We start from the raw sequence: 50966 nt of genomic DNA, 5'->3' as shown, positions 1-50966 counted from the left end.
AAATGTTCTAGACTTTTCCCATTAAACCACTTTTCTATGTAAGCCCAATTATTTCAATGACAAAACCTGGCATCCTACAGAGAAGCACACAATACTATGAATGCTTAAGATTTCTGCTTCCATAGACTATGGCATTCTCAAAAGAAAGAACTGAAAAATTCGATGTAGGATGGGAAATAGCCACTGGAAATTAATTTTTCTCTAAAATCAAGTATATATTGTCATCTTTGTGAACTTACATTTAAAATCTTAATATATTAAAAAAATCTGTCTATATAAATACTTGATCATAGATGTATTAAAGGAACGTAGCAGAATAGAGACTGAGGTTGCCATTAGTGCAGAAATGCCAATATTATTATTTTATCACTGCATATTTATGTTCTTCATTATCGTTCTGTTTCTCTTAAATTAACTCTTTGAATCAGCCTGATTTATTTTTAGTTACAATATTCTCTAATGATACTTTATATTCATATTAAAAAAGGCCAAAGAATGAAAGATAACAGCCATGTACACATATCCTGGTTACTGTGACACTGATCCTGGCTGAAATCATGAACCAGAAGAGAATGACTGCAATCAGTTTAGAATCCAAGATGTAGAATAACTGATGAACACCAGAACAGCTTTAGGAGAACTAAGTCTTGCCAAACAGCATTTCTTTTCTGAATTCACATTTAGTTGATCAAAGTAACTGTGTTGACATCAAATGCCTTGCAGAAGCCTTTCAATAGGCTTACATGACATTTAGAGAAAAAAAAAACAGTACTATTAAAAAAAGAAATCTGTATAGGGTCTGAAATCAATTAAATTGACATAAATTACAGGCATGGAATAGTGAATGTAAATGAGATCATATTCATACAAAGGACCATCGCCACTGAGATCCTATGTGGCTGGCTTTGACCAACAGTAACATACATAGGCATGTTTATTTTAGATTGGAATGTATCACATTCTGGCATACTCACTTGAGAAAAGAAAGAAGTTGACAAACTGAAGAGTCAAGAAACATTTTTAGATATTAAAGAGTGAAAACCGTACTTCATCTACTAATTATCCAACTGAATACTGAAGCAACATGATTAGCATCTACTTATTCTTATATGCGAAGAGATACCTTTTACATTCTTAAGTATTGTAAGATAATACGGTTTGTACACTACTCTTCGATATCATAATCTAATAATAGATGCAAAGCCTAATACAGAATCTTGGAATTCTTGCAGAATACTTGCATACAAAACCATTTTTTAAATACAAACTCTCCCTCAGATTCACTGTATCAAACACCTGCAATTACATGCACTGAAATTCAAATTGCCCAATTCCAGCATTGTTTTCACCATTAATACAGTTTTACATCTTAAAAGATATTTATTTAAAATCACATGCATCTTGTTATTGAAGAAATCTGCCTTAATGTGATTTATGTTTGGATTTCTTCTTTCTACTGTTCCCTCATTCTCTTAGAAAATTTATTTGCTTATGGCACCATGTGAGAAAATTACAGGTTAGCATCCTAGAACCTATTAGCCAACAGACTGTCTCCCTTCTAGGACAGCACCTCTGGGCAGATGGTCTGTTCGCTCCAACCTGACCCCCTCCTCCCCCAGACAGGGAGACAAGTGATTCATCCCTCCCGGCAGATAGGCTGCTGACATTTCCCTGTCTGTTTACTGGGCTAGCTGACAGATTGTTGACATGATCCTTTTATTTTCTCCCTATTCTCTTTACATTAAAGCTGGAAACTTCAGCAGGTAAACACTGTCTAGCACCACATGGAGTGAACTTTACTATAATGTTTCACTTTTGGACTACAGAAGTTAAGCATGTGTATTAAAAATCTACACCACACAATTCAGTTAGAGAAAAGAGAAGGTCCTGAGGAAAGTCATCACAAGTCACATGATACACACTGATTTCACATATAGATGCTATTTTACAAGGAAAGCAAAAGATTTTTTTAAAGATTTTTTTAAGGTATTGAAAAAACACGAGGAGGTAACAGATCTTACTGCCTTTAAAAGAATTAAATGAGACCTCTTATAAATGAGGTTACAAGCTGTTAAATTGTACAAGCTAAAGAATTTTCAACTCAATTTCCAAGAGGAAGTGCAACTTTTTAAAGTAAGCAAATGACTTCAGTAACTTCAGGAGCGTAAGAGTCAGACACAAAAGTTGTATCTATCTATAAAAAAAAGGGTATATTATAAATTTTAATGATTCTTGGCAGATCCATAGATTTTAAGCAATTTAATCTTGAGACTGCTTAACTGTACAATACACAAATAACTTATATATAGCATTACACAAATCTTCATAGGACTGGAATCTTACAGGATATGGAGAAAGGGAGGACAGCCCTATACATAGGGGTTATCAGAATACAAGAAGACCACTAGTGCTCCAAGAAGCAGGGAAAGTAGTCACTAACCACTAACACACTGAGTTACAAAATTCTGATACTACTAGACTACATTATATGGCACACAGAAATGTGGAAAGTCATTTCACAGAATCACAGAATCACAGAATTGTAGGGGTTGGAAGGGACTTCAAGAGATCATGGGGTCCAACCCCCCTGCCAAAGCAGCTCCCTAGCTCATATTGCATAGATAGGAGTCCAGACGGGTCTTGAATATCTCCAGTGAAGGAGACTCCACCACCTCCCTGGGCAGCCTGTCCCAGGGCTCTGTCACCCTCACTGTGAGAAAGTTCTGCCGCATGTTGGTGCAGAACTTCCTGTGCTCTAACTTGCAGCCATTGCCCCTTGTCCTATCTCCACAGACCACTGAAAAGGGGCTGGCTAATACCCCCTGCATTCCATGCTTAAGATACTTATAGACATTAATTAGATCCCCCCTTAGTCTTCTCTTCTCAAGACTGAACGGCCCCAGCTTATTCAGCCTCTCCTCATTGGGGAGAAGTTCCAGGCCCTAAATCATCTTTGTAGCCCTTCTCTGGACTCTCTCCAGGAGATCCCTGTCCTTTTTATACCAGGGAGCCCAGAACTGGACACAATACTCCAGGTGGGGCCTGACCAGGGCAGAGTAGAGGGGGAGGATCACCTCCTTAGACCTGCTGGCCACACTCCTCCTGATGCACCCCAGGATCCCATTGGCTCTCTTAGCCACCAGGGCACACTGCTGGCTCATGGCCAACCTGTCATCTACCAGGATCCCCAGGTCCTTCTCCACAGAGCTCTTCCCCAGCAGGTCATCCCCCAGCCTGTACTGAAACGAACGGTTGTTCCTCCCCAGGTGCAAGACTTTACACTTGCTTTTGTTGAACCTCATCTGGTTTCTCCCTGCCCAGCTTTCCAGCCTGTCCAGGTCTCGCTGGATGGCAGCGCAGTGTTCCTGCGTGTCAGCCACTCCTCCCAGCTTTGTATCATCGGGTACTCGCTGAGGGTGGACGTTATTCCCTCATCAAGGTCATCAATGAAGATATTAAACAGGACTGGACCCAACACCGAGCCCTGGGGAACACTGCTAGTCACAGGTCTCCAGTCAGACTCTGCTCCACTGATCATTTGTTTATTCATTATTCACTAAAAACTCACTGAATTGTGATTGTGCTTTAATATGCAAGGAAAAAAAAAACCCAAAGTTTTCCATCATGATGGTATTATTTCTAAATTATTAGGACATGTTATAAAGGTAAAAGTTGACATGGAAATTATAGTTCTGGATTCTTCCCTCCTTGCCTTCTATCACCACCAGCTATACTTTTATCTCTGAGCTCTGCCCGCTAATTTTGTGTTGCCTCACTCTTTTTGCCTCACTCACAACTTTTTTTTTATTTACTTCTTTAAAAATGCTAAGCTGGAATGTTTACCTGTAGAAATAAACCCAAAGTACCTCTAAGGCTCAGTAACTATTTAGTTACATCGCTCAGTCTCCAGGGTGCCTACTGCATTTTTGCTGAATACTTTCAAAGTACCCAGGCAATACTTCTAATGTCTGTATTTTAGATTTGACTGGTACCTGTAATTAACCTGATGAAAAAAAGTACCCTAAAAAGCAGAAACAAAATATTCTTTCACTGGATTCCACATCTCCAGGTTGTTTGGGTTTTTTTTAACATATAAATGTTGTATCAACACTGCTCAGACATTTCTTGTATTTTTAAATGATTCTTTAAACACTTCTCTCCCCCCCTCCCACCCCCCCGTTCAAGAATCTGCAGTTGCACAAGAAACAATTTAAATATGGCTCATTTAAAATAATCTTCTATTCACTATTAATTATTTAAATCACCTACTAGGTTCTAAAATTTCTGCAACAAGACGAAACTTTCTTCAAATAATCATAACAGAGAATGGAAATAATTCTTATCAGTGTGTTTTTGTGACAGTAAGAGTGATGCTGAAGATTTCCCTCTTTCACCCAGTTTCCTGAACAGTAATGCAGAAATCACTAAATAGATGGGTCACATTTAAAAGGGAAAGTGATTAAGCTTTTCTTTTTGATGTCTGTAGGAGAAGAAACATACAAAATAGGAAGGATGATGCAGATTAATAAACAAAAATCAGTGTTAGCCAAAACACCCTAGTAAAGGGATTAAAAAAAGCCAATAAACCAGATGCATAATATATGTAACACAATCATCAGAGCTGTAAGCCATTTCATATATATTTTGAATGATTTATAAAACATTCTTGAAGAGGTATCATCTAAACAATCAGAGGGAGAGTATAGCTAAAAGTTAACTCAACGGCTTCTAGAATAGAGAAGTCTTGAAAGGAGTACAAATCTGCTCAGGGCTTTTATAATATATTACATTTCATTTAGCAGAAAAGAGTATTTTTTGTAAGTTTCTCTTGAAAACCACTTTAGATACACACATGATGTAATGCATCTGGCAAAATTTGTCCTTGAGTCACACTGATTTATCTGAACCTGAGTTAGACTCAGAATGCTGTAAATATGGTTTATGGGAAAATGGGCCTGTAAAAAAAAATTACAAAAAGATTCAAGTTTTGCAAGATCTGAGAGTCCTTAAGTGAGCTGGAATAGTATTGTAATCTTATTAGAAGTATATTCTCCTTTGACATTATTTGTTAGAATAAATAATATTCCTCTTGAAATGGATAAGTATGAAGTAAATTTGAAGGATCTCCCCATCCAGTCACCTATGGTTTAGCATTACAGAGAAAATAAGCAAGAATTCTGACTGACTTGGCACTGTAGAATACCATAGTATCATAGCCAGGGGAAAAAAATCTCAATCATCAAGAGTTCAAAAGCTATGTTTCTTATCATTGTTGCATCTCTGAATGAGACAGACAAAATAAAACTGAAAAGTGGTGAAGAAAGTTTTCACCATTTATTAAGTATTTCCTTCCAGTATTCCTAAATCACACAGGGGAAAAAAATCCCTTATTTTCCAATTAAGCTAAATTACTTCATTGAAAGATGAGAAAAAACTAAAACAGAATTAAAAATCTATTCTGATGCTTTGTGGCCTTAAAATAAATTTAAATTAAGTTCATACAGAAGTTCTACAGAGATTTCAAATTTTAACTGTCTGCTTCCTGACTTCAAAGAAACAATACAGTTTGTAATACATATAATTTCTATAGTATTATCTAATACAACTTTATAGCACTTCTCACTTTAAGGGCTTTAAATTATTTGGCTACTATTTAAGGCTCATTTTCAGAATTTTGTGTGAATAATTCAGTACATCTGAAAAATATTTAAACTGTAGTTAGCTGTGGGGACATCTGCAAAAATAAGATATTCTGCTCCATTCTTATCCTGCATTTTTATGTTCACAATTCTGTGAATCAAAAAAAGCTTCTCCCCTTTAAAAAAACAGAGAACCCTTTTGTCAGGGTCAGAAAATTTAGTAATTATACCAAGAAAACATTTAATTACTGAATTAATACCATACCTGAAATGCTTTCATATGACTTCACCTACAAAATAATTTAATTAACAGGGAAATAAATTAACCTAAATGTTGAAAGATCCCTACAATTTGTATCATCCTGACATACCCTTAACTTTCTGGTTAGTTCTAGTGTAACAAATAGAGCAAAGCTATGCTGACACCAGAGTTTCATTCCTATTATACGTAAATTCAGGTTCCTGAAAGAAGGATGCTTACCCACTGTAAATAAGTTCACAAGATGCATTCACTCATTTTTTAAATGAACTCAATAGGTAAAAAAAAAGGTGGAACAATTTCTCCTCCAGGGTAAGTGCCTTTTCCCTCCATTTTATTTAAATGAAAATAGAGCCAACCATTTAAGATTTTACATACATATCAATGTCCACAGCACGCATGACCTGTCTGTTCACTTACTGAAGGGGCAGCTGGGCCTTTTTACAGTGAAAACCAAATCAATGCTCAAAACAAAACATTGTGGGTTTTTTCAAAGAATAATTATCACAAGCAAAACCAACCATTTTTGTATACGTATTTGTCTGACAAGGAGAGTTAAAAACCCAAAATATTCTGCAGCATCCCAATATAAGACAAAATTCACTGTCCAAATTTTACATATTCCAGGAATTTACAGAATTCCAGTGTGCCCATTTCCTCCTCTCTAAGCAAACATTTTTGGGTTTAGTGGTTTAGACCTGAACAAGTCCTGCTTGCTCAGAAATAAAAGTGTCTCTAAAAAAGAGAAGTTATTAGTGACAGGCTCTGAAAATAAACTAAAATTAACTTACTCTGCTGAAGCACATCATGAGCTGCATCATTTTTATGTATCCTTAAACTTCTGCTTTCTCAGTATTCCTTGCCAGTTTTAATGGGAGAAGATGAATGGCACTCAGCTCTGGATGCGCCACAGCTTCACTGTTCATGACGCAGCACCTAATGGGACAGCAGAAAAGAGTTGGTTTGAATAATTTAATTTTTAAAGGGGTTTGGGGGAGGGGAAGGAGGTGGTAAGGAGACAAAAGTGTCTTGCAAAACAAAAGCAAGATTTTATTCCCACCAACTAGTTTTGAATTCTACCTATTGTGAACATACATTTTCTGTTGAAACGGAAAGATTCATTCACTACACGTTTCAGAATTAACTGTACTCACTGCTAGCAAGCTTAGAAACTAGGATCAACAAGAACATTGATCCCAGTAGACTAAAGACCAGGCTACACCAAACTTCATGGGTAATTTCATACAAGGAAGACCTTCCTATGTCTGCAGAGCTGGATGTTCCATTGCATTATGAATTACCATTCCTAGATGCTTGCATAAATGAACTTGATTTCTTAGCTTTGACAGCATATCATAGCTTTTAGTTAAAAACAATTCTCCAGCTCCCTGCCTGCTCTGCCCCCCCAAGTATTCATCTCTCATATTCACCTCATCTTCTGACAGGAAAGCAAGGAAGATTTTCCTGATTCAAAATGCCATTCAGCTTATCTTAAGAAGAGAGACTTTAAAACACAAAACTGAATTTGGCAGAAAGGGAACATCTTTTTATTTTATAAAATGGAGACCTGCAAGTAAACGCAATTTGTGGTCAAAAGAGACACAATGTTTCCTTCAAATGCATGGCAGGATAGCTCAAAGTGCCTGTAAAATGTGCTCACTGATGCAAATGCTTAAAACATTATCTACTGCCAGTAGCTGCACCACTGGCAGTAGATTACAAGTGCAGAAAATTTCTATCTACTATAGCAGAAAACTGACACATATATGCTTACAACTAGGCAGAAAAGCCTCACAAAAAGAATAAAAGCGTATTTTAATAAGCATAATGATAAAGAACAGGTTTTAGATAAAAATTTTCATATACCATAAAAATCTTATCTTTCTGAGTTAGTTCTGATGAATAAAAACATTTAATAAAATCACGTTTACTATAGGTTTTTATTTCTGTCTGTAAAAAATGGGCCTTTAAAATCTGAAGAGATGCCCTGAGATCTGTACGTATGGAAGCAAAGGAACCACATTATACTGGCCACCTAGCTGTTGGGACTAGTATAGTTCTCAGTTTTTAATTTCTCAGAGTACTTAATCTCAGATTGTCTGAAAATGCTGTCAAACCTGCTTCTATTAAGTGGAAATTATTAGGCCATTCTCACACCTCAGTGCCAGATGACCATTTCCCATCACCAGCTGAGACCGGACCTATAAAATCTGAAATTTGAAAATTTCTTTAGATATCTGTACGGATCAGCAAAGTCCTGGTGGGTGAGATACCAGAATCCACTGGTCTAATAAGTTTACAGGGAAGCACATGAGCACAGGATGCATTGCTGCTCCAATGATAGGATTCTACCACAGCTTCTTCCCACACTTTGATCTCCTTAAACACAACTACCTGAGACTTACGTACATACAGCGTCATTGTGATAATTTTTTTCCACCATATTTGCTGAAGCCAAGAGAAACTGCAGAATTGTTTAGGTTCAAAGTGACCTCTTGGGATCACCTAGTCCAACCCCCCTGCACAGTCACCCAGACCACATTGTGCTGGAGCATGTCCAGATAACTTTTGACTGTCCTCACAGACGGAGGCTCCAGGACCTCTCTGGGCAACCCATTCCAATGTTTGACCAACCTCACACTAAAAAAAGGTTTTCCTTTTGTTCAGAGGTAATTCCAAGCATTTTAATTTGTGTCCATTGCCTCTTGTCCTATCAGTAGGCACTACTGACAAGAGTCTAGCCTCCTCTTCTTCACTCTCTCCCAACAGGTACTTAACACATATAACAAATCCCCAGTGTGCCTTCTTTTCTCCAGACTGGAAGTTCCAGTTCTCTCAGCCTCTCTTCATATGACAGACGTTCCAGTCCCTTTCATCTTTTTGATCTTTCTATGGACCCACTCCAGGAAGTCCAAAGGTTTCTCATACTGGGCAGCTCGCTCAGAAATGGACATGGTACTCCAGATTTGACCTCACCGATGTTGAGCTTGGAGGAAAAGGATCATTTGCCTCAACCTACTGGCAGCACTCTTCCTGACAGAGTCCACGAAGCTGTGAGAGAATGTTGCTGGCTCACGTTCAACTTCTTGTCCACCAGGACCCCCAAACTGCACTCTGCAGAGCCACTGCCCAGCAACTTGGCACCCTAGAATGTACTAGCAGGATTTGGCACTGCCCTTTGCTGAACAGCATGAGATACCTCTATGCCCAGTTCTCTAGCCTGTCTAGGTCCACATGAATGGCAGCACCACCACTTAGCATACAGTTTTGTGCAGTAATTCCTCACCATTTTAGTACTGTCTGAAAATTTCCCAAGGGCACACTATTAATAAACCTGGCAATGGGACTGAAAAAGGTTGACGCAGTACTGGCCCCTGTATCAATCCCTGGGGTACACAGCAATTAGTGATTTTTACCAACTGAACTTCATGCTATAACATTATTCTTCAGCAATTAACATAAGAACCTCAGTTTGTTTCACATTCACTATTTATTTTTTCCTTGGTTCAACATATCCATAAATACTATAACACATACTATAAACTTGTGAGTACAGTTTTTCTATTTGACCATCTATGCAGCCAAAGAACTTTCTGCAGCAAAAAGGAGATGAAGTCCGAGTACCACAAAGCCTCGGATCACATGCATTTAAAATGGAGACTAAAGACAGGTTTAAGTCACTGTGTCCTCAATTTGTGGCATTAATTTCTAAAGACATTCTTATACTGTGTTATTTTTGTGCTATTAACAATACTATGCATATTTTATCACCGTTTCCCCTTTTGACAGAACTAGGTCTCCATAAACACATACAGATATGAAAGCAGAGTAAAAGTGTTTGAAAACAAACATCTCAAGTGTTGAGCAACATATAAAAGCTAAAACCTTATTGCTTTTTCCACTGTTGGCCATGTATTATATAAGGAGGTTGTGCTGCATTATTTTTATATTAGTATCACAACAAGAAGCCAAAATTGTAAGACCCTTTTCTTCTGAAAGCAAAGCTGCTGTTGAATTCTGTCACAAACCACTTTTTCCACTTAGAACTACCAAAACAAAACACCACCACAATCACCAATAACACTCAGTGGTCCTTCAGGTTGGGGATAGGAGGGAGAAGCAAAGTAACAAGACAAGTTATATCCTTGTGAAAAAATACATATTTTAAAACCCCCATGCCTTTAAATGCAGTCAAAAAGCTCAGGAACAACCAAACTCAAACTGGATTACGCTAGGTCACCTTCTACAATGCTAAGCAGAGCTCTGCTATCAAGGATGGTCTACTCAAAAGGTCCTTCACCTAGCTCAAGGCATTGAGAATTTCATTTGGTTGAATCCAATGTATGCATTCAGCAGGGTAAAAGTATTGTTTGAGCTATACTTCTGGAACCAAGGTTGCTCAATAACTAAATTAATATTGCACAAATTGATTCCTTGCTATTTATAAATGTTAAGTGACTTGATCAATACTGTAGCATGCATTTTGCACATGTATCTAGCTGGGTGTTATTCTCTGCCCACTCAAAGTATTTATATCTATGTACGTACTTAGATGTGTTGCAGTACTTCATTAAATGACTTAACACCTTAATGCTGTACACAAGAGCTGCTGTTATTTTAAAGGAAATTAAATACTCTTAAACAGGTATTCAAAACAAAGCCTACAAGAAAGTGTTTTTAAAATGTAACATATTACATATTTGATTTGTAGATGATGTTCATCTTCATTAAAATAAATATATAATTATAGCATTAAACATAAATTTTAAAAATGTAATCGACTGTAAAATGGAATGTATTAAGACACCCTGATTGCCGCAAAATATCTATGTAAATTGTGACTTACAATTTGAGAAGAAAAAATAGAATGAAGTAACTTTGAAAAAATTGTATAGAAATGCATATACGGAGTACAAATTAAAGACAGATAAGTAACACTGGAAAGATCATTGCTCATGTATAATACCTCCTGAGATAGTTTTAAGTCTGTTTCTCATTATTTGTAAAGAAACTGTTGAGGCTCTTGTACCTAAAATTAGACTTACTATATTAGTTGTTTCAATTCTTGGCTGCGACATCCTTTCAGCCTGCCCCTACACTGCACTCCTGTGGGCTAGTGTGGTAATGCAATAGCGCAAGATGTTACAGCGTACAGCTTCTTCAATAGAGATGCACAATAGGAAGAGTGATATAGCAGTTGCACGCATGGCAGAGAACTCCTTGGCCTTAACGTGCTGCTGCTGGAGGAAGATTCAGCAAGAAAAAAGCATTTAACACACCTGAAAGCACTCTTTTCTGAACTGGCACTGTAGATCAGGACTAATAAGTATTTTGCAAAACTGGCATAAGAAAAAGCAGTCAGACAAACTATTAACGTCATATTATGGTTCAATAATAATTATTTACAGAGTAATAATTTAAAAAATATTTTAATTGGAAATAACCTGCTGTAATTCATTATGCAATTCAATCTCTTGGCTGTAACAGGAATCAAGATATTCAACTTCATAGCAACGTATCTTTCTTGCCTTTAAGCAGATCTATGCTTATCCTGCCTCTAATGTGCACTTCTGAACCTAATCCGGTGAACCGTACCAATAACCTGCTGGCCATTATCTGGATCATGCAGACATTTCCAATTTTGTAATCGGCTATGCTTGTGCTTTAAGGTAGCATCGCTCACCTTAAAATCATCTTTGAAAGCGTTTAAATAATATAATCTCCCTATTGCTATGCCTGAAAATTAGTATTTTGAAAACCTAGGAAAGGCTGTTGAGCTCATTTTCACTTATAGAAACGGAATGCTTATTTGCATATGTTATGTTAGTAAAAACTGTGAGGAAAAGAGGAAAGCAATCGATGGAAGATCATCTTAAATAATTAGAGCTACAATAGAAGTGGTCCATAACTATATCTAACAATGGAAACTAGCTGCAGTCCTTTCTGCAATGTCACTAATGGTTGCTGTGGAAATAACAATGTCATTAATCCAGAATTGAAAGCACAGAACGTCTGGAAACTCAAAGCTCAGTCTGCAGCACCTCTAGTGTTAAATTCCTAATGTTAAAATTTATTTACAGAATTTTATTTCTCACCCATAAATCATATTCTCTCAATCCTCTTTTCTGCCTCCCACCCGGCTGCACCTCCACCCACCCTCCTTCAAGGCTGTTCTCTCTGTGCAAGGTAATGTTCATCGCTGCATATAGTAAAACGTCTCTGCCTTCTGTTACCCAACACTGCTGCTTTTTCACTCCATATCATTAATAGTTAGTCATAGAGCTATTATTCATTCTCTGAACTCCTAAAATGAGATATCACTGATAGGTTTATATCCTTAGCAACTGCACATAATATGGAGAACTGTATTTTGCTCAGCTGTATCATCACATGTTCCTATTTCTGCTTGCAAACAGACGCTTGTTGTTGTTGAAGAATGTGTGTCAACAACAGGCTTCAACAAGATATTTCATACCAGTTAATATTTAAAACATGTCTTTACCTCCCCAGCAATGTCACTAGTTTGAGCTACTGCAGTCTTTCAGCTCAAAAGTATATTTCCCTGCCAGCTAATACTAAGCCAGGTACCTATTAAGCCTTAGCTCTAGTACAACAATATAAATATGCATATACACATATGGTTTCACCCTAAATAATACTGCCTCCTTATATGTAAAAGCATGACAGATATGGTAAATTGCCTACAATGTTTGACCACATACTGCAAATTATACCCATAAACACAGGTCATTTAAATTTTAAAATTTCACTTTTCCTGTATTTTGCTTAAATTATTTACTACATTTTACTCAATTTTACACCATGTGCAGAGTAGGGTGTGCCCCAAATAGAATAGGTAAGACTAAAATCCTCCATAGAAAATGAAATTGTTTCAACAGTCACAATCAAGTTTTATATTCAGTAGGAAAAGAATACAGAGTATAAAAAAAATGTGATTGCATTAGCATACTTCATATAATAAATGAACCTTTTGTTACAGTAAGCGTTAAGTGGATTCAGTGAAGTCAGCTGGTTTTTCAATATAGACCCAACCTGAACAGAACCTCCATCAACTGTAATTTATCACTTTCCTAAGACAGTAGCAACGTATGAGGAAAGTCATAAAGTGAGAGAGTTCTATAGCAGAGCCAGAACACATAAACACTGACATCTCTAAGTAAACTCTCCATTTGATAAGGAAAACACATGAACTCTTCAAATCCCACATCTTGTTTCTGGGTGGGTTTTGGCCAATATTAGCAGTAGACTTCCTACAATTCTGTGTTTCTTTTAGTTTGACCATGCTTCAAAAGTCCAACAAGAAAGCTTGTAGGACTAGTATCTCAGTACACAAGGAGAACATCTGTTCATGCAGGACTACAGCAACATCTTGTTCCATACACAGACCTAACTGTTATGAACTGCTTCCTTTTTCAATATATACAGCCATGTCAAAAACACACAATACACACAAAAACCCTCTCTAATTTTTTTTTTAATTATTTATTCTTTTGACAGAGTCTCACATTTTCAAACTCTTCCAAGAGGCAGTCAGAGCTGCTGCATCTTAGAGTCATAAATACTTCACTCCCAAATCAGTGATTTGAATTTTGAAAAAGGGAGGCAAGAACTAGAGACTGTTATTCCCCTCAAGCTCCAAAGGCAGGCAGAAGAGTCCATTACCCATTCTCCAAGGATATTAGAAACTCAGACAGCACAATGAGGTTTTCTGTAGGTCTTCTGAGGGAAGGCAGAAAGATGGGGAAGAGGTAAGGCTGTGTTTCTTGTGGAGCAGAGGGTAAAATCAGGCTTCCAAAGGGATAGCAATAACAGCTACATAGGACTAAATTGTGTGGGGAAGCACTTAACACTTAAGCAAAGTGTGTCTGTTTTGTTTTTTTTTTAAATAAAGATTAAATGATAGACAGGAAAAATTTAATAAATACAACTATTGTATTAGATACCACCCATACTTCTATCAAAGAGATGTTCTCAGATAAATTATACACCTTTTATGCCAAGATCTTCAAAAAGGTGCCTCTTCATTATCTCACCCACAGAAATTATGCTTTTGGCCATGAGAGGGAGATGGTATTTTGTACTATCTTAGCTGAATTTCTGGTGTATATATATCACGCATATATTCACAAGATTGCACACACAGTTATCAACATTTCTTTTTCTTCCCTACATTGAAAAAGCTACTTTGAGTGTTAAAAAAAGTCTCTCTTGTCAGTTATCTGTCCTGAAAATAGAAAAAAGATTGTTTTTATTAGCAAATACTTTATTGTTATAATTGTATACAGTTATCCATTCCTTTAGTTAGTTGTTATTGCCAATGGAGATGATTCTTAGTCTTTCCCCAGTGACGTTGTATTTGTCACTATTCTGGGCATTAATCCAAGTCCAAAGATAGGAATGAAAATTATAGGCTCTTCCTACATAGCTTTCCTTTTTAGCAACTTCATGCAGGCTCCACATTAGCAACTTTTAACTTCTCTCAGATTTCTTCCTACATAAGTCACTCTCCAAATGCATCAAGAGTGAAATAAATTCAGCTCAATGCTATAAGGGAATCTTTTCTTCAAGGCACTTTTTTTTTTCCCCAAATTCAAGTACAGCTAGTAGGTTTTGGTGGTCTTTTTTTTTTTCTTGTAGCTTTTTCTATAGTATCTATCCCATTAATACCTGAGAAAAAATATTAATCGAATTTTCTTCGCCATAGTTCTGCAAAATGCCATTATCCCCATTTTAGCAGTAGGGAACTCATGCACAGAAAAGTGTGCAACATAAGATTATGGCAAAACCAGGAAAAGCTTTCTGAATATACAATATTTCTCATTCCTAATTCTTTCAGTGTTTTGGGAAAATGTTGTTATATATTCTTACTGCTGCTCCATGATGCTAATTAACTGGAATGATGAATACAATTTTTTTATTTTATCTTATCAGTCATGGGTCAGGATTTGTTCTGCCAAATGTTAAGAAAGTAACAAGTTGAAAATACTAAAAATACTAAGTATTAACTAACAAAAAAAGAAAACCAAATTTAATATACTTCTAGTCTGCATTAATTGACAGCAAGTCTATTTTGAAGCAGGAGACAGAACTAAGGTGTCACTGATACCATCTGTCATTTATGCTTTAACACAGAAGAGATATTTGTAAGGCACATCCACATCCTACTGCAAATGGAAAAAAATCTCTGTATTTTATTATATGGAGCTCCAGCATAGCAGTAGGGGTATATTTGATTAAACATTGTTCTCTATATGGCTACCAAATCCCTTGGATCATATTGAGTAGATACTTTAAAAGATTTACTGTGTCACTGAACTTTACATGGTTGTATTCATGACAAATTGGAAATCTGCTAGACTTTTTGTCCTTTCCTATTGAGACTCTTCCTCTTTCTTCACTTCTAAGAACAAAAAAAACCATGGAAAACATATTTTCTTGTAGCTCTTCAACCTCACTCTAAAACGAAATCAGTAACTGTGGCCCAGAACTTCTTGAATGTCTTCAACCCTATGAATGAATTTCATTGTAAAAATGAGCAACCAGGTGTGATACAAACTGAATGGTGAATGGGAAGCATTTAATCACCAAAGATAAAACATTAGAAACGGCAAATCAGAAAATATTTCTGAAAGACAAATCTAAACGGATGCAAACACAATCATAAGAGAAGCTACATGGCAGGGAAGTTATTAGCAAAACAGCATTCAAGAAGCCCAACTGCCTCCTACTTTTTTTAGTCCTACCATTTAAAAACCTAATTTCTTAGCCCTTTTGGGAAAATAAAACACACCCCTACCTGTTCTTCTACTCCTTCTCAAAACACACCAGTCTTTCACTTACTAACCCCCCTCCAAACCTGCATTACTGCAGAACCTACTTTAGTACAAACAAGTCTGTCCAATACACAAATATAAAACCTCACAAGCAGCATAACAAAATAATCCATCACACCCTCTACGTGTACGTAAGTGCTTAGATCTTACACTACAGCCCTACAATACTATAAAGCATTTAGGAGTTACACCATCAATTTAACGTTGACCAAGTTTTCATCATTAACACTCTATCCATAAATCAGATTTTTAAAATAACAAAAAACCTTACGGGGAGCTCACATTTTCCAAAAGCATAGCAAAAACGTTCAGTCTTTTGGTAAATTACAAAAGCTATCAACTGCTTATCTCTGTAAAATGTCAGAGTGTACTTCTGTAGCTTGAGTCAAACACTAACTTTCTTCGCCAGAGTTGCAACATCTTATCTCCTCACCCTCTGCACTGAGACAAAGAAACATGAGTCTAAAAATCACCCATACTCATAAATACACAAAGAGTCTTAGGAATGCCAAGTAAATAAGATCGCTACAAGCAAGGCAACAAAAGTCAGCTTGGCTAACCTCTGACACAGTTCTCACTGTACTTGATTTTGGTCGCGTTTCTACAGGACACTTTTCAGAAAAGGAATTGGGACAGTATCGATTTCTTCCTCACCCCTGACCAATCTTTCCGAGCGTGTCAATATGCTCGCAATGAATTCTGCCTTCAGGCGCTGTTTTCACCATTTGATTTCAACCGTCATTGCGTCTGTAGAAGGCTTGTCCGTTAGGGCCTCTGCAACCTGCAACCGAAACGAGCGAGAACCCTGCCAGGGACTTCAGCGCTCACCAGACGTCACTTACGTGAAGCCCCACGAGGCGCAGCCGGTAAGGGCCCGCCAGCGCCCAGCCGCACGCAACTAACAGAAGGCCAATGTTGCCCCCTAGTGCCCGCAGGGCAAAGCGCCTCGTTTGCGACGTCACACGTCAGCTGTTGGTACCTTAACAATGCGGCCTTTCACTGGGAGTTTGCGGCTGAAGAGCCGAAGGTTGCGGCAAGGCGGAATTCCAAGGCCCAGTAAAAAGCTGTGCTCCTTAACCCTTGCTGGGTGAGTTCATCGAACCCAGCTCAGAAGTTACCCGTACTGGGTGTGTTCCTGAGGAAGAACCACTCAGGTCTGCAAAGAGGAACTGGCAAAGAACTTCGGGAAAGAATTACACTGTGTGTTAGGGATATACATATAAAAATATGAGGAAAGTATATTGTGTTCTTAACCAGAAGAAAAATACTGAGTAAATTGACCTTAGCTTTCCAGATGTACCCATAGTGTATGATATTAAGGGCAGCATTTCATAAGCTACTGCAAGTATCTGTTTAGTTCACCGTACACCTCAGAGAACACAGAAGCGATTACCAAAATGCAGGAGAACCATGACACTTATTAGTATTAGTTCTGAATATGTTTGAGGGTTAAAGCACAGAAAGGCCCAAACAGCAAGCACTAGTAACAGAAATACAGTAAGAGCCATTTTAATCCTTTGAAAACAAAAGCACATAAGTAGCAATCAAAGCAACTTGTTTTATTTCTGTGCAGAATCTGTTCGTACACTGGAGATACACTAGTAAAAGCTCTAGGATTGCTCCTGGCTTCACACCATCAGTGAATCACAAACATCCAGCAGAACATCAGCCCTTGCAGTACCACCAGCTTAGCATCCACTACAGCTCAAACAGAGAACAGAAGCAATTAAGCTGACCAACTGGTAACCACAATGCCATTACCCTCGGCATAAATCAAAACTGTACACACCAAAGAAATTTAGCACAGTTCACAAAAACACCCTTTATACATAAACATATGCTTGCCAAACATGTCGCTGTGCCCTCACCTTGCATTCTCTGAACACTGAATGCCTTCAGGCCTGCTGCTGGCTAACATGTTATCAGCCACTTGCACCTTACTTCTTTGCCTCCAGGTCTCCTACTTGCCTTTTTTATGTCTATATACTTTCACCTAAAATAATTCTACAGTATTATTTTAATGTCTATAATCTTGCAGTCAGAAGTGAAACTTAAATAAAAACCCTGAAGATCCCACATTTTAACTCTTCACGACAACACTCATTTATCTACTATTGCTCATTCAGTAAGCAACCTACGGTATACACTGTAGATTATAATTCCTTTAAACATTACCAGGACAGCAATCTCTACCATCTAGGGAAAAAAATCCGACATTAAAGGCTTACATCTTTATTCTACAACAATCTTTTTTATATTATACATGTTTATATTACTGTAAGATCCAGGATAAGAGGAAAAAGATAGCGACTCAGAGCCAATGCCTCTAAAGAGGCAGCAGAGTGAGCCAGCCTATTTAATCACCCAAGGCTGTAGCCAAATACTGTTGTCTCCATTTAGTCCGTTCTGAAGGGGTACAGAGTGACATAACTGAGTAAGCTGGTTTTATTATGGTGACAGCTTCAGGCAGCTACCTAAATCTGTTCTTATGTGTCTTCATGAATTAAAATTGCCTTACTGTTTTTCCTGACAAGTCAACTTTCCCCATCAGCTACCAGTATAAAAAATTATTTGCTGTATATAAGGCATATTGAAATAGTTTGCTTATACCTTTTTGTAGACCTGGATGAAAATACTGAGGAATGTTACCTTGGCTTTTGAGAGACCAAAGCCATTGTAGAAGACACTGTAGAAGTCTTCAAGCACATTCCTTTTCTATAACCTGGCTGGTTTGTGGAAACCAACACATTACCATTTACTTCCACCTCCACCTTTGTGAAATAGCAAAGTAAAATGTGAGGGGGGGAAAAAAATAATCATAAAATGATTGCAAAGACAGACTAGTCAAAGTGGTCAGAATGTAATTCATTGATCCTAACACCATTCCAAAAGGTCCACAACTTCAGCTCAATTTTTCAAGTTCTCAGGGCTACAGAAAGACCCTGATCCTCACACCTTGCTCACTGCTACCAGACTCTACAGTTTGTTCTACATTTGTGGCACCAGCAGTGAGAGCCACTTACTCAGGGAAAAAGAGAAGAGGGGAAGATTTTTTTTTCATCATTTACATTCCGCTAGATATTTTCTGCATTCCTGTAAGCAAAGTGTGATAGGCATTAAACATTTGCTGAAAAGTTCTATTTATGAAGTTTTCACAATCGGTTCACAATGTAATGTATCCTTTTTTAGGGTGGTTTTTTCCTTTTTCATATTCTATATTAAGTTCTAATACAGAACTGTACAAACACCAAGCTTTCTTATAACCCAACAGCCCTACTAAATAAAGTTTGCAAACTTCTTTTTAGTGTTAAATCTGCACCTTCAGTGCTCCCCTCTGCATATTCAGGACCATAGTATTGGTGTAAGGAAACCCATGTAGATGAGGCAATACCTTTACTCTTTCCCACAATTTACAGCTTATCTATGTACCCAAAACAGATGTAGAAAGAATTAACCAGGTGCAACAATCCCTGAGAGATTTATACATGCATTAATAACATAATTTTGATAACCACGCTATATTGTAAATGTACTTAGGCAACAAGTTTGACACATGGCACAACAATTGACTGTTATTGTGATTATCTGTAAGAAAGTGGGATCTGTTCAGACTGAGGATGAAAGATTCTTTTTCAAGTGGTGAAGGGCAACACTTACGCTGATTTCTCCTACCCTTTCAATTCTGGTCAAATAGTACAAAAGGAGATATCAAGACCTTCTACAGCAATGCTTCTAGCAAATCGCAATTCTTGTAACTTCATACTCAAATTCTAACTCCTACCCAGGTAAATAATCAAGCAGACATGATTGGTTTCAACCTTTTTTTTTTCTTCCCAATGTAGGTAGTCCACCAGGTAAAAGTGTGATATTAACATCAATACTAAAACCTTAGTTAAGTACAAGCACAAACATGCTCTTATATGCTGTTCACTTAGAGCCATCTGAATACAAAGAAACTATTTCTTATTTACTTAATCATTTGATAAATAATCAACAATAGAACTATGAGGAGTCAGAAGTATACAATGGTGAAAAAAAAGTCCAAAAAATTTGAATGAAACAGCTAGGAAAGCAGTTAAGTAGTTCTTTTTGGGCTAATACAGTTTAACTGTAAAATTATAGGGTGTAACACAGCAAGGCAGTTCCCAGTTAGGAGTTCTTTGTACATCTCTCCCACACTGGCATGCCAGCCCTCTGAGCTTCACTTGGGCTATTTTGAACCAGAAGAATTTTGGTTTTGGTTGTCCCAGATACTGATCCCCTTAATTAATGATGCAGTAAGAAATGATAGGTTTACATTTCAACCTTGCTATTAGAAACATTCATATGTAAAGCCTCAAATTCTCTTATTTATTTGTGTTTGTCTGAGATTTAAATTAAATAAATAGTGTATTTGTCAAAACCAATTAGTAAGGCAGATCCAGGTGCAGTTCCAGACTTCTTTCCCCACTCCAGATGCTTGCTTTGACCACAACTGTATAGAGTATGTTATAAATGAAGCAGAAAATTTTAATTTTCACAAGGCTGAAGACCCAGTATCCATACGAGGACCATCAACAAAAGGTTACCAACACTGCCTACACAAGATTTATGACCTGTATGTTTAAAGACTATGTGTCTCCCAAACAGATCGATCATGATTGCTACAACTCACAGAAGAGAGAAAAAAAATCCACAACTGTTCTAGTAAATTCCAGATCAGTTGTTTAGCATTTGTCCACTAACTTCCCAAAGACTACAAGTTCTTATGAAGCCAGGTAAGAACTTTTGAGGCATAAACAAAGATTTTTCTCAAATAATTCTTGTCAATACTTTCTGTACACTCCTTGTGTAGATCAGGTGTTTGGTATTTGTTATGCTTATCAACTAAGCAACAGAAGCAGACTGCTTACAGCTGTAACATTAGGAGGTTGCATTCCCTGTGTAGTCCTGACCATACTTACCAGAGGTATCTGATTAAGCGGGGCAGTGTTAATTCCATCTCTCAGACACATCACAAAGGTTAATTTCTTAGCAAAATCTAGTAGTCCATAACTATTTGGTATCTTTTAGCTAAATTAATTTACTGTTGAAAACAATAGTTCTTTTTTTACTATATTTGCCTTCCCATGACAAAGACACTATTAAAAAGTGAAAGGTTACTGATCTTTTCAGGAAGGACTAACAAGTCTGACATTAAAGTGTCATGTGATTGTAACAATCATCCCCTACAAAAAAAAATGCTACTTTTTTCCCCTGTTTTATTTGTTCATTTAAAGAAAGAGATAAAAAGAAATGAAATGTTTTACATTTGTCAATTTGATCACAGGGCTTTTCTTTTTCCAGGCCTGTTTTATGTCTAAACTTTCTTATATCTTTTATCACATATGTTTTCAGATGATCTAGACCACATCCTCAGAGTACACAAAGAGCTTATAGTATTGATTTTTCTCTGTTTTTTTTAATGTCTTTTTTCCTTTAATATATTTAATGCTTGTGAAAGAGGACAGCTTTTTTACTGGCATTTAGAAATGTAATTCTCAAGCAGTAACACTAGGAAAGCAAAAGTTGTAACAAGGTGGCTTCTCCACAAAGCTTTTCCAGCATGGCTCAGTGCCATCCCATCATATTACAGTTTCTACTACCTTGCCCTGTGGAGATACCAGGCATGTTGGTATGTGGTTTCCTGGACTGTTCCTGGAATCCTTTTAGGCAGTCATATTTATGTCACATTCACCATTTTTCAGTACCAATGATGTTATGCAAAAACTTCGCATCCCCCTTTCCCCATTTATCAATTAATTTAGGATCCCAAAAATTAATACATCTCATCATCCTAAGACAGTATTGCTTACCTTTTCCATTCACTTGATTGATAATTCATTTTAAGGCATATTTGCTGTCTCATGCTCCACATAGGAAGAGTTCTGTTATGGAATTCTTCCCAAGCTACTCTCCAGAGAGAAAAACAACCTCCTTAGTTTCTCTGTTTTAGTTTCATTATGGTTGCTATTCCAAATCAATCTTGATTCTCTGCAGATCCTCAGGAACCTCTTGCAGGATTTCTGCTCATAAATACTGAAGTTACTAGTATTGATTCATTTTTGCGGATTGCTCTAACTTATTTTAGGCTGCCTTAACATCTTTCAACTTTCCACAAAGATTTATGATCCTTTCTATTTCCTTTTTTGGACAGAACTTTCTTTGTGTCCTTTTTGGAAGGGTTTGGGTTTTTTTTAAGTACTTCCCTTACCCCTGTGATTTAACTGTGTGTTGGCATCCTTCAGAGCTTGACCCTCCAGACAACCACAGGTGTAAACAATTGTACAAACTGTCCTGGAGCAAACTCCCAAGGAACATAATGCAAACACTGCATGATGGACTTTGAGTCCACCCTGTAATTTTATTCACAACGTACTACTTAGTCTCATAGCTAAGATTAAAATCAGTATTAAGCTTTTCATACAATAACCGCATCCCAAAGCACAGCAAGGAACACAGAGCAATCCAAGTGATCAAAGACTACTTTCACAGTAAAGGGGAAAAAAAAGACTATATACAGTCTTTTGGGAAGTGCCAATTCCTTTCCCTAATTCACTCCTAGTATACCAAATTAAAGCTTTTAAGTTTACAAACACTGCTTGGAGTCATGCCAGTGTGACTGATACAAATATAATTCTCCGACTCTTAAATAAGTGGGTGCCATATTCAGGCACTGGCCCCCTCACATATTAAGAGCTGCATAGTGTGAGCTTGACTTAATTTAAATGACTGTAGAACATATCTCAATAATAACATGGGCATACAGAAGAAAGTATTAGCACAAACCAGGAATTATTTTCTGAGGTAGCAAATACATATTCCAAATCAGAATTAAAACAAAATCACAGAACTCAGGGTAAAAAAAATTTTGAGGAAGTTGCTACAGTCCTTAAACATACAGAGTCTGGCAGAATACTAGTGTGAAAACCTAGTATACGCTTCATTACACTCTGCTTTAAAACAGCTTAATTCACTGTTTTTACACAGAGTTCTTTGTGCAGTCCAAGAAAAAAAAAAAAAAAGTGTTGGTACTAAATCACAGGAACTTTCTCTGCACCCTAGGTCTCAAGTTTTCTCTGCTGAGTCACGTCATCTGACTGGTCACACAAGACTACATGTCAGCTTGTAGCTTGTCATGGAGTTGATTAGAGATTTTTTTGAAGGAACTGCAACTAATGTGCTTAAGCTATTGAACAAAAATGTCATATATGCTTTTTATGTACACTTTGTTCTCCATATTAAATCATATGCACCATAGATCTTTAAGGACAAAATAACTGATGCATGGCATATGCACTCCTTTACCCACTGCAGTTTACCCTAGCAAAATACCAAATAAGAGTCCTTAAGACTGTAGAAGGGAAATTAGCATGCTCTATTTTCTTCTGCTCTTTGTCATCCCTTGAGGATTTTTCCCCCCCATAATGATTTAACCTTGTTGAAAATTTTGGGTTTACATTCTATTGTCAGGACCTTCCAGTAACTGGACCAAATTCCCCAGGTTATCATTCTACTCTGGCGGGCCCTGTATTTTATGTCCAGTAATGCTTCATAAAGTTAATGACCATCTCTAATCTTTATTATTTCTTACTTCTTCCTACATGCTTTTGTTTTAGATAGGCATTTCTTTGTGTGGCTCATTCTATGTATACAAAACATTTTTCTGCTGGACAACTGCCTTCTCCTAGCTCAAAAGAGCTGAGGTATCTACAGGTTCTAAGTTTTCAGTTCTGTCTTTTAGTTAGCTCTGCCATTTCCTATACTTTCACTGTAACCCCAGTATATTCTTTATCTGACTTACTCCCGTTTTCCTGACTTCCCACTCTGGGAATCCCTCAGGGCAGTGGCAAGTCAGTAATACCGAGACTGGAAAGCAGCAACGAATAAGCAACTGGAACTGCTTTTCACTACACAGGCCGAATCCTCACACATTACGCCTAAACAAGCGCTTTGTAGATTTGGGGTCTGACACACACAGGGAAGAAGCTCTTACTTTCTGGAGAGGTTCCGAGGCAGGACAGACGGGAGGAGGGGCCGCCCCCCCCCGCGCCAGAGCGCCCCAAGCTGCCGCTTCACAGTCTAAGGCAGCGCCCGCCCGCTCCCGGGCGCTCCCCAGCCCGACTCAACAGGTCTCCCTGTGCAGCCGCGGTGCCTGGCAGGGAGAGGGCTAGCCAGGCCTACAAGCTCCAGCCTTTCCAAAAATCCGTGGAAGTGCCGCGGGACGCTCCCGAGCGGTCTGAGAGGAGCGCCTGCCGCTGCCTGCCCGCCGCCGCTCTCCGCCTGCCGCGCCTCTCCTCTCCCTCCCCAGGGCCCGGGCAGCGAAGGCAGCTCGCAGCAGCTCAACTACTCCGCAGCAGTCGGCGATGGAGCGCAGCGGCCCAGAAACACCGGCGGTCGCGGCTCACCAGGTACCGGGGCTGAGATTAGCAGCAGCAGGGGAGGTGAGGTGGGAAGCTCTCAACTCAGCAAGCCCACCGGCACTCCCCTTTACTTCCTTCAGCCCTTCATCGCAGGACATTGAGAGGGGATGAAAGGTGTGAGTTATTGAGGGGCACTGTACAGGTTTGATGGACTTAATAGTGACCAGCTGTGTGAAGCATCCCGGGCGGGTCGGTGCTTCAGCCAGGCTCCTGCCAGCTGACAGCAGCTGTGGCTTTCCACGTCTCTTCAGCCTGTCTTGAACTCCTGTTAAGACAGAGAGACTTTCCAGGTACCACACTGGGAAGTCAAACGTGATCTAAGGAGCTGTGTTCTTGCTAGGTAGGGGAAACGTGGCTGCTTGGCACAACAAAAGTTCAGTCTTGCCTAAGGACCGGAATGGTAGGCCTGCTGCTGTCAATAGGACATTGAGTGGTGCTGGCTGTCCTGTGACCTGGAGCTGGGTCCTGGGAAAAAACACATCCCATTTATCTCTTCTGCAGCCTTTCCACAATGTATATCTCAGTAGCATGCCTCCCAACAGGCATTCCCTCCTCACCTGCAGTCCAAGTGCATCTTAAAGAGTGGTGGTCTTCACATAGGAACCATTTCACCTATATTCACAATTTCTATTGCCCTTTCTTGTCCTTTTTGCCAATTCAAATGTGTCTCTTCCAAGTGGGGACCAAGGTTCATGACAGAGTCTTCGAGCTGTACAACACACATTGTGTTCAGTTTCTTGTAACAACTGAAAAGAGAGAACTGGACTTTTCTAGTTCAGTGCAATTCAGTGTGTACAGTGCTGTAAGTAGCAGACAGCATTAGAATTTCAGAAAAGAATGACAGTGATGCTTCTGCTGCTCAAATCAATGGTGAAATAAAATCTAGCACCTGCAAGTCTGGATAAGAACCAGCTGACGGAGAATGGTAGCTATAAAACTGGTTGTAGTAGCAGGTAGATAGGGATTGTTAGGTGTTCTGTCTGTGGTAATGCAGAACTTTTTGGGATGCTAAGTGAGAATATTTAGTGGTAGATTCTAGACTAAATATGATTCAGTCTTTTTGTACAATATGCAATTTAGATGTGTCATTCATTGTCAGATGGTATTGTAGGTACTGAAAAATAAATATGGTTTCAAAAAAGGGGCAGATTCGATGAGCAGTCTATTAAGGGGTATGGTGTACCATGGAACTTGCTTGCTTTAGGAAGTCTGGTGTGTAGAAACCGATGGGTACTGAGACATGAAAGCTATTTTCTAGCTATCTGTTTTTCATGTTCTTATGTTCTTCCCTAGGTGCTTTCTATGGCTACTGTCACACATGGGATATCAGGCTATTACTGGCCTTTGATCTGAGCCAGTATTGTTCTTATGATCATACTGCTTAAGGATTAAAGGTTCCACTTAAAAGTTCTACTCCAGTCCTCTTAGAGTAATTTTTGTGTTTGTCAGCTTATACCACTATCTATATATGGCTTAGGTTTATTGATCACTTGACTTTTTTACAGCAGTATTAGTGGCAAGTACCTGACTTTGTACTACCTGCTATATATGTTAAATAGACCCCTGTAACCATGTGATAGTAATTTTATTTTCATAGTAAGTGTGCAAAGTTTTGCTTTTGTAAAGCACAGGTGGGCATTTTCTTCATTAAATGCCTGGTTCTCTTGAATTACGTGACTTCATGTAAAATACTGATCATTCTAACGAATGATCCTCTTGACAGCAGAGTGGTGATCTGAGGAGAGGACCGCTGCTTGCTTACGAAAACATGCTTTCTTGGAGCACTTGAGGGTTTTAATTTTTCAAGGTACTGGCTACAAATTTGGTTTGTATCAGACACACAGAAACTTTCTAGGACTAGCCAATTGTATAATGCTGTTAGCTGTTAATATGAATTAAGTATTTTAAATGCTGGATCAAAACTTGAATTAGGGCATCTTCAGATGTTGTCATACTTTACTAGTAAGTCTTGAAACTGATTTATTCCCCTGATTCAGGGGTCTATATTTTCAAAAATACTTGATTCACATTTCTGTCTTTGGAACATGACTAAAGAGCCCTTTGTTTAACAGTTTCCCTCTGAGTTGATACGAATTTCTGTCCTTCCTTTTTTTTTTCTCTTTTGTAGAGAAGAATTAATTACAGAAGATTATGGGTCAGACTTAAACAGGAATTAGAAGACTGCCATCCCTTTGATTTTTCACTGAATAAAATTGGATTTAGTTATGAAAATACCTCTACTGCGTCTGTGACATTTTTTTAAATCTTGAATAGCCTATATGTGAAATCCTTGTTCTCACCTATTTTTCTTATGGATATTATTATCATTGTCTTCCTGAAATAGGCAGAAACAGATGACCAAACAGCCCTTGTTAGTAAGCCCAGGAACAAAGGAGGAAACAGTGATTTGGCATCAGCTGGATTTAACATTATCAACTCTATCATAGGATCAGGTATTATAGGTAAGTAAACCGAACTTCACTATCCTGCGTTCAGTCACCTTCATATATGCATGACTATCCAGTTGGGAGAATAACACTGCCGTATTAATTTCTGCTGCTGTTGCCAAATATTTTTTTTCTCTCTCTTTTTTTTCCTCCTACTATGCAAAAATGCAAAGGTGTCAGCTGAGATCATGTCTCACAGTAATAAATAACCTACAGCCTCTTTGCATAACGATTAGAGAGAAATGGTTGGGTAGGTGCTGACAGAACTTCACACCTAGGCAACACTGCCCACTAAAAGGGGTCCTTCTGAGGTTATTAAGTATGTTGCTCCAATTTGGGAATTTTATTTTTTTTTTAACCTGAGCATTTCTTTGTTGTGGCAAACAACTGTCTGGAAAAGGATCTTCTCTAATATCTCCTTTTCTTATTTACAGGATTGCCATATTCAATGAAGGAAGCTGGTTTTCCACTAGGAGTACTGCTTTTATTTGGGGTTGCCTATATCACAGGTACTCTAAAAGCAGTTTCGTTTGTGAAGTGAAAATCAGTCTTGCAATCTGATCTTGAGTTTAACGATACCTTAAATAGGTATATGTATGACAATAAAAATGATTAATTTTTTTCCTTACCTTGCTAATCCCTTGAATAGATTAGTAAAAGTAGAGAAATATGGTGTACAACATATAAAGCTGGGGCTTGTGTGCATTTAATTTTTGTAAAGCTTAGTTTCTTAGACAAGGTCAAGGTGACATTTGGAAGAATAGTTCTTGTTTGTGCCTCATAATTACCTGCTTTAGTCCACTGTTTTCAGCCTAATTAAGAGACTGGTCCTTGGGTGCGTTGTATATCGCTTTTTTAAATATACCATAGAATGAAAACCTTGGTTGTACTATGATTTTGAATATTTTATTTGCCATTCATCAAAAAAATGGATTTCACTTCAAAAAAGGAACAAGTTTTGAAATTACATAGCAAATAAATATAAGATAATAAACACTGGCACTATTCAGAAAAAGGAACTGTTCCTGTTACCCCCATAGATTGCACGCTAAGTGAAAGCCAGATAAAGAGTAGAAAAGTTCTACCTACTGTCAAAACATTTGCACTAAGGTAATAAAATCTGTGCTGTAACAAATCTGGACTAGGAAATCTCACGGTGCTCAAATGAATACTAAAGCATAGCTTGATGTAACAGCAATATTTTGAACTGTTCTTCATAAAATGTTGACAATCTGGGAGTAATTTCATCAGCTGTCTCAAGGCACATTACTTCATGTTTTTTCAAGTAAAAATTTTGCATGTGTTCTGTTTTAAAAGTATCCTGTAAAAATGCTTATAATATTTTATAGTAAACTATGTAGAAGATAAAAAATACTAACCATGTTTGTCTTTCACTAACTTGGACAAGTAGCTAGGCAGTTCTTGCATTTTACCCCCTTTCAATGTATAATCAGGATATATTCAGGAACCTTCTCCGTTATTAATTGAATTTGCACTTATTTTCGGTGCTTCTGACAGTTCTCATTCCCCTTGACCACACTGGAAAACAATAAAAATAAGCCTGTTCTGCTGTGTCCTAAACCAGAAAGCTGGAATTTCCTTCCAATTCGAGCCTGTAACTCCTGGGTTTGGTGGATTGAGATCCTTTGTGAGATTTCTGATCCCTGCTCTTCCCAGTGCCACTGTTTTCCTTTCTACAGACTTTTTTTTTGATGAGTGAAAATTAACCAAACACAAATTGTTTCATACTGTTTTTAACAGGAGTTTTATATTTTAACAGATTATTCCATTATATTACTCATCAAAGGAGGAAACCTGTCCAGTACCAACAGCTATCAAGAGCTGGTCAGAAAAACATATGGTCTTGTAGGTTATCTAATTCTTTCAACTCTTCAGTTTTTATACCCATTTATTGGTAAGGTTGCATAAAATGTAAATGTTTAAGTTTATATATAAAACTCTTTCACATTACCTTTTTCTTTCACTGGTTAAATATTCAAAACACTGTAAAGAATATACTGTCTGTACCTCTTTAATTAAAAATTACTCGGTGTGTTCTGAAGAATGGCTGAGGAAGAATTCAATGAATTGGAGGACAGAAATAATAGAAATTAACTGAAATGTAATTGCAGAGAAATTAATGATCTCATGCTTAAAAATTAGTGACAAAAGTACTTATGAGAAACAGCAAAGAAACTACCAGTGCATAAACCGAAGGAAAATATGATGTTAGGAGGTTACTGTCATTTGAGAAGCCACTGCTCAGATCTTGCATGATTATTATGTTCTCTCATTGCTCTAAAAAAATGTTAATTCAGCCTCATACCCAATGAGCTACTAGGAAATAGGGCAGTCTTAAGGCTTATTTGAAGAAGAAACACTGAAATACCAAATAGGTAATCTGGGAAGATATTAATTAGACCAGAAGTTTAAAATAAAGTGGCATTCTGAATCTGTCCAATCTTAAATCAGTTTGATATTTTCATACATGGGGCTGCAGGAGGTGGTGACTTGAGACAACAAAAATCTGATTCAGTGACCACACAGTCCCAGATCAGAATAATAAGTCTTAAATAATTACAGGTAGTTGAGGTTTTTAAGGGAGTCAAGTTACTGTTACTACAGGCAACAGTGTTATACACATTGACTTAAAAAAGAATATAAATACTACTTTCAATATAAATAAAGTATATAAATGCTACATAATTTCAATATAGAAAAGAATTGTAAAGATCTCAGTCCTTACCATGGAATTAGTTATGCATATGTATGTGCTTGAATTTATTTTTGTAAATAGTGTTAATGACCTAAATTGTATGTATTAGAGATCAATGTCAATATATATTTGCTGTCTAAATGGTGCAGACCACATGAGTATATAGATATTTTGTGTGTATGTATATATACACGCACATACATACTTCTAGTGTAGAATACGCTCAGAATGAAATATGAATGTTAGAGGCACAGTTCTTATTAATAAGAAGGAATAGAATTCCACATATGATGTCTTCATCTATTTCCTCCTTTCTTCTGATTTAAAGTTTTTCCTAACTTTTTACATGGGGTAGGAAGTTCTGTGCATTTGGTTGAAGGACTGGTTATTAAACTAACATAGGAACTTCACTAAATGAGGCAAAGATTTTGAAAAGCAACTTGACAAAGAATGCTGTTAGAAACCATTTTTAAAGTCTTTTTTCCTCTTCTGAAGTAAGATTTTATGCCAAGGCAGTGCAACAGCCTTGCTTATCACACTGCACTCTTGCCTTGGTTATATCTGTTAAAAGAAAAAAATAAAAGGTACAACTAAAGAATTCTTTAATTTTGTTTTACAATATAATTCATACAAGAGGGATAGTGGCATATAATCCTGTGGTCTAAAATATGTGTATTAAATGTTTAACAAATAATTCATATTTAACTTGTAGTAACAAAATACTTTATTTTCTTTAAGCTATGATCAGTTACAACATAATAACAGGAGACACTTTAACTAAAGTTTTTCAGAGAATTCCTGGAGGTAAGATGCATTTGAAAAATACAGAACATGGAAAATGCAATATAGCATAAGTATTTCAGGATTAGCATCCTGTGTCAGTCTGAAGTCCTCCTACCTGTGACTTTGCTTCTAAATTAATCCTAAATATATTTAAAGTTAAAAACTTTAAGCATATTTGTACGAGTTGTTTTTGTGGTGGGTTTTTTTTTGTTGTTTGTTTTGATTGTTTTTGTAGTAAATCTTTCTCAAATAAATACTATGAATCCTAGTCCTTGGTTATCATTGGACTCTGTCAGTGAAGTGACTACATGCTTCCATGAAATGCAAAGCAAATTGAAGGAGTCCTCCACAGTGGTATGTTTACAAGGTCATCATATTTTTGCATCATTTTTTGATAATCACTATAATATTTGAATACTGAAACTGCACTTTAGCAAATAATTCTGGATGACTTACTAGTAGCGTAAAGGATTTAATGCTTACTTAAGCATCCCTGTAACAGCTGGTCATGAACCGCATGTGTGACTTTTAGATCTCTTAGATATTCGCTGCAAAACCAGATGTCACACTTTGAGCTTTGAAACTCATGCCTTTTTTACAGCAGAATCAGTGCATTTATATGCATGTTTGCCATCTACTTTAGCAGAAAGCCAGCTAGGTTAAAGCATTTGTCACTGGCAAATTAAACTAAAAAGAACATGTCTGCAATGAAGTGGAAATCAGTGTTTGTACGAACTGCTTGATTTCCACAGGAGGACTATTAATTTTCAGCAGTTGAAGCCTGCAAGGTGTGGATGCAGTTTTAACTGTTATGCTTAGTTGTTCTGTGAATACCTGATCAGGTTGATAATGACAGTGAATATCTAAACATTTATATACAGTACAACTTTTGTAGTAGGAGAAATCCCCAAGCATGCAACATCTTTTCACCTGACCGGTAGAATGCCTGCCTGGAAAGAGGCGGGAAAGCATTATAATCTCCAAAGAATAGAAGGAACTGAAGGCAGACTTTCTATGCCAATTCCCAGTTATTTCCCAGACATAATTCTTCAGAAAGCTTTCAATCAACCCACGGTAACCTGACTGAAACTGAGAAGTTTTATTTTAAATTGTCATTGGCTTGAAAATAAATGCCAGCTGTACAAATAAATCCCTCTGGTTGCAGGGAATACTATAATCTAATTGTTGCCTTCATGTGGTAATCTGTATTATACAAGTGGAAGCCAAATGAAAGCAAGAAAGGGGGTGCTCAAAAGAAACCTCAAAATTAGCTTATTTGAGGATCATTCTTTAAGACTTTGTCATCAACAGCACAGTAATTGATGTCAACAGTGTCAAAAAATCCTGAATAGTAAACGGCAGAAAGAAGCAGAGTGTTTTACTTGCAGTCTGTCAACATTGACCCAGGCATGATAAAAACTTAATACTAATCTATATGTGGAAATACCAAACTCCTAAAGTTTTGTATAACATATCCTATATGCATGTGGTTTGAATTTGCAGAATTGTTATGATTATGCATGAGCTGTGTATGGCCTCCCCAAGGCTGCTTAATGTCTAGTCTTTATTTCAGTGTTACTTAGCTTGAATAAAGGAGATGAAAGCCTTGATGGCATCAGAACTTGTTAACTACTAGCCTTGTAAATGAACAGATTAGTTCCTCATTTCAGTCTCTTAGAGAAATAAATTTATTTTCTTTTTTGCTTTAGTTGGACCAGGTAACATGCTTACTGACCGTCACTTCATAATTCTTCTTACCACCATCATCTTTACCTTGCCTATATCTCTATATCGAGATATAGCAAAACTGGGAAAGGTAAATCATAATAGCAATTGATTTTTGGTTTACTTTTCTGTATGCCATTAGAAAATAAGCGCCAGTCATAACTTAATGTATTTGAACTCAATTACATCTGGCTAGAAGTTCAGACTGTCTTGTATCCCAAGAAATATCAGAAAACTTGAAAGAGTTTATGCAAAACTTTGGTCTCCATGTGAGTTGCTGGAATTTTTCCATCTACTGCTACCAGAATGAAATTCATGTACAGCACTGAGGGATACACACTTGATCTTGAAATGCTGAGCACTGCTGATTAAAAATGTTTAAATGAAAATACCACTTAAATTAGATCAACGGTTGCAATTGCCTAGATATTCCAAAATAACAACAAAAGATTATTATATAGGACAAGTTGTGTAATTAAAAAAATGCTATCTGTGATATTTAGAGTGTTACTTGGCAGTTAATTATTCTTTAAAAAAAAAAAAGTATTATGCTGCTAGGAGGACAACCTTTCTGCAGGTTACTGACTGAATTCCTGTTTTTACCTTTACAGGTATCTCTTATTTCTCTGATTTTAACCGTTGTTATCCTGATCATTGTTATGGTGAGAACAATAACATTCAGTCCACAAGTGTGAGTATTCTTATATGTGCCACAAACAGAATTTTTGGTCATATGTAACCTGTTATTTCACTATTGCATATATATTCATAGTTTTGGAACCTGGCTCTCTTGGGAGAGATGGAGAATTGAAAAAAAAAAATCTCTATTAACAGTAATACAAATTGAACTGCTATGCTTTAGCATATTCTTTTTTTCTTCTTATATTGCACTTAAGCAAATTTAGAAAAGTCTCATAAAAAGCCCTTACTGATTAATTGGAATTTTTAGTTGATATGACTAATAGCAGATGCCTCGTGAATAGGCATGGAGGTTGGTTGTCATTTGAGAAATCCATCATTTTGTCCATTATTATCAGATGGCCTATCCTAAAATAGCTGCTACTGTAGGAATACTTTTTTTTCTGTTATAATGATTTCATAATAAAAATTAATTGGAAATAATGGAAAAAAGTGAACACTAATAAAACCTTTATTCTGTCATTTCAGAAAATAGCAATATAAGCATGCAAGCACTTATACTCTGAAAATGGTATTTAACATTGGACTTTAGAGTGTTCTAGAAAATTTAATATACATAATCATTTGTCATGACAATATATTTGTATTACAAGAAGGTGTTATGACTCTACTGTCTCCTTTATGGCCTGGAAGGTCTGCTTTTTTCCTTATCCTTTACGTGTGAAGATTTATTAATAAAGACAACAAACTATTATTGGAATTGTTTTATATAGAATTTCTAATATTTCTGTAAGAAGTGGGTTCTTCCACCATGATTTTTTTCAGCAGCGTTAAGCATAATTGTTCATTTATCTTACTGCTGATATACGTGGGTTAACTGCAGGGTGTTCATGGTTGATGGTAGCAAGATGGCTAGAATAGCAGTTTCTAAAGTTATACCAGATGATGTTGTCTATCATCATAAAATGATGTACTCAGAACAATGTGGGACATCCCTCCCCCCTATTCTGAAACAGGATGGTTTTTATACTGTGTGTTTAAGGGGTATTTGCAAGGGTAAGCACAAAATCCCATCAAAAAAGGAAGAAGCTATATATAATGGTTACTGGTGACCTGGTTACTATGGTAACACTTCTTTTCAACAGTTTAGATGCACTGAAAAATATGGAATGCATGGTTTTATTTTTTCTTACAATAAGTAATGTTGGCTTTTGAGTGATTCTTCAAGTTTTACTTTTTAATTCTTTGGAGACTTTACACTTGTTTTCAGATATATGTAGCAAGTTAATCAGAATTTTTGGCCTCACAAACATTTTAGCCATGTCTGTTTATACTACTTTTACTATTTGTATTTTACAGTTAGAAATATACATACGCTTTAATTATTAAATCCCACTTCTATTACTTTGTTAATATTAAGTGTGTCATCTCTTTTTTTTTTTTCCTTCCGAGGAGAATAAAGAACGCTAATTGCTATGAGTCTAATTAAAATAAAGCAGAAGTTCATGTTTTCAAGATATTTTTTAAAAATCATTATTTTGAAACAAAGCCCTCAGGTCAATCATATAGAAAAGAATCTCTACAATCCTAGATAAAGAATATTTAATCCCTACCATTGTTACATGGCACAACTAATTGTATCCTTGTTTGTGATGACAGGTGATTGTCTACTTTCTTCTTGGCAATTCCATGTTTTCCCATTCCAGTTCTTAACTAGACTTTCCTTATGAATTCTTCCTAAATGTATAGCATGTCTCTATTACTGTATTTCATGTTGATTCTTGTTCCCCCTTTAGTAATGCCTTCTATAGACTAAATAAACACAGATCCTTTAGTGTTCCTCATTTCCTGTGCTACTGATCATTCTCCATGGCTGTCTTCAGTTCGCTAAATTCAAGTGATGTAGTGGTGCCCCAAGTGTTAGTGATATTCCCATTGAAAAGCAGAGAAGAAAGATTGATGTATCTTACATGCAGAATGTTGAGAGGTCTCTTTCAACTGTATCTTTTGGGGATTTCTATGCTCCTGTCTATGTAACCTACGTTGATGTTTGCCTCTGGAAAATAGCTTGACATTGTGGATGTACCTGTCTAACAAGCACCAAGTCCTTCTCTGAAGAACTCTGAGCTGGCAATTTTTCTTTTACTCAGTTCTTGTGAAGTTTGGGGTTTTTTGCTTCATATCCCCTGCCCTATTCTCATGATACTGTTTTTTCCCCCTGCATAACTGTAGAATTTTATTCTTACAGAATTGAGTACTGCTTTATCAGACGATTTCTCTGTTTACTGACATATGTATGGTTTTTCTTCCCTCCTCCCGCCACCCATTCTCTAGCACACTTGTATTAACTGCACCATTTCATGCTTTTTGTTGTCATTCACGTTACTGCTGAATACTTTCAGAAGTGCTGGATTCAGGTCAGGTTCCACTGGAATCCCATTCAGATATCTTCCCTCTTTGATAATTACTCCCTGAGTAGTAATCAGTTTTCACTCATCATAAATACCTTTTCTGGTTTATTTTGTTTTCTCCTATGACAAATATGGAACTGAGGTACTCTTCTCTTCCCCTCCCTCCATTTTATTTTGATTAGTATCAACCAAATGATTAATGATGCCTGAAGAACATAATGAACCTTCAGATAAAATTCAGTGTTCTGGACCCAGAACTCAGTAGTTTAAGATGTTGAATAAAAATACATTTTGATGGTCCATTTTTTACTTCTTTCCACTTGCTGGGTGGTTTTCTACTGTGATCAAAACCAATGGGTTAGAAACTGTAAATGTGCAGTATGTTAATACTGCATAAAATAACTTCATGCTTCAAAACTGAAACTAACATTATAAGCTATATAAAAAGCAGTATTTTATGTAGTTTATAAAGACGGATCATTTTAATTTGTTCTTTTGGAAAGAATATCATGGTATCTGTATTATACATAAATCTCTAGGAAAAACTTCAAGAGCATCTGCCACACATAAATAGGATGTGAGAATTACTCAACTGGCAGCTGATCACAAGGATGAAACACCCAAGTGTTTAGGAAAATAATTTGAAAGTAGAAAGTTGACTCTTTCCTTCTTATAAATATTCCAATAGTAAACAAAGATAAACTTTAATGTGTGATGAAATCAAAAAAATAAAGCTTAACCTATCATATATTTACAGAACTGCTAAGTAGCTCATTGAGGAATTAAAACAGCTGTAACTAAGTGGGGATGACATAGAGCTTTACCATATCTGTGTTCTTTAAACAAACAAGATGACTTTGATTAATACAAATTTCAAGGCTGATGTGAGCCATTTTCTTTCCATTATATTGATTAAAGTTATAGAAGCATCTATAAATTTTTCAGTGTCTTTAAACTTTTCAAAGTTTACACAAAAAATAAAAGGTATACTACCTCAGAATAGAATTGAAATTTTACTGTTAGTTTCCTAAATGTCTAACTTGATGAATTAAACCTGAATTAATCTCCCTGTCAAACATATGACTGTTTCCTCTCTTGAAAATAATAGTTCTGTCAGTCTGTCTTGCTGTTGTCTTACTTTCAGCTGAGAGGTTTTACCGCCTGGGATTTCCCTTGGAATGTCTTGTATTCTTGGAACAAAAATAATCAAGATCTACTACCTCTCAGATTTTATTTTGTGTTACAACTTCTATCATATATGCGAAGACAGTACAGCTCTCAACAAACACAATTAGTATCACAAATGTTTTCCTTCTGTTAATTTTCATTGTGTTTCATGTAACTACTTCTCCTTGAAGGTTCCATTTTTATACACCGTGAGGAGCAGTAAGGAAGCTGGTTTTGCCATTCATGGATTTTTTTTTACAGCTACTGCTGCTCTTGTGTGACAAGCAGTTAAAATCTTCCCCTAACAATTCCTGACAAGAATATAGGTTGAACTGGTCAGAACAAAGGTCTTTCTCAGAAAAAACAAATCAAAACACTCCCCCCACACCCCCCCCCCCCAAAAAACCCCCCACACGATTAAACCCAGCTTGAACACTAGCAGCAGGATTGAAAAAGCAGAATTGATGTTATTGTGACAGTTTTTCAGCCTGTGTATCCATCTGCCTACACACACACACATATGTATGCATGTTTACCTAGTCACTTGCTATTTCTTTAGGTCTTTCTCTTGAGTAGTTTTAAGTGATTATTCACTTTATGGCTCTTCCCGAACAACTAGTATCCTGACATAATTTTCTTTTTCCCAGTCTGAAGTCTTATTGTATATATATACTTTGGTGTCACCTGCAGCCTTTTCCGGGAGCTTTGCATAAGTCCATATGTCCTGAAGCCTGGACTTGGGGGTGATTTTTTTTTTGTGGATATGGTCAGAACTCCAGAGCTGTTGAGTCTTTGTCCAAATGCTCAGAAATTAAGTTTCTTACTGTGTGGCTTTCACTTCTTAGTTTACTTATTGCTTTTGTGTGAGATCCCTCTGTTTCCAAGGTATGAAAATGTTTTTCAAAATGCAGTCAGTGGTATATGGCTTATTGTAAGAGAGAGTCAGTTGCATATGTCATCTGTAGGACCTTGCAGCCTGCTGAAAGCGTTCAAGTCATGGATCTCTAACTCTTGCTCCATTCTGCAACTAGAATGGAAGGAATTTATCTTCTTATGCTGATAAATAAGCAGGATTTTGTTCTTTTGGATTTTTCACCCCAAATAATACTCCTAATCTGATTTGTCATTCATCCATAATGCATAGCTATATTTTGGTCTATTGCCTATTGTTAGTGCATGAGCAAACACAGTGCAAAGGGAAAACTAGCTCCTGTAATTGTAATTATTTTAATTGGTTATTTGACCACTTTATTCAGAATGTTTTAACTGAAGTCCACATGATTTCTACATTTCATTTGTAAGTCCATATTTATAGGAGCTTATAGCTACACTGTTACATGTGGTGTACCAGAAAATGGGTTTCGTTATTTCTGTGCATTTAAAAAATACTTCTGTCTATAGAATATTAGATATTGGTTTATAGAGTCTTAACTGAGAAAGAATAAGGACACTCACAATTTCTGTTGTTAAAGGATAATAAACCAAATTTTCATTCTGCATGTTTGATATCAGAGCTGACCTCTAGTGGTTATGGTATGGAAAAGTGTCATATGTAATGTTAGCTTCCTATATTTTCTTTTTTAATTTTTCCAATCAGATCTGAACGATTTGCTGAAAAATAATGAGTTTGAAATTACAAATATACATTGTCCACAGGCATCTCTATTGATTTGAAATTAGTGGCATCAAGTAAAGGGAGGCTGATTTTATATTAGGATCTACAGCAGCTGTAGCAGGACTGAACTCTGTATTTCACAAGACAAATGCGAGATTATTTCTGCTTCATCCATAGCATTTATTACATTTACATGCTGAGTCTGAGAATGTTTTAGGAGATCCATATTCAGCTACATAAGTCTAAAAGCAGTATGTTACAATAGTCAAGAATAATATACTGCGTCTGAGGACAAAGAACCAAACTTGATTTTGATGCTCAGGTTCTGTTCACTTCAAAGTGAAGCTTAGCAACCACAGTTTAGAAGCCAAAATGGTGCTCTAAATCTGAACTGAATGTGCATTACATAGTGTAAATATGTTTTTTGAAAAGGAAGGATTGACTATTTGAGCTCTCAAGAAACAGTAAAACAGGAGTTCTTAAAGGGGAAACAGTAACATCTTTTTTTGTCGTTTTCTTTTAAGCTGGTGGGGGTGGAGTTTAAACATTTGAAATCAATGAAACCTAGTATAGCATATGCCATTACTGCTGTCAAAACCTGCTGATTATCACCAGACAGAGGGAGGGACAAAGCTGACATTGTTACCTTCACAGAACTGGCCTGAGTGTCATACTGCAGTAGGAAGATCACAGCTTTCTCTCCCAATAAAAACAGAATAAAGTTACCAGCAGACAACTCTTTAAAAGCAAACTCTTGTTCCTGTTGCTTTGTCTGGGCTTTAATATTGCAAATTAATGTTCAACTGGCTTATAAATATTGGTTTTGATATTTTTTAGTAAATTATAGTTCTGGAAAAGGATGTTTTGTGTTCTTTCCCTTTCCTTCACTTTGGCTTTTTATTTAGAGAGGAATTTCATGGATTTTAACAAAGATTTCTAGTTAAAATATGGTCCAGAACTGTGGGCATATCTTAGAGGAGATGTAGGGGATATTACTTCCTTGCCTTGTCTCTATATGCTCTTTACACTTTATTTAAATTATTGCTCCTTTAGAAACTAGCAGAAGCCCTTTACAATGAGTAGTTGGAATAGGTGTAATGAAATTCAAACTGCTTCACTTGATTTGTGGCCTAAGAAGAAAGTGTTTCTACACTGCATGGATTGTGTGTGCAAATTCAAAGGAAGAAAATGCCTCTAATCAGAAGAGATTTTGGGTTGAGATAACCTCAGTCAGAATCAGTAACAGCTCTTACCTTCCTTGTTGCTTTTTCTTGGTATATGATGACTTGAAGAGTTTATTTACAAAGCTGGTCACTGAAACAGGCTGACATTTCTGTCTGTAAAAACTGGTTACAGAAATACTTTCATAAAAGCAAGGGAAGTGAGAAAAGTATCTCTCTGGTTTCAACTTACTGTTGATGAACAGTATGGCCTACTTCAGAGAGTTCTGGAGATCTGAATAACAATGCTGTATTACAGCATAGTATTTTAAATTATTGTAAGTAACTGATAGTTGAAAAGAGGATGATCTATTAAAACAAATGTCTCTTTTAGACCCAAATCAGAAAATGCATGGATATTTGCAAAATCAAATGCAGTGCAAGCTGTTGGGGTGATGTCATTTGGTAAGTAATTTTTTTTTTATTATTTTTGATATTCAGATCAGTTGTTAAGAAATTATTTGATATTTTGGACCTAGAAATTACATATTTTTAACTTGTTTATATTCATGTTTAGCTGGTTTAGAAAAAAAAAAAAGTTGACTCTAAGTCATTCATGGGTGTACTTAATTGTTGTGGTTTAAGGCATTATCACATCCATTTTCCATCTGGCCCTAGTGGCTGTTGTCACTGTACCAGACACAGCAGTATGGCACATGTGTCCAGGTCATCTTAAAACACCTCCTGCGCCAATAGGGTTAGTCCAATGGATAAACTGAGGAGGCTGTGATTGTTCTGCATGTTCTTGGATAACCTGTGAAAGAAAAAAATCTTAGATTGCAATGCAAACACTTGCTAGAGAGCACCTCTTGCTTCCTATTTCTTAAAATAAACCGTTAAGATGAGTCTTAATTAAATTTCCATTATCCTCATTCTAAAATCTGTTTCTGCCTGGAGGATCTGGTACATTACTTCTTGTTGACACTGTGATAACCTGAGGCCTCCTTACACTCACTGAAACCAAAAATGAATGTCATAGGAAGTCTGAAAGTAGCAAATGGTTCTGTGGATTTGAAAAATAAAATCTCAAAACTGCTGTTGGCTTCTTAAGTAAAAGAAAAGCAGTAAGAGGAAATGGAGGGGGAATGGAAGTTGGGAGAGTGGGAAATGGCATGACATTTTAGGGTAATGTAATCACGATCATCTCGGGATGAATATAAAACTTCATCAAATCAAATAAGTAAAAGTTCAAGCCATTTATGTTTGCCACTCATTGCAGGATTAATGTTGTATTAAATAATGAGTGGATTCATGCTGTGCCGTGTCTCTTCCACCTTGGAATATACACTCTGCAAATCTAATTTCTATGCACATATGCATGAAATCATACGTTTACTTTGAATCGTGTGTTTCAGCATTCATCTGCAACCACAACAGCTTTTTAATATATGGGTCTCTGGAAGAACCCACATTAAAGAACTGGTCTCGAGTCACACATGTCTCTGTCTCACTCGCTGTTGTGATCAGTATAGCGTTTGCTGCATGTGGATATATGACTTTTACAGGATATACAGAAGGTAAACTGCTCAATCCCCCAATTTTGGTGCTTGCTTAGATTTTCACCTTTCTGTCTGACTTCTGATGTTATTATTTTAGTGATTGTAAAAATTCCAAAATTGTGTTTAGGCAGTAATAGTTGGGACATTCCTTGCCAAAATAGAATGCCAGTAGCTATCAGATTCTCACGAGTGAGCCTTACTTGTAGAAGTCCCCTTTGAATACTTCTACAATGGAAAATACATTGGAGGACTAAACATGGTCCACTAGCAGAAAGCAGTAAGAACAAAATTTGTCTTGATTTTTCTACAGTGGAAGTGAAAAAGGTGCTTTCAGAAGAAGGAGGCATAAATGTATTTAGTGCATTAGCTTCTTCAGGGAAAAATTCACATTTCATAAGCAAGTAGACTTTCTATTATTTAATAGCACTGTTCCAAACTGTAGAAGGCTTCCAAGCTTTTTCCTTTCCTGATGAGCAGCAGCATGTCATTGAGAACAGAGGAATTGTAGGATGGGGTTACTGGTTGATCTGTCCTTTTTTCCTGCCTCCAGTGATGTTTACATAGAATAATTTACTGTCCTAGATGCAACTGTAGCTAGACTAAGTGCAGATTGGCTGAGAGACTTCAAGTACAGAGAGCTCTGACTGCAGCTGTCCTTCAGCATATGACTGTATGTAAGCAGGTTCTATCTTCTGTCTCTCCTGTCAAAATCTTTTGACCATTTTTCTCTAAAGTACACCTTAATGATGCTTCAGTGTCATCGTGCTCCGAAAAGTAGTGAATCATAAGACCTAATAGTAACTGAGTAGGAAAGACCTGGTAGTTCATCTGATCACTGTCTTGCAGTATTTTTTGTGCCTTAGGGATCATTATTCCAGATTCTCTTCTGGTAAACATAAGTAAGATTTCAATTCCCTAGTAATACTTTTCTTGTTAGGTGTAAAAAGATTTGCTAGGTAATTATTTGTGTTTTTATAATGGGCTTTTGGAGTCAGAATATTAGAGATTCTTTAATGCAGCTTCCCAGCTATGATTAGATCTCTCAGGGAAATACAGTCCTCCAGACATAACTCCGTAGTCTTCCTTATGTAATTGTTGTTCTAGGAATTGTATTTTTTTTAAGGAGATATATTTTTTATATTCAAGGTCTCTTTCTGAATCTGCCACATTTAAACAAACACCACCATCTTGTACTAAGTCTGCACTAAGGGGGAGATAACAGATGACTAACTGTAGTGTGTTTGTGTTCAAGTATTTTTTTGAAAGATAAATGTTTCTTGAAATGAAAATACTGCTACTAGTAGAATAAAATGAAAGTTCCTCCTGGATGTATTTTGTGTCTCTAACTATGTTTCTTAATATGTGTCAGTAGAGGGGATCAGAAAGTCTCAATTACTACAGTAACTCCAGTAACGTACACTTCAATTTGTAAATAATCAAACCACATGAACTTCAACTAATTGATGTTTTGCTATACCTCAGGAGATATATTTGAAAACTACTGTAGAGATGACAACCTTGCTACATTTGGAAGGTTTTGTTATGGAGTTACTGTAATTCTGACCTTCCCCCTTGAGTGTTTTGTGACCAGAGAGGTAAGAATTTATTACATTCTCTCTTTAAAATGTTGTTTAAAATGTATCTATGATATTCTCACATTATTAATTCATATTGTAGCTGAAGTCAATAGTTGATCTGTAATAAATATCAGCACATCCTATCCTCCTGAAATGTGTATGAGGTACTAGTTGTACTGTATAGATTCTGACAATAGGATTATGTCTTATTATATTATCCAACATTATATTAAGAATAATATCAGGACTGCTTAAAATTCCAAGTTTAGCTTAAATGCCACTGTTTTTATGATGTTGAGAATAGGCAAAAATTGAGTATCATTTGTGAAAGTATCTCCATCTAGGAAATTAATCTGTTCTATAAATAATTGTGGTTTTTATTCTGTAGTGGGCGAATGAGAAGACGGTAAGTATACTGTAAATCCTGCAGGTATAACTAAGTCTTGCAAGTGTTCTGCAATTTTGCTAATGCTTATTATGAGTTATTTCTGGAAGAGGATGAAGATGCATTCTTTAAATAAGATAGGTAAAGTTCAGTCAGTGTGTTCTCACCTTTTTTTTCTTTTAGTTTCCCAAGGTTAGAAGATTTGGAATAAGATGTTTGTTAACATGAAAAGCAAAATCAAGGTTTAAAATTGTGGTTCTGTTTCAGGTGATTGCCAATGTGTTTTTCCATGGGAACCTCTCAACGGTTTTCCATGTGCTTGTGACAGTAGTTATCGTTGCTGTGGCGACTGGTGTATCATTAGTGTATGACTGCCTTGGAATAGTTTTAGAGCTGAATGTAAGTGAACTTGTATACTCTTTTATATAATTAATTGCTTCTTTATAAAACAGAACTCTGAAAAATCCACAGTTGTACTGAAAAACTTGCAGAAATCAACATAGAAATTTTAGTGGGAAAAAAAGGAGAAAGGGAGTTCCAGAAGTAACGTTCGTATGGTTGGGGAGGGCTGTTAGTGCAGTTCGGGAGGTATGTGGCTATGACTTACCAAATGTATTTAAACTGCAATGGAAATCACTAAAATACTCATCCTAACTGTATTACAGGACTGAACTTAACACTTCTTTCTCTAATCTCTGCTACTGATGAAGTTGGCAAATTACTAAACACTGGGTTAAATCCTAATCACTGCCTTGTGCCAAGGGGCCAAAAAATAAAGGGTTGAGGGGAGAAAGAATCAATAGTAATGAGACTCGAATTTTCCCCTTTGGGATTTAACAGGGAATGAAACTGAATAATTTCATAACTTGAGTGTATGATTTTTAGGAGGAAACAGCTTTATTAACTCATAAACATTCCTCTACCTAGTATCATCTCGTAACAGAGATGGTGCTTACCAGACAGGCCACACGAGACACTTAGTGACTTGAACCAGTTTTAACACATTTAGAACTGCTGTGTAGCCTAAATCCTAGACCACTACTAGTTAGCATAGTAGATTAAGTCAGTCTTTTGGCACAAAGTGTACATTTAATCAAAGGAAATGTTTTTTTTAAAAAAAATCCAATCTACATTTATGAGAAACATTATTTGTATTAACAGTTTACCTTCAATGTCATGTCAGCTATTTTTAATAAAGAAATATGTTGAAATATCATAGTCCAGAAGGTGGAGAGAACTTGTCAAGGTCAACCTTTGCTTTTTATATAGAAATACTTTAAAAGTGCCTCCTTTTGTCTCTGACAGTGCATTCACTGACAACTTCAAGCCATATATTGCATACTTACTGATGGAATAAAATTGGGTTGTTCATTATGCTATGTGATACATAAACTTGTGTGTACATTCTGTACACATACACTGTTCTGATCCACAGTGCAGTTTATCCACTAACTGAACAGTAATGAGTTAGTTTTGCAGTAGTGATTTAGCAGGTCATGCTTGCACTATTATAAAACAGGTCTGAATATTCAGATAAGCTATTCAAATGCCCTCTAATTAAAATAATTATCTACACAGTTTCTTCTCAGTTAAGCCTTTCCAAATTATAACAAACTAAAAAAACCCAAATATTCTTACTGTTTTGGTCAGGTTGCATGTTTCCAATAAATTTTCTCATTCTTGGCATTTGTTGGTAATTTCTATCTTTTTTCCTTCTATGTTTTGCATTACAAGTACAGAAAATTCACCTGTGTGTGTATATACACACAACTAGAAGTATTTAAATGTGTGTGTACATACACACATGCCTATTCTGGTATAATGAACTATGCTTGTCTGTATATGTCTACGTATGTATATGTGCTTTACATTTATTGTATGATATAATATGTTAAGAATAAATTTGTACCACCGAACTGCCAGTGAGTCTTTATGGCATGAATAAATATGTGTGATTCCTATTTGAAATTTAATGGTTTAAAAAAAATCACTCTAAAGTAAGCATTCCATCAATATGGTATTTTTGTCCAGAGAGGCTGAAGCAATTACTTAGTAGTCAAGCTGATAGCCAGGCATTTGAGTGGGCAGCTCTTATCTTATAGTTTGTTTGGTTTTTTTTTCCCTTTTTAAGAGAGAATGTCATTGTTGCACTTAGGAAGATTGCTCAGTCTTGATATCCACCAGTAGAGAAAAACAAATAGGCAGAGTTCTTACATGTGAAAGATAATCTGTCTTCTCAGCAGCCTTTCTGTCCAGCAGAAGAGCTGTCTTCTGGCTCTTCCTCACAATAGGATTTGCTGTTGTTTCTCTGACTCTGCTTACTTTTGTCCTTTCTGTTTTTAAAGCAAAACACAAAGTGATTGTGTTTGCCTTGTGGTAATTTCCCAGGGAAACTGTTAAGTCATACTGGAGTCCAGAGTTCAGGGATTTTGCTGTGCAGGGATGCTTATTTGTGTTGCGTCACATACTTAAGAGTCTTGTTTTGTACAAATAAGATACTTTGTACATGTACCTATTTTTGATGTCTATACTGATGACTGTTAACAGGTTCTACGATAAAAATACACAAAAGTTTATGCAAACAATGATGCAAAGATATTCAGTATGCTATATTACTACCTCACCGTAATTAAGTTGAAAATAGTGTTGAAGTATGTGACAAGTAAATGTTCATAACTTCCACATTAAAATGGGTTATTGGCATGTAACTCATATATTAACCTGCAGTAGCAGGTGCTTTTTATCTGCCTGTATCTAAGACCAAATTTGAAGAAGAGATGAATTTTTAATGAAGGTGTTCTACTCTGAGAGCTCTGCTTTCATAGGGAAGTGAACCTAAAGCAGGTCATAAATGTAGAAATTGTTCAGAATTCTTTGAACTGCTACTTGATGTTTCCACTCTTTACTATTATTTTTTTACTTTAAGGCAGTATTATATGTACACTCCTTCATAGGATGATCTTAAATATTTTAAGTCAATTATGGTATTGCAGAGCTGTTATGTTTGGACTTTTACTGTACTTCTAAAGCTTCTAAACTTCTGGTAATTCTATTTGATACTACTTGCAACATAAAATAATATTCTGTGTCAGCAAAGCAAAAGCTTTTAGATAAATCTGAATTACTAAAAGTAGTTTTACAGATATTTTGCAATTTATTTGTGACTTTGAAAAGAACCTTTCCGCACAGCAGTAATGGCTATGGTGGTGTATTGATCTAATCTCAACCATTTAAAAAATTAGGGGTTTGTTCTTCATATCTAAATATACATGCTTATGAGGGTTTTTTCTATTGTTGTTTCCCACACACAGGGAGTTCTGAGTGCTACCCCACTTGTTTTTATCATCCCAACAGCGTGTTATCTAAGGCTGTCCAAAGAGCGATGGAACCATTCAGATAACCTCATATCCTGCCTGATCCTTGCTGTTGGTGTGCTAGTGATGACAGTTGGGTTTGTTTTGACTATCTTGCATCCCCAGGAATGTAGCCATGGAAAAGAAATGTTCTACTGCTTCCCTAGTAATGTTTCTTTTCACAACAGTACACTTCCACCGTAGGTAGCACATCAGTCTCCAGAATAGATGAGGCAGCAAGCCATATGTGCCAGTTTAAAGGAGTGGAACTAAGAGCTTTTGTATTGTGACATGCACTAAGAATCTTAAACTCTGTAACTGTATTTACATACTTGGTTTTATACTGCCATCCTTTTCCAAATAGGACTTAAGTTTTAGCTGTTGAAACAGAAATTCTCCGAGGTGGCTTTCAGTAGGCATTACTTGCATAACTTAGCTATCCAAAAAAGCTGCGTTTTTTAACTTAGTCTGCAATGCTGTTTAAAAGCTATACATTAAATGTTCAGCAATGTAAACATCTCCCATGTTTCGTTGTGGTTATGTACTTTTTATTAATTTTACAATATTTTAACATATATTTATTAGCACACAATACTATGTAGGGTTTTTTGAAGTCCTGGCAAAAGTATGTCTGGATCTCTGTATTAAAATTGTGCAGTTAATATGCCTTTGATTTTGCAATAACTGTCCTTCGGTGCTGAGAGCATCTCTTGGACTGGCTCTTGAATCAAGGGTAATGTTGTATTCTGACTCAACTGTAACTGATACAATTCAACTATAACTGTTACAATTTGTGGTCTTCCAATTAAAATATATTGCATTATTAAATCCACACAGGTGAATTTTAAAAGATTCAAGTAAACAGTCTTTATAAGAAATTTCAGATCGACAGAGAAAAAAATTATGTAACAAATACATTACAATATAACCACATTTATTATTTCTGAAACTGGATTGAAACATTGCTATGTGCCAGGGCTGGGCAACTTGAGCAAATTCTGTAAGAAAACTTTCTAAACTTGGTTATCATTCTAGTCCTTTGATTCTTTTCAATATATGGCTGTAGATTTTTGTCATGTTTTGTTAGATTTTGGTGACATATGTTCTTCAAAATTAGTTTAGTTTTAAGGATTCATGTGTATTTTTATGTATGTGTATATATATATGTACATATAAAAATACATACAAGTGCCTATTGAAAAATTGAGAATTAGAAATATGGATATGTTCTACATCAGTGCTGGGATTTTGAAAATATTTTGTTATCACATCAAACTGTGTACCCTGAGTTAGTTCTTGCACTGTGATCGTTGTAGTTCCTTTTGCTGACCGTTCCTTGATAACTAGATCTATGAGGTTATTTCACTTCTATATTGCTAAATGAGGTGGTGATGGTTTTTGTCTTCAGTTTTCCCTGCATGACAAAGATATTTCATTCAATTCTTCTAACTAAATAGACCTTTAAGCAAGTGTCACTAGATGACAGTAGTATTCATAACATGCTTTTTTAAAAGCAGAGCTTTCATAATAAGTTTGGTTCAGTTAGTTAAAGTTGTAAAGCTGTTAGAACTAGGAGTGTTGTTTTGCTTTAATTTCCCTACAAATTCAACTTCAAGGTTGATAATTTATCTGTGTTCAGGTACCTGGTCCTGATGACAGAGAATATTTTTCACCAGTTTAGATCCAGCAGTAGCTGATTGTCTTAGCTGCGGGTGAGTAGTCACTGGATAGATTCCTCATGTATGCCACATGGAGTTAAATATTTCTTTTAACATGAAATATTTCCTTTGACAGTTAATGAGATCTTTCTGACAAATCAGAAATCTCTCATGAGCTTTTCTTGTCTTTTTTCCTGATTTTTTTTTCTAATTTCTTTTGTTGATGTATGTTACACTGTTTTAATTATTAATTATAAGCTATCCTTGCTTTAGAGGGTCAGTGGAATAATTTATAAGATGCATTGTAGCATTTCTGTTCAACTAAAAAGATGCTACTGTTCCTGTATCTATTATATTGTGTTTACATCTCCCTTATGAAGGACAAGCTCTTCTATGCTTTTCTACTTTATAAGTACAGATTTAAAGAAAATTTGGTTCACGTTGCTTGTAAATTTGTGAAGTCTGAAGTAGAAATGGTCAGTTTAAACATTTTCAGTGCTGATAAAGCTGGTTTTGCTCTTAAAAGTTTCTTTTGCCAAAACTAACTGCATTCATGAAATTGTATGTTCAATGGTTTTCATTCATGAATTCGCCAGGTGGCAATGGGACTCTTCCAGCCATAAGTATACTGATAAAGCGATGTCAGATTTCATGGATGCCAGAATTTCAAGTTAACTGCTGTTTGGCTAATGGCTTTGTAGAGGGTATGGTTCCTTCCTTTCCAGTGTGATGTAGTGTAACTTCTATTGAAATGGCAAATAACTATAACTTGCTATATCCTTTCTTAGGACCTGGAAGGTCTGATACAGAACAAAACACCTCTTTATTTCATAACGAATGTTGTGATAGTGTGTTTTTAGAACCAGTTAAAACTCACCAAAGTAGAGTTGGAGCTATCATCAAAGCAATACGTAAATCATTTAAGGGAATAAAAATAAAGCTGTTAAAAATACAACAGTAAGTAAGTTTTGATGCAGTAGGAAAGACAGATAAAGGAAACATTACAGCAAAGCACAAACACACTAAAATTATTAGCATATACACTTAATTTAAGCTTTAAACAGAAGCGTCTTTTTGAGACTAAAAAAATAAGGCAAAAGAGGAATTTACGATCTTGTATTAGTGGAGCTCACTGTGAGTGAATGAAAACTAGTTAATACCTGTGTTAGACAATTGCACAGACTTTAGCACAGTTGAGTATATTTTAGATTTGTAGCTATGAGGCAGCTTTGATTGGTAAGCTGGAGGTGTTTAGCATTGTTTAACTGCTGAACAAATCATAACCTTGGGCTCTTTACATTTCAGAGTTATGAAGCTCTCTTTTTCAGCACAGTACATTTTCAGATTTTTACCTTGTTCTGGCTATTAATAGAGCAGACTGGATTTGTCCTGGCTTAGTGAAATTGGGATGCTTTCTCTGGTTTCAGTATATGCAGGATCTAACTGCTGCCACAGTACTTCAAGGAAAGGTCTGCTCTGCACAAAAGTAGGAGTGTTGTTCCAAGTTCTTCTCTCCAGCTGAGAAGGCATTTAAGGACAGCAGATGAGCAATTATTCTTATAGGAGCTCTGACTTCCTAGAGCAGAGCTGTTCTTATCAATTGGACTTCTACACATTCACAAAATACTTTAACCTAAAAGCTTGTCAGATGAGCAAACCCCATGTACTCCTATAATTACCTAGAGTAGTACCTACTTCCACTTCAGGAAGGGGTAGAGGGCAGAATAGCTCAGGTTTGCTAAATGGATATAATGCTAGATACATTTCACAAAGTGTTTATATCTATCTCAGATCACGCATGTTAGCTGGATCCAGTAAGGAAGGATGTTTGTTTAGTAGATAAACTATTTAGTGTTTGTGATTCAGTAGCAAACAACACTTAAATGTAGTGTGAGGATTTCTTTGAACTCTGTCCAGTATGAATGCTGAATAGAAGTTACAAAGGAACAAAAAAATGGCAGACTAAACAAATTGAGTGCAAAACATGACATTGAACAAATTCCCATAGCAGGAAGGAGGAAGAAATAAAAAATAATAATACCCCCCCCCAAGAAAAGCCCAAAACCAAACCAAAAAGCAGCCAACAAACCAAACATAATGCATAGTAGCTCTGTTACATGGAGATCTATTTTTAAAATGCAATTCTTGAGTTTCAGCCTAGAAACTACGTTGCAAAACTTGTTTTCTGGATTTTTTTCTTTTTCTTTTTTTTTTTTTTTAGAATTGGCATAAATTCTACGAATTAAAGGCCAGTGAATTTGGGCCAGTGAAGGAAATAAGTAGAAGCTTTTCCATTTCATTCAGTGCTATTGGAGAAGAGATTCGGGTACACGCTTAGTACAAATTCCACATAGGATTCAAAACTCTTCATGGAGAGAAATTAGATAATTTGATTATTCCTCTTTATGCTTATTTTTATGTACTCTCCTAGTTAAATGTTGATTGTAGGTGCTTCATAAAACAATACTCTCTGGAAAAACTATAGTTGCTGTATAGAATTCCAAAATCACATGTGGCAGGCATTCAAGAAAACTTCAAGAATATCTGACTTTTCACATGTGGTTTCCTGTAGGAGACAATGGCTACTAAACACTGGGAATTCCCAATATTCAAGGACTTACTGAAATCATACAGGTACTGAAGAGAAAAAGAAAGTTGGAAACCAGGTGAAAATTATTATTAGACACTCTAGAAATAAATTACAGATGCCTTACATGGGATATACAAATTAGCTTTCAGTGGGAAGCTCATGTCTGCCACAAGCAGTACACTTGGCAGACTCGGCTGTACCAAATAGAAAGCTGTATACTGAAATAATTCCATGCAGCCTGTGCCAGTTACCTCCTGATTTTCTTTCATTCTTCAGCAGTGCCCTTTGTCTTGATGATGTCAGAAAAACTGACGGTGGCAATACGGCCATCTTGCCAAGACCAGCTGATCGAGATTGCATGGTGGTGTGTTGTATGCATCTCTTGTGATTGTTGTTTCTACAGGCAGTGGCTATTTAATTTTTAGTCTGTGTTTATATACTGCTTAGTACAGTAGCTGCTGATTGATGACAGGGCCTCCTAGATGCTATAGTAACATAAACAGTAATTATTATACTACTTCCATATTTGCTGTTTCTCTACCATTATATTTACTCCCTAAAATGAATGAGTGGCATAAATATGTTACTGGGTGACAGGAGGTCCCTTTGCTTTTATTTTTGGTTCAGATGTTTTTTGGGGAAAAAAGGCTTAGAAGATGTCTCCATACTTGGTTTGCTGTGTTTTGTGGCCCTTCTGAAAAGGGCATAGGTGTCAAATACCTTATTTGTGTAGCCAAAGTGATCAATAGTTATTCTAGGCTTCTTGTAGTGCCGCATGAGAACTCCTATGAAAAACCAGTACCGTACCTATTATACTCCTCACCCTCTTGGAACACTAATTAGCTCATCAAAGGAGGCATGGCTGGGGTCATGTGACATTTAATGAAGTGACACCTGTTGAACTTTAGCCTTCTTTCATAACCACTTATTTGGAACAATAATTTTAAGGGCTGAAGACAAGTGTTTTGGGGTTTAAAGCTAAATCTGC

General features: G+C 36.4%; 1 protein-coding gene across 1 annotated transcript; it reads left to right on the top strand.

Moving 5' to 3' along the window:
- Nucleotides 1–27088: 27088 nt before the first annotated feature.
- Nucleotides 27089–45934, top strand: SLC38A11 (solute carrier family 38 member 11; the record flags this gene model as incomplete). Its single annotated transcript, XM_084265054.1, has 10 exons — nucleotides 27089–27149; nucleotides 28421–28555; nucleotides 30095–30160; nucleotides 31849–31955; nucleotides 32476–32555; nucleotides 39251–39321; nucleotides 40272–40433; nucleotides 41898–42010; nucleotides 42645–42776; nucleotides 45689–45934. The coding sequence occupies 10 exons, from the start codon at nucleotides 27089–27091 to the stop codon at nucleotides 45932–45934; spliced, it is 1173 nt and encodes a 390-aa protein (XP_084121180.1).
- Nucleotides 45935–50966: the final 5032 nt, after the last annotated feature.

Source organism: Gallinula chloropus, assembly GCF_964237585.1.
Source record: "Gallinula chloropus genome assembly, chromosome: 5".
Lineage (NCBI taxonomy): Eukaryota > Metazoa > Chordata > Aves > Gruiformes > Rallidae > Gallinula > Gallinula chloropus.
Note: the sequence above shows the minus strand (reverse complement) of the source record. Positions and strands in the feature narration are given on the sequence as shown.